This window comes from Syzygium oleosum, unplaced genomic scaffold, assembly GCF_021117445.2.
Source record: "Syzygium oleosum isolate NSW1041296 unplaced genomic scaffold, Sole_v2.1 Sole_v2.04, whole genome shotgun sequence".
NCBI lineage: Eukaryota > Viridiplantae > Streptophyta > Magnoliopsida > Myrtales > Myrtaceae > Syzygium > Syzygium oleosum.
In genome coordinates, this window is record NW_026607488.1 from 11,651,442 (window position 1) to 11,723,530 (window position 72,089).

A 72,089-nucleotide genomic window follows, 5' to 3' on the forward strand; every position below is an offset into this window, starting at 1 on the left:
ACGATCGGCGGGACGATGGGCAGGATCGTCACCCGGTACCGCTGCACGAGCTCCAGCAGCGCCACGATCTCGAACTTCTGCATGATCAGGATCGCCGCGCCGACGCGGAGCGCGCAGAACATCACCGAGTTGAGGCAGTATATGTGGAACAAGGGGAGCGCGCACAGGATCACGTCCTCCTTGTGGAAGTACAGGTTCGGGTTGTCCCCGTCAACTTGCTGCGCCACGCTGGTCACCTGGCCCCGGTGCGTGAGCATCACCCCCTTGGGGAGCCCCGTCGTGCCCGACGAGTAGGGCAGTGCCAGGACGTCGTCGGGGCTGATCTCCACCGCGGGGGCGGCGTTCTCGTCCGCCCGCATCAACTCCGAGAAGTGCAGGCAGCCCTCCAGCGCGGCGTCGATGCACACGATCTTGACCCCGTTCTCCTCCGCGAACGGCCTCACCTTCTCGGCGTACGCGGCCTGCGTGACCACCACCTTGGCCCGGGAGGCCGACGCCTGCTTGGCGATCTCCGCGGGGGTGTAGAACGGGTTCGCGGTCGTGCTGACGGCGCCCCGGTAGGACGCGCCGAGGAACGCGAACACGAACTCGGGGGAGTTCTGGAGGAGCAGCATGATCACGTCCCCTTTGCCGACGCCGAGCCCGTCCAGCCCCGCCGCGACCCGGCGGGACGTGAGCTCGACCTCGGCGTAGGTGTAGGTCCGGCCGGTGGCCCCGTCGATGACGCAGGGGCGGTCGGCGAACTCGGAGAGGTGCTGGAAGCAGTAGCCGTGGAGGGTGAGGTCGTCGGAGATATGGATGTCGGGGAGCTTCGAGCGGAAGACGAACTCGCGGGGCTGGTCCAGCGGCTTGGCCTCCATTGTCGTCGCGGCGGCGGACGGGCGGGGGAGGATGATGATGGGAGAGAGGGGTAGAGGGAGGGAGAGAGATTAGGAGGTGAGAAGGTGAGCGTTTGGTGGTGGCGCCTGTACCTTCCCTGGGGTTTGGTTTGAGTCTTGGGTTGCGGGTAATATACACGAGTCGGTGCGGGGTTAGGAGGGAGCTGGTGGAGGAGTCCTGCACCCGCCACTCGCCAGGGGCAGTTCGGTCTTTTCGGGTGGCACGATCGGGACAGCCGGGGGGGGGGGGGGCGGGAGAAGATACGCTGCAGCTGCTGCCCCGGGGCACGGGTCTGGCCAATGGGGTGCCGCCACGCGTCGCGCAACCTTAAACTTTGGTGTCTCTGTTTGTCCGGGTGCGTAGGTGGCGCGCTGTGATTGGAGGGCGGGGAGAGAATACTGGGTGGGTCTTGGGGCATCACCTACCACGCCGTGGAACAGTGGAAGGAAGGGGGGGCTATCGGAGGTTGGTGAGGGACATTTGGTGGGAAAAAAGAAAGATCATTTTTTCCCTTGTTTTCTTTTTTTTTTCCTTTTTTGACCCTTTTGGAATTATTTAGTGCATGTCACGTTTTGACTTTGGCCAGCAATGCTGTGCCACGTCGGATTTCACCTACCGAAGCCCAGGCCCCCCCCCCCCCCTCCCAATCGGAGGTTGATCCCACATCGCCCCGAGCGAGCTGGACATTCGAATATGATATCAGAATCGAGTTCTGCCCTCTTCAAATTATGATCGTGTTACTTCTGATCCAATCCGGCTCGCATATACGAAGCGTTGTTGAAATACCCATTGGCCCGACAATCTTGACAGTTCCATTTCCTATTTAAGCTTGAAAAATAATAAGCTCGATCCTTGTCTACACATTCACTTTCAATCCTTAAATATCGTGGAGACCCATTAGTCACCGTATAAAAATGAATTGACCCAATGAGACCCGCATTTAAATACGTTTCAACCAATCTAATCCCATCGAGCTTTTCTCTCCAATTTTGGAGATGAGATATCATTGTGGATATATGACGCGTGCATGCGTCATTTGGGACATATAGCGATTTTGCTTAGATAGAACAAAAACGAACTCGGCTTCGGACAAAACAGTGATATTCAGACAACGGCCAACGACGTCACGCCACGTAGGACTTCACCTACCAATGACCTTGACGGACACAGGGTCATGATGGAAGAGGACGCCATCCGGCCTTCACCTACCACAACCTCTATATATATAATTATAAATATAAATATACATTTGTGTTGTTTTTCCTGTTCGGATACTACAACTTGCTATTTGATAACTGTGTTTTCCGTTTGATTTCACCCCCCCAATCTGTCTACCAAGCAGGCTCACACGCCTGTTGGCCTTCAACTGCTATATGATAGCGTGCTTTTTGTTTGCTTTGCAGGAGTGACGCTTTCGTGACGCAGCTTTGAGACCCAGTTTTATTTGGTTGGAAAGATCGATTTTTTATTTTATTTTGTGATTTTTCTTTCTAATTTGGAGCTAATTTTGAGTGGGATAGGTCCGTCTAAGGTTTGGTGAATAGGTGAATGGGGGCACAAGTGATGCACGCATTTTCCTAATGGCCACCAACCGTGTAGGACTTTGACCATTGCTATGCTACCAACCTGTGACACTATTTGAACAGGTAAAAACCCTTCTGCGTCGCGAATGGGTGGACTTCATCCTCCTCGATCTCTCTAAATTGTTTATGATTGTCTCGGTTGGGTCCGCTGAATTCCGAGTTTTACTCGTTCTTCAACGCAGTAAACAAAATAACATGTGATGGGTAGAGTGACACGGGCGTAATCCCCTAAAAAATCATCAATTTTAGGTTTGCCCGAACCTTTTTTATTGTTTGAAAAAGCCCAAACTATCAATCTAGTCTCAAATCTGCCCACACATCCAAAATTCGTCACTAGTTTATTCGAAATAATCAACATAGGGGCCAATTAGAGGTTCGTTATCGAAATCCACGTCTTTATCAACACTCTCACCTTTATATGAAACAACAGTAACGTCCTGATATTGATAATCTTGAAGAAGTCAGTGGCGATTCTTGGACGCGTAATCAAATTTGAGACCATAATGAAAGTTGGGGATTTCTTGTTTAGATAATAAAAAGGGGAAAATTGTCCAAAAAGTCTTAAACATATTATTCAGTGTTAAACCTTTTAATTGTACCAACTGAATCATAAACCTTTTCACTTTTATCAATTGAGTCCATTTGACTAATTTTGATCAAATCACTGATGTGGACGCATGGCTGTCTTACGTGGCCCAAATGGTGATGAAAAGAAAAAAAAGGGAAAAATAAAAAATTAATAAAAAATTTGAAAAAAATATTAAATTATTATTAAAATTTGTTCACGTAAGCACCAGTCATACCACATAAGATGACTAGCGTCCACATCAGCGGTTTGGTCAAAATTGGGCGAATGGACTCAATTGGTAAAAAGTGAAAATGTTTAGAATTCAATTGGCACAATTAAAAGGTTTAAAACTGAATTCGCAAAAGTGCAATAAGTTTAGGATTTTTTGGAAAATTTTTCCCAAAAAAAAATTCGGAGCTGAATTGGAATTAGAACTAAAATTTGAGTTTTTTGGGGGATTAGCCCAAGTGACATATATGACTTAAGAGATATTGTGGATATTATCTCTTTATGTACTTACGGCCCTACTAGCTAGTTCAAAGAAATAAATATGTAGATAGATTCTTTTTATGAATGATGTGGTGGATAGAGCCAATCATAGTTTAGAAATAGTTAGAAACAACGTGGAAACTTATGCTTTTGAGGGGTATCGAATGTGTTGCACCATTTTTTTCATATGTGAGCGACATAGTCCATTAGAATAAGCTAGGACGACAACTTCCCTCGCTCCACGGGTGCTAAATTTATCCTATTGGAAATTTTGGTTTGTGGGGCTGTATTGACTAGTTGTGGGGATTGAACCCTCCACCTCCCCGTTCTATTTCAAAACGGTGGCCACTAGGGCATCACCATATTGGTTGCTATATTATTTAATAGGGAAAATTACTAATAAAGACTTAAATGTACAGTACTTGTGCCAATTCAATTAGTTGGAAGGATTCAACTAGTGAATTATCACAAGGTTTAGGACTGAATTTTCTTCAACCGTTCGTACTTTTTTGGAGGAGCGATACGTAGTGGACCACAACACTGATTATCGGAGTCGAACGGGTAACTTAGTCTCTTTGTGAACCACTAACGGAGTGAGGCCCACGTGTCACGTTCCCAAAGTTTCCCATGCACAAAGGACTATGTACGATCCAAGAAGACTGGACCAGTCTCCTCGAATTTTCGCAAACCTCTCAAATATTCCCAGGCTTGAGCAATACGGTAAATGTACCATGTTCTAGAGAGTTCTTATTTTAAATGTCATAAGTTGGTAGATGAGGAAATGTAATATTCGTTCTTTAGATCTAGAGTTAATCAATGGTTGTAATGAGAGGGACTCTTGTATAAATATGAGTGCCCTTCCCCTCATTTGTATCAATCCAACACTAGAGTAATAGAAAACATTCTATCCCATAATTTCTCTCTCTAAAAACTCTTTCTCTCTACAGTCCGGGTGAGCGAGCAATCAATCCTTTAGAAGAAGGCTTAGCTTAGGCGCTCGCCGCACGGTTCCGATCCCAATCAATCGGCCTGTGACACATGAACATCACTTCATTTTATAGTTACATCTATGCTCCTTTCAAGTATCGTGCTGTCACGATGGTCAGGCACTTACCATTTCTCACCGAGTTGAGTTGGATTGGTTCTTATCAATCTGAACTAATTAAAATCCCTATGAATTGATTAGTCCAGCCAAGAGTGGGAGTTTCCTAACATAACCATGCCGGAGCAAGGAATAGATGTTTTGATTGCAAAAAACATTGCATTCTTTAGGTGCGTTCGTTTTGCGGAAAATGAAAGGTTTGAAAAACATTCTCCTAAAAATGGTTACTTATATTACTTAAAAACATGAATGAATAAAAAAAATTTCATCGTCCATGAAAATATTTAGACATAAATTGTTGTCGATAATGAAAATACTTTCGTTGATTAATTATTTTAGGCAATATGAGAGATCATTTTTTAGAAAAAAAATTTCCAAATCATTTATTTTTTGCGAAATAAATGCTTGTCCTTTTATTCCTCACGATTTAAAATCGTTCACCAACTTCAATCGTCACATGTAAGTGGGTAAGCAGTTTTGTAGGAACTTTTGTGGGCAGGCCCGTTTTTGCGTGCATGTCATCCTAGAGTCGCACTACTCCTCTGCATGCAAGCCTTGTGTCTCGTGCAAGAGCGTTTGGAAATGAGCTTTTGTCCAATTGCTCCCGTGCAACAGTTCACCAGCAAACCTTGAAGCCAGCGAAGAGCTTTAGTGCTTCGAAATCGCAAAAATGCTTCCAATTTTTTGGCCCGTTGAAAATTGTGGTCAGATGATGAATGTAGTAACACTTTCCAAAGCATTTTGTTTCTTAACTGGGGTGTTCGGTTTGATCAATGGATTGGTCTTGGTTACCCAAGTCGAATATCAAGTCTAAAAGTCCTGTTGGTCCTGTTCATGATTTGGTAAACACTAAATTGTGTACGTGAGAAAAGATCGTTTGTGGGCTCTAGTTGGGAGTAAGAAGGAAACAACTTGCGATATAATCCCATAATTTACATTTATGTTCTGGCAAGCTTAAGCGAGCTTAGCTAAGTCCATGCATCCACGATCGGCTCTAATTGATGTAGCATGTAATTTTCGAGACATTGGGATAAAACTTTGTACAAATGACAACTAAGTAAAGCCCGATTTAAATGCAATAGAGATCTAACTGAACTCAAAATGCAAATTTCGAAGGTGAAAAGAGGTTAAAAGCAACGGTGGACTAAGGAGAGCTAATGAGGGTCGTCGACTCTAGCCTTTTGGTGTTTGATGCTATTTTTTATCAAATTATGTACACTGTTTTCAATAAAATTTCCATATCTTGCCTCATGACTCGGGAGAATCAAATTCCATTGAAGATAATCAACTCATAAGCCCACTTCAAACCTCAGCGAGCAACCAATCCCATTTGATACTTATGCAAGTAAAGGGAGATTTCGGCCATAACATGATCCAGTGACTCCATTGGGGAGAAGGTATCCAAGATGGAGTTTCCAAAAGATGAAGAAAGGCTGATTCGGCTATGTCAAGGCTAAAGGGTTGTCTCCTAATTAAGTGGGTTTCCAAGTTTGAGTATATCTCCAAGTTAATATGTCCTTGGTCTGTTTCAATTGTAAGAATTCAAATAAAGTTGATATATATGAGAATTCTTCCCAAGTGCGTGATTTCATCGGTTCTTTGTCCAATTCTTTGGTGGTGAACCTTAAAATTCTTTATTCTTGACTGAAGCCATGGTGGTGAACCCTTCTATTCCAAAGTTATTTTCCCTCAATCACACCAAGCACTTTCGTTCATTCCATCAAGCACATTCAGCATTCTCACGAATTCACCACGCATCACCCCATCGGCTAGGTAATGCAATTTCTTTTCCCAGCCACCAAATTAGACTTTTGCATCCGCCTCTAGAAATAATGAAAGTGAAATACGAAATGCATACAGAAAGAGGTACAATCAGAGATACTCATTGGAGCAATAATTTGGGAGCTCATACATGGGTGAACTCTTTCGAGACTTGTGTTCTAAAACTTTTCTATGAGTGAGAAACTACAAGGGTCATAACTTATTTGTTGTGAGAGTATCTTTTTGAACACTCATATGCTGATGTGGAATGATTGAGATCTCATTGGATCTCTACTAGTCAGATTAGTCATGAGGAAGCAATATCTGGTATAATATATGATTTTCCATAAAGAGGAGAGCTATGGATATAGAAAAAAAAAACAGTTTTAACTACTTCGGTTGCTATAAAAAGTTTGTCATAAATATACAACGAAAGGTGAGCACTACAAAAAAAAAAATGGGCCTTTGTGGCTTTAGATGCAATATATTTTGTTTTAACTTCATTTGTGGCATTTGCTCCGTCGCTTTATTTTAAGGTAACAAATTTGATACCAAAGGTGACGAACGATAAAGCTTGTCACCTTTGACACAAAATAAGATTGTCTTGCTCAAAGGCAACAAAATTCATTTTTTATGGTCATAGACCGGCCAAAGATGATAAATATCTGTCGCGTTTGTGAGCCTATGGCAACAAAGATATCATTTCTTGCAATGAGGTCAATTCTTAATGGTCTTGAATTCTCCCTCCCTCATACTATCATTCTTCACATGTATTGTGCTTTGAAGAACAGGATGGGGAAAATGTCCTATGGGGCTCCTATCACGACAACCATGCTTGCGAAGGGCATTACCATACCTGAAGAACTAAAGAAGGAGAAGTTAGTAAATTTGGAAATTGGGAATAGCAAATCGCAATTCAATTTCCAAAGAGTGGATTGGACGGATCATCAGGTTGCAAATAAAGGCATATCTTCATATCAAGTGAGTAGGAGTAAAGTATCATGCCTCTGTCAATGACCTGGAAGGTGTTAATGACTTATACATCTCAGTTAATCTTTAAACAAAAAAGAAGATAGCCATTAACAAGACTTGAAATTCGTTGCAAGAGGATTGAAGCTAAGTCACAACAGTTTTTGTCAGCTTTGTTCAAACAGTCAGAAAAACAATAATTTGAAAGTGGCAGCAGACTCCATTTTGAAAAACCTTACTTTTGCCTGAAGGAACATACTGTATGGACAGCCCGGACCTTTATGATTGCTCCTATCAACACCCAACGGCCAGTTGATCCATCTAAAGGCTCTTCAATGGTTAGATTGGAAGTGGAACGTCCATAAAAGAGGATCAAAGCAAGCTCAAGGGGGTCGCGGAAATTGAGAAAGCTTGCATTATGTTATTATCAACTTCTCTCTCTCAGGTGTACTAGTGTGCTATTATATGTTTGTGACTCTATGCATAAAGAGTTCATCTTGCTCACTGTAATCAGTGATAAGAAAAGTGTACAAGTGTAAAAGCAGTGCCGATGTATTAATAGTGGGATCTATTAACTTCGGGTTGAAGCAACACTTGCTACTTTATTTACATCTCTTGAGATTACTAGAGGATTCCAACCTAGGTTGAGACTATCAGTGATAGAGAGTGGACGTAGAATTGGTTACAAACTGAACTAATATCTATGTGCAATATCTTTCATCTATTTAATATTGTAAATATATGTTTGATAGAAGTATCATGCATATGATATTGTCAATCTCTTTATGTGTCTATTAAAGTTAAACATGAAGTATTCCGCGAAAATTTATTTAAGTTCTTTTAAAAAACCTATTCACCTACTCCCCTTTTAGATTGTATTATTAGCCTCAACAATTTTACCTCGCAATTGGTGGTTGATGCACTTAAGAATGATGATGTAATAAAGTTCATTAAGTTTCGAGGACAAAGGCCAAAGCTACATATGCTTAAGCTTTACAAGTTTATGAAGCAGGTCTTGGATTCTCAAGGACTGAAACTACCGATATGACTAGACCGCATGAAGGAGAAGAAGAAGGAGGAGGAGGAGGACCATATCAATATACTTCATACAATATCATATGGAGTCATCGCAAAAATAATGTACTTTTGTGTTATGATGGATCTTTATTCATATGTCATGCCATCAATTTGATGGAAAAGTACACAATTTTCTTTTTCCTCACCGAAGAATATTACCCAAAACCACCTTTGATAAATGAAATCATTTTGAATGGCGCTTACATTGGTGTTAGAGATAAAAAAAAAAAAAAAAGGTCATCATATATATTCTAGCAGTGTGACCGGTTTAATGTACTGCATCAATAACCCTAAACATAATATATCTAATAATTTTGTCTGTAATGAAGATACACTTAAACTCATTACTTTTACTTAAGATATAATAATTTCGCTATGATAGAGAAATAGTACGTGTAGTCTATAATTTTAAAGAGTTGCCTTATCAATTTTCACGTGGACCAATTATGATGCACATATCGATGCCGTTGAGAATGAAAATATTTATTGAACACATGAACTAACTAATGGATTGGAAATAATTATTTCAACATGGTTCTCTCAAACAAGAAAATCTGAAACTCGAAAAAGAGAAACTTGTCTATATACGAGCTATATATGTTTTGTCTTAACTTTTTGGTAACTATATCATAACAAATCAAAGTTTCCACGTGTTTCGCCAAAGGGTTCGTCGACAAAAGACCTTTCACTAAATGTTAGATTTTTTATTTTTAGAAGTGAATTGGGTTCTATGGCATTTTTTATCTGAATTTTGTCTTTCACCAAAGGTTAGATCTTTGATTTTTAGAAGTGAATTGAGTTCTATGGCGATTCTGACAGGAAACGATGGGTATGGATGAACTACGAACTAAGGATAATAACGAATAAAGAATGCGAATAAAGAATTGATAAAGTAAATTGCAAAAAAATCAATAAGTGTGATTGATTGCGATTGCTTTACAATTGACCCATTTCTCGGCCTTATATAGCCTTGTGCAAAGTGTAACTGTCAGGAGCGCTTATCATTCGAATAGCAAATTCTAAATACTCTCGAGATTCTAGGCCTTAACTTGATTTGCTTGTAACCTAACATTGTTATCCATATGCAGTTACAATTTGACTCCGTCTCTTTCATCGATCTCGTAATTAGCCGTTACCCTTTCATCATCTGTCGATCTCCGGTCCTTGCCGACTCTCTCTCATTGATGACGGCCACCTGTATCAGTCGCCAATTTGTAGTGACAATTCGCAGCTATCTTGTCGGCAACCACCATGGACCATAACCGATCCATCAAAGGTTGAGTTATTTTTGGGTGTCAAACACCATGTAGGGTGTCGGATGGTGGAATTCAGATTCCAACAAGTGGAGGACGGTGTAATAACGCTATTAATAATATGACGACAAAATGGACTGACTCTCGGGCTTGTTTAATAAAGCTGAAAAATAAGTGTTGAAAATTTAAATACTGAATTTTACGTGTTGATAATTTTGAGTGCTAAACATAGAACTTACAAGTTGGTTAGTAATAACTGAAAATTGATGACTTAAGATAATTGATTTCTTGCAATATGCATGGATTTGTGCCCATTATTGGTATGCTTTAGCAATTCAATTAATTAGTAAGATTCTAATTGCCATCAATTACTTTTTCTACTTAATTCATTAAGTAACCCCTTCCTCAATTACCACCATTAAGTTATTGCTTGACTTAATTGAATTTTTTGAAGTCATTGTTGATTGTGGTTATCAAATAAGCTTGAAGTGCTGGATTTTTTTTATTTTTTTTATTTTTAACACTTAATTATGTTATCAAATAGAATAATCAAGATAGTTGTTGACTAGTCTCATGAACATCTAACTTTCAAAATGGCATTTAAATCTCTCATCAACCACTTCTTTTCCTAACCTAATTTGCATCTTTGAAGGTTCTCTCTCTCTCTCTCTCTCTCTCCACGGCCCACACAAATTTTAAATACTTTTTCCTAGGGTAAACACGCATTTCTGTGTGCTCTTTTGCTAATATATATAATATACGAATTCAATAGTTCACCCTTTTAAATTATTTTACAGTTGTCTCACAAAATTCTACAAAAGGAAAGATAAATTCTCGACTTTTTCAAACCCACGGCCAATCTAACCCCTCGTTAGGCATTTCCTAAGTTAAGAGAATTCGTCATCGGTTAGACTGAAACTTGGTCATAGCTACATCAATAATTTCTTTCAATACATTCTTTGAATTCAGACGCTTCAGGTTCAATGGTGATAGCAAACTGGTGCCAACGGAAGAAAAGGTCAATGGTACATCGATACCCATTTCCTTTGACTTTGCGTAAAGAACAAGAATAAAAGAATGTCTGCTTCTTCTTCTGATTGAAAACTTCCAATACGTGTTGTCATTTCAATATCTCTAATTATATTATGCTTACGCACCAACTAATTAGGCTTAGAAACAGCTATTGAGCATGACAAGGTCTTAGTCTGCGCTGATTAGACGACGCCAACCATTCAATCATCTGGGGATTACTTGAGATTTTGAATACGTCAACAGTTCCATATTACAGATGAAAAAAATAGGGAAGAAGGTGGAAATTAGATGGGATTTGACTGCGTCATATCACGAAAATCACAAGAAGAGACCAATAAAGATGGCATGTATGCATGTCGGACGAGAATTAGCAGTCAGATTAAATATTTAGAAATATAGAAGTATACATTATAACTAACGAAAGTGATATGACCAAATTTATTAGTAATTAATTTGTAGAGTTTGGTTGACGGTTTGGTTTTAAATAGTGATTAACTTATGGCGAAAGTCAAATGCTCGGGTTTTTAGACTCTGTTTGTTTCACTGAAAATCTGGCTCCAAGAAGTCATTTTTCAGGAAAATGACAATATTTTTCGGTGTTTGGTTGAAATATGAAAATGAACTGGAAAATATTTACCATAAATTGATAAGGAAAATCTCATTTAATTTTTCTAAATAGACATACAATATTCGGACGCTAGTGACTTACGCATAGGTGGCCAAGAAATCCGGCACGGGCATCGTGTCTCAAGGACAATTACGGTGACAGTCCAAAATTGTAATGGTAATGCATTTGAATTCACTAACTTTCTTTTCGTGCATTTAAATCCTAATACTTGTCACGGTCCTTTCATTAATTCCATTAGCCTTTCTTGCTTAGAAGATCTATCTGGCATTTCTTTTACTATTATTTTTTGCGCGAATTGTCATGCCCCGAACCCCATCGAGCACGCGACACACTACTTTGGTCGATTAATGCGACATCCCAGGGTATCACCGACCTCACTTAATTATCAGAGATTTAAAATGATCAGCGGAAACCACAAATGCCCGGACAATTAGAACTGGGGTCATCAGGGAGAATGCACATATTCATCTCTCATTCAAACTTATATAATATTCACAATTTACAAACCGCCATTTACATATGCACACCGTACTATAAACTACCGATATTCAAAACGATCGATGACCTGGGTATTCTATCACAAAAAATGAGACTCTTCAAAAAGCCTATTATCAACCCCTAAACCTAACCCCTACGCCATCTACTCGGCGTCCACTCTGAGTCTGATTCTTCATCGTCTGAATCCGAGCTCCCTTGAACAGTTTGCTCTCCGAGGACTCCGGTTCGGCCTCAATCTCGATCGGGTGATTTATGTCACCCGACTCCGCTGGAACCTCGTTCTGCTCCTCCGAGTCAGACTCCTCATCAGACCCATACTCTGGCACAAATTCGGGGTCAATCCACTGCTCATACGGGGGAATGTACACCGGTTCTTCTTCAGGCTCAGCAGGCTCATTCTCAGGTTCCGCCTTGGGTTCCTCCTCTTCTGGTTCTTCCTCTGGGATCGGCTTAAGATCCACATCCATCGGATCATACCCCGCTTGCGATCCTTCAGGCTCTGGTTCTTGCTCGGCCCCCGAAGACTCAGGTGCTGCGGGCGCCGGCTGTAGTCCTGACTGCGCTAGACTAGTCTCCACACTAGTCAACTCGCCATCAGGAGGAGGTATAGCAGACAGGTCCCAGTCCCCAACTCCATCAAAGGGGACGTCAAATCTGCGGACGGAACCGAACTCATCTACTCCGTCCCGAAAGAACCAAGCTGCGTATGTGTGGGCCTCCGATAGGGGTAATCCTACATCTACCCAGACTACGGTGGTATGCTTAATCCAGGTCATGAACTCATCTACAGGGTACTCTATAACGTCGTCGTCGGTGTGCACCAGTACTCCAAAACGCTCAGGCGACGGTGGCGGAGGATTCATTGCTCAGGTGGGGGTTCTGAAATGTTTGGTTAAAACAATCATGAGAATACATCTCAGCAAGCACACACCCTAAACTCCACCTACGCTATCATGTACCTCCAGACAATCATGACAAACAATCACACTCAGCTATTACATTGCAGGCACACAATCAGCACTTACCTGGACCTTTCCAGCGTGCAACCTGCACGTTAGTCACAATAGCACTATTCCACTCACATGCATGTTCTAATTATATTTCATGCATTCATTCCGATCTCATCACATCTTTTCCATACCACTCGCCAGTGACCAGTGTAATGATATCGCCTCAGGTTCACTGCGACCATCTCATACTTGCCTCGCTAGTGACTCGCGTAATGATACCGCCTCAGGTACACTGCGACTAATTTATAACAACACTTCAAGGCCCGCGTAATAGTACCGCCTCAGGCCGTGTATCTTGCCCGCGTAGTGGTACCGCCTCAGGCTCAACACCCACCACCTACGACGCAACCCGCGTAATGGTACTGCCTCAGGTTGGCCGTCCTCCGGTAATACCGAGCATCGTCCCGCGTAGTCATACCGCCTCAGGACGGATAAATATCCCCGCGTAATGGTACCGCCTCAGGGATTTTCACAATCACACATACCACATCACACACAATTTCTCGCTCATGCACATGCTCAGCACCCACTTGCCAATAAATTGGCCAATCACATGTGGCCCACGCACGCACCAATTCGCACACATTCTCATGCTCATTAGGCATTCAACACGGCTGATTGACAATTAACTCAATTCAGCCCGGGCGTGCATATAATCAAGCATATTTCAATCAATCAATTACACACCAATGCACCCAATTTCATCACCATAATTCAACCACAATTCAAATGCACAACCAACATACAAATTGGCATTTTTCCATATCAAAACCACGGCAAATCAGTTCCGGCTCTTCACAACATTTTCCCGCAATTAGTCGCCGGATCTAAATACCTAATTTACATACCGAACCGCATTTTCCAGCATTCAAACCAGCAATTTCAGCATATACTCGGCCTCTAAATTTCCACCAAAATTCCCCAAATTCATTCCTTAGGCCCGCTAATCAATTCCGCTCCTAAAACCATACTAATCCGCGTCTAATTTAACCCGATTTCACCTCAATTTTGTCCGTCGATACCCGAAGTCCTAAATAAAGTTTAGGGCGCGACTTACTCGAACTCTAGACTAACTTGGCTAGAGTGGAAAGGGGGAACGGTTGGCCAGCGGCTCACGGCGGCGGCGATCGGCGTACGGCGATGGCGGCGGTGGGTTGGACGGCGTGCGGTGGCGACGGCAGCTTGGGCCGGTTCCTCACGGCCACGAGAGAGAGAAAAAGAGAGAACTGAGAGAGTGAGGGGGGACGGTGTGAGGGTGGTGGCGTGGTGGCGGCACGGCGGACGAGCGGTGGCCGGCGGCGGTGAGCAGCCAAGGGGGAAAGAGAGAGCTCACGGTGAGGGAGGGGAGGCCGAGAGAGAGGAGAGAGAGAATGAGGAGAGAGATAGAGAGAGCTTTGGGTTTTATAAAATTAAGGTCAATTATTGGGGGGCTAAATTACCATCATGCCCTTTCCTCACAAACCCAATCAACGGTCCAAATTCGATCTTATCTTGAGATCAACGGCCCGGATCGAATCTTTCCCAAAAATATCCAAGGGCAATTTGGGAATTTCATAAAATTTCAAGGGCAAAATTGTCCAACTCAAAAGTTAGGGCAAAATTGTTAGTGGTCTGCCCTAAGAATCAATCAAGGTTGATACTCTAATATTAGTTGTGGATTAGGTTGTGTCGGAAAACCGATCTTCACTATACTTAGGTAGTCATAATGTCTTGCTAGAGACCGCTTATGACTTGTGGGCCAAAAGGGTTTTGTGCACACTGCTAATGTGTAGTGAACCTACAGGGTCGCACACAATCGCGAACGGACTTCATATTTTCTGTGCGCCTTGATCTACTTCAGAAGTAGATTTATTCTCCTATTTAAATTATCTACGTGGTCGTGCGCGTTATGAGATAACGTTACATGTACGATTGGAGGTGGATAGTTTGGGCGGGCCCAAATAGCCCGGCCCATTAGGGTTTCCTATGAGGCTATATATATAGATATAGATAGTGAGAGAGTCTCACGTCAGATGACGCACGCCTACGTGCCTCCATAGAATACGGAAACCCTAGAGAGAGTATCTCCAGGAGAAACTCTACGATAGAGAATCGTTCTCTATTCGGCGTTCAAGAAAAGAAACTTCAAGATCTTTCGCTAGCACGTGGATCGTTGGAGAATTCCGTTCGTGTGTGTGGATACCGGTAGAGGCGCAACACTTGGGGCGCTCATCCAGACACAATCAGTTGCTGATTTATTTTTTATCTGCAAAAGGTACGTACCGAAATTCCTTTTCGATTTCAATATACGCATGGATCCTGTCTAGGGTTCTATATTCCGCTGCGTTGTTTTTCGTTGATGAACCCTACAAAAATGACCAAAACGCCCTTCCCCTTTAATACTTGCCCTTCATAACCCTCCAAGGGTAAAATGGTCACTTTTCCATTTTCTTATCGAATTTGAATTTTTCTGAAGGATCCGGGAAAATCCAAAACTGTACGTTCCAACCACAATGTCGTCCTAACGTCCCGTTATGACTTCCTAATTTTTCCGATGCCCAATTTGGACTCTAATTAATAATCGAATTTTATTCAACGTAACTCAAGTGTTTCTCAAACTAACGGGCGGCTTTTGGGGGAAATTCGCATATTCGACCCGTGACTGATAATAAATTGAGTCACGTGCAAGTTCATTCGGTCCGTGACGACTTCGGTTGTCACTTAATCGCGAGGATCGATCGCTAGATCCGAGAGGCACGATCGTTTGGTATAGGTTCAGGATCATTCGTCAATTCATTTCGTGATCCAGCGGAACCACCCGCGATCCACTACTATGACAGTGGCAAACTGACCCCTGGCTATCCTTGGATCGCCCTACAGTGGATCAAAATGTCATCTTGACGATTTTATGGTCGAAAATCAATTGACGATCGAATTTTCTTTAGTCGCACGAATTTAAATCCCTAATTAGCCTTTCCCTATTGGTTAGTATCCCAGGAATGATCAGTTCCGAGCGAGAACTGACTACGAGTACATTCATAAAACCAAGCATTTCATAAATCCCAAATGGGCAAATTTCAGGATGTCACACGAATGATGTTAATGTGGCGCCAAATCGGTATCACATTAATTAAAAAAAGGATTGAAACCAAGGAAAGGTAAAAATAGAGATGAAGGGGTGAGGGGCATAACAATGGCCCCTTCATTGTGGGTGAAGGCTGGCCACCCTCGCCTCAACCTTGGCGAGGGCCACCGACCCTTGCTAGCGAAATGGCAGCGGCGGCGCGGCCGTCGTTTGTTCTACCTGTCATCCTAATGCATTCTTTTATTTATTTATTTTCAGTTGTTTTATAATTTTCACATATACTCTCTTTATCTTGAGTTTTTTTAATTTGATTTATGATTTTTTGAAAATTTTTATGTTGAAACGTCGCAAAACAATGTTGCTTTGCGTTCAAGAATTGAAAAAAGGACCCATTCAGGAAATTGACATCGTGATTGGATTATATCTGGATGAAACAATCCATCAATCGATTATGACCGAATAAATCATAGAACCCCTTTATTCTAGGGACCTTATGATTTGGAGTCTTAAAGAATATAATTGTCAAAGCATTTTACTCAAGACATTTCCCTTTTTGGATGACATTGAATTTGAGACTCTTTGATAAAGGATTTATTTGCATTCCATCTGTAGCTTGGGAAACCCTTATAGAGTAGCAGATGGATAAGAGCATCCTACATCCATCGGGGAAATTGTCCAATCGGGCATAAACCTATTGTACGCATGCCAATTCATTCCTAAACTTTTTAATTTTGCAAATTTAGTCATAAACTTTTATGCGAAATTCCAATATAGTCCTTCTTATCAATTTTCACCAAAAGTCACTGACTTAGCGGTGTGCCACATAAGACGACCGGCAATGACTGAACCACCATATCAACGATTTCCGGCGAAGATTAACCAGAAAGACTATATTAGAATTTGGCGCAAAGGTTTAGCACTAAATTGATAAAATTGTTAAAGTTTAGAACTAAATTGATATCCATACGATAGATTTAATATTGATTGGGTATTTTTTTCCTGCACCTATTTGTAGACTTGTGCTTTATAGTCTAAGGATATGCAACCCACTCTCCAGGTACAAAATTTCAATTTAATATACCTAATTTCAATCCTACTTTGGCTTTATCTACTTGTGACTATTGCTTCCATATCTTGATTTTCGCGTTAAATTTTGAATGCCTAAATTGTTTGTTTGATATTGGGTTTACTCGATTCACACTTCAATTAGAAAGAGCTCATGAGTGTCTAATTTTCTGAAAATGTTTACAAAATGCTTTTAGACATCACAATTTTTTTAATCGGATTCACATTTCTGACGATTAATGAGTATATAGAATAAACTTGGACCATCATATCAGTGCAAATAAATTGCAATCATTTATCGTGTCCTATAACCGAATAATCCTTAGTTCGATTTAATTCATTCTCTTTCTCAGTGCTTTTGTTTTTTGGATTTTATAGTTTGTCCATAAAACCCGACGTATTTATCTTCACTAACCATTAATTAACTTGACCTAATCTTGACTTTTTTAATATTACGCGATTCTTCAAATGATGGGAAATTTTCCACTTGAAGTTTTTTGAAATATCCTAGTCGACGCCAAAAATTGGGGAAATTTACCAAAAAAATACTAAATCTATTGTATATATGCCAAATGAGTCATAAACCTTTTGATGATTTTGTAATGTAGTCAATCCAATCCATTTTGGTTGGAAATGTCTAACTGGATGCCAACCAGCATTGAAGTGGATAATTTTTACAAATTTTAAACATTTTTTTCTGAATTTTTTTTTTATTTTTTAGTTCTTTCTTTTCTTTCTTTTTTTTTTACTACTATGGGCCGATGAGGCTATCGGCTAACCCTCGCCGGCCACAGGCGAGGTCGAGGCGATGGCCTCCACCCCTTGTGGGTCATGGGCGAGGGCGATAAGCAAACACATTGGGCCCTCGCCCAGATCTAAGTGAGAGCCACGACACCCTCGCTGGCCACAGGCGAGGGGCTCGAGGCCCTTGCTGTAATATTTGGATTTAAAAAAAAACGAAAAGAAGAGAAAAGAAAAGCAAAAGGTTGAAAAGTCAAAGGAATAGAAATGAAAGAGAAAAGAAAGGGGCACGTTCTGCTCCTTAAAAAGGAAGAGAGAGCAGACCGAGAGCTCTCACTGGGAAAAGGGAAAGAGAGAAAGAGAGGAAAAGAGAAGGAAGAAGAAGAAGAAGAGAAGGTCAAGCCGATTCGACTTCGATTAGCAACGCCCGGTACGTACTCGCGCCCCTCGTTTGTCCGATCAGAAAAGTTTTCCGATTTAGGGTTTAAATTCGGTATTTTGGGAAATTAGAGCTGCGAAGTCCGATTTTTTAGTCGTTGAGCTGCGCATATATATAGAATTGATAGTTTAGGGTGCCATGGAGCCGTGGGATTTTACGGAACCTGATTTGGACTTACGGTTTACTGGATATGAATTTTTGAAGTTGGCCGCGCAAGGTGAACAGTGCGCGCCCAGAGGCTCTTAGGCCAATTTTCGTCGGTTTTCGGCTCGATTTTGAGATGACCAAACTGGGACTTTTGTAATACTCGGAACGGGCTTTCTTTTGACTATAAGTTTGCTAGGATCGAAGCTCGATGGAGGAAGTTATGGGGCGATCAAGTTTCGCGTTGCGGACGATTTAGATAATCGTTTTGGATGAGCAATTTGTGGGCGCTTTTGAGTTGTCATGTTAACGTTTAAGCGTCGTTTGGCCGTTTCGTAATTATCATAGTATTTTACTTGGTTTTGACGTCGATTCTCGTTTAATTGATAGGATTACGAGATCGTCGGTGAGTTTAGGCACGTTGTTTGGTTATGGGGCATTCTCAGGTGAGTGGTGCTATCTCTTCTATGAATTTCTAAACTCATGTCTTGAAAGCGGAAGAGACTCGATATATAATGAGTTGTGAAAGAACATATTTGTTGCATAAAAGTATGGATCGAGCATTTACTACTTTTTAGTATTTGAGAATGATTTGGGAATCGTTTTGGAATTGTATTGTGAAAGGATACATATGTGTATTGCATTACGAACTAGTTTATGAAATGAGTTCGAAAATGATTTGAGAAATGCTCTACGAAATATATTTCCAGCGAATGAGCTGTGTTGTGAGAAAGTTATTTATTTGGTTTGTGAAATGTATTCTGGATTGGATTTCTGATATTGGATGATGATTGTTTGATGCTCAATATCGCTGTGAGCCCAATGAGGGGCTTTGGGGTATGCATACCGGATTAGGATATCCTTCTGGGCCGAGCCACCGGCTTTGTAGGTGGAGACCTAGCCAAGGGGGGAATCTTGGTAACCTTATCACAAGGCTTTGTGTCGTGACCATGGTTTGATATTGAGCAATAGATTGGTCGATGGAATGGACCATCGACGTGTGATGTTATATGAGATTTATCAATGGAATAGACCATTGATGTGTGATTTGAGATTAGTCAATGGAATGGACCATTGATGGGATTTTTATAGAGATTGATCAATGGATTTGACCATTGATAGTTTGAATTGTGATGATGGATTTAAACGTGTATTTGGGACTTGTATAAAGTTTTGATGAAATAAAACAACTCGTATTTGATTGATATATATATATATATATTATATCTTTGGACTAAAGTACGAGTTTCTGGTATGGCTTTATGTATACATGCATAGTGGTTGCTCGATCTGCTTAGAAGAGATACGCACTGCTTACTGAGCTGTGGTTGCTCACCCCTCTTTTTCCCCAATCTTTTCAGGTTCCTTGGTTAGTAGCCAATAGATCGAGAGCGATGTCGTTGGGGCTTTTTGGGAGTCGGATTCCTTGTGGTTTGAGGCTGCGTCCTTCGGGTGGAAGGACGGCCGTGTCACCCCTCATCTTGGTAGGTTTTGGGGTGTGACACTTGCTGACCAACAAGCGAGGGTCATAGCCCTTTGCTAGATCTGTGTGAGGGCCCGACGCCCTCACCCATGGCTAGCAAGGGGCAGATAAAAAGAAAAGGAAAGAAAAGAGAAAAACAAAAAATAACAACAAAATTTTAAAAAAAATTGTAAAAATAGTCCAAATCAGTGTCAGTCATGCCACGTAGGACGGATGGCATCCATGTAAGCGATTTCCAGTAAAAATTGGCCGGATGGACTACATTGGCAAGCTGTCAAAAGATTCGAGGCTAGCACAATTGAAAAGGTTTATGCCTAAATTGGCATAAATACAATAGGTTTATGCACTTTTTTTGGTAATTTTCCCCCTAGAATTGGCCAGAATAGGTATTGGCAATTTTGAGAGAGATACATTAGCTTTGTGATACATCAAACTTAGTTTATCCAAGTTTTTGTTCCAACTTTTTTTATTTTGCCAAATTCTCATTCTTGTGAGTTTGATTTGAGCTTATGCCGGCCGTTTTTTAGCTCTAACTCACCCATGAGCTTGGGTCATATTCCTTTTTAAGCTGCAAATTGTCTGATCAATAATACAAGACTACGTGTTTCACGTATTTGCCCATTTCGAGCTTAGTTCTTACCGAGGAGTCTTTCTCGAGAAGGTTGGCATTTATTTGGTGAATTTTGGGAGAAACACCTTTTGATCGGGAAACATCGTAAGCTTGGTAGAAGTTTAGGGATGCGATATCGATCTCATGATCAACCCCCTTCAGTTTTGGGCAAATTATGTAACTTATAGGAAGCTCTTTATTCAGACTATCCAATTAGTATTATGCCCTCTAGTCGAATTATTCGACATGTCATATCTTCTCAACGAACAAGAATGCTCACTGTGGAGTACAAGATGAAAAGCTAGAGTAAGCAACTGTAAAATTTTGTGGGATCATTGTCAACTATTCTAAAAGCTTGAGTTATTAGATGAAGGCGTAATTTAATATTTTAATATTCTATCACTCCCCCTCACACTTAGTCTGGTCTTTTTACTCAGTATTAAGGTGGACATATTTAATTAGGGAGACGAATGGAGTCTAGAAAGATTTGAACTCAAGAACTCCTGCTCTGATACAACGTGAGATTTTGTGGGAGTATTGCCAACTATTCTAAAAACTTAATGCGAGATTTTGTGGGACCGCTGCTGTTTTAAAATTTTGAATTATTAAATGAAGGTATGGTATAATATTTTAATATAACAAAAGCTAAGGAGAAATGTACATTATCTTAACATAAACAAGCCAAGGACACATGATTGATCCCAGATAAAGAAAGTGCTTGTCGCAGTCAACTCCAGTGAAAACAACAAGATACCCTCGTTCAACCAAAAGAGATGTGACTAGTTGCTTTGGTTTTGTTCCCCAAGGGGCCGATCTGATGGTTAAACTGACAAGGAAACGAAAAGAAAAGAGGTAGAGACTCACTTAACGTGAGGCCATGAAAGAGAGGCGTCAAAAGAAAAAGACAAAGGGACAAGAAATTGGCTGAGACGATGAATGGCGAACCATGGTGGGGTAATTTCTTGCAATGTGGGAAATCTTTGGCCAACCTAATCCAACCTAAATGAAAGAAAAGAAGTGATGCTGAAGAGGAAAGTTTCAGTGGAGTGAGTGAGAAGAAAAGGTAAGCCAAATGAATATGTACAGGGACAGTTAAGTACCAAATTTTCATTTCTTGTATTTAAATCCTAAAACTTGGGAAATTCGATGCGCTTGAATCATTTCGTTAACTTTGTCAACTTTATATGGACGGAACATGTCTCGTGCCTTTCGTTTTAATTATTTTTTAAGCTTACGTGACTTTTTTTTGAATCATTTTACCGGTCCATGGACGTAAAAAGACGTCATTTTTGGACGCCATATCAGAAAATTTGAAAATAAAAACCGAAAATAGAAGGGAAAGAAAAGGACGGAGAGATGGCTGAAGAGATGGTGGCGACCATGGCGCTACCCCAACATGAGTGACGGTGATTGCCCTTGCTTCCGTGTGGCGGGGGCTCTTAGCCCTCACCGCGACCCCGGCAAGGTCGCCGACCCACTTGCCTTCAAAGAGGTGGCAACGACGCTGCTTTTCTTTCGCGCTTTGTTGTTTTATTTAAAGATTCGATTTTTTCTTCGGATTTTCAATTCCTTTCTTCAATTCACTGAACTTTTTTTTAATATATTATGTATTTTTTATGTGGTGCCAGGTAAGAACTTTTTTTGTGTCTTTAATGGCCATATAGGATTAAAAAGCAATATGATATTTTTCGTTTGTAAAGTTAATGAAAGGACTCAAGCGCATCAAAGTTGCAAATTTTGTGAGACTTGAACTCACGTATAACTTGCTGCTCGTTCAATCCACACTTGAGGGTGGTTCTGCTGTGCCCCAACTTGGTCTGCTCACTTGATTTGTAAGACTCCATAGGGGATAATACTGAAAAGCAACTTAACATGGGTTGGTTCCCAAACCCCCTTCTCTCTCTCCCTGGCGACCCTCGTGACCGGAAACCGGCCGGTGGCTAGGGGGCGCCACCATGGCCGACCGGCCGTTCCCCCTCCATCTCTTTCTTAATGATTTGCATTATTTTAAGTTTTTTCTAAAGCCACGTAACTGCCATGTGGCTACCACATAGGTGCTAGCGTGACACTTAACCGCCAAGTCATTGTGTCCATTAGGTCTTTTAGCGGAAGGAACGATATTAATAAACAAATATATGGTTCAATATGGTCATAAGCCTAGTTCGTAATCTCAAATTTGCTTAGGCTGAAGCTTCCGAGTAAATCCATACTTCTTGAGAGCAAATTAGAATGGATTACAAGATATTTACATAGCTTCATGTACTTATCGATGTGATATTTTATGAGACCACAACCAACTATTATAAAAGCTTAAGTTATTAGATGAAGGCACCTTACACTTAATCCAATCTTTTTGCCTAGTATTAAGCATGAACATATTTAATTGGGGAGACAAATGAAGCCTAGAAATATTAGAACTCGAAACTTCCAGCTCTAATACCATATGAGATTTTGGTGGAACCACAACTAACTATTCTAAAAGTTTAAGCAGTTAAATGAAGCCGTGGTTTAATATTTAATTACTCTTAACATTTTGTATTGTTGAATCAAGAAATTGCAAATTAGAATCGACATTTGGAAAACACTAGCAATGTTTGTGGGCCTAAACCACAAGTTATATTAATTAGAACCAATCTCAACCCATCTGTAGAAGGCCTCATGTCTACTAGTCAAAAATAAAAAAGAGCCCAAAAAATTAGCTAAGGAATAGCCAAGGCAAAGGCTTAAGTTTATACATACATATGTATGATCATTATTCTTTCTATATATATATAATCACTATTTTTAATATATTGTTACCGGTTTATAAGTGGAGCAATTTAATTGGGATTAAGTGATATTAGAGATTAAATGGTGAGAATTTTTTTGGCAATTCTGTAAGCTCGAAATAGTGCTCAAGTAGTTAAGTAAGAGATATTTGGTTCTTAAAGATATATTGATGGTCCAATTAGACATATTTCTTTGATACTTTAAATCAACCACACTCGGCCGCTTCTTAAAATGGAAAAATTATCCAATCAGTGCTAAACCTGTTGTACGGATGCCAATTGAATCCTAAACTTTTCAATTTTGCAAATCCAGTCCTAATTCCAATGTAGTCTTTCCGGCCAATTTTCACCGGAAATTGCTAACATGACTGTATGCCACGTAGGACCGCCGGTGATGACTAGCCCGCCATGTCAAACCCAATGTGGCATTAATGTAAATAAACTGTCCGGCTTGGCTAACTGGCGCAATGGAGTCAGCAAAGTAGTGCGCAAACGACTCCTTTGGCCCATTTGTTTGTCCCAAATTAACGACCCAGGGCTAAATGAGCTGTGTTCTTCAAACCCTAACCCCAAGTTGAAGAACTGGGGCAAAGTTAGCTTCTTCAATTTGCCTCTATTATTTGTCCGCAACCTCCGACCGATGACCAATAACACAATTATGACCAACGTCTACATCTTTTCACACGCTTCATACCGTGGATTCTCTTGGTGCGATGAGCACGGATGGTCATACCAAAACAAAGTACCATATGATGCCGTCGAGGTCCGGAATTCTCGCCTCTATGAGCTCCTGTTCGGCAGCTCCGAGCACGGCTTGCACCTTGACAACGAGAACTTGCAGCTCGATCCGATGGGGTTAGGATTTCATCTTCAAATCAATTTGAGGCAACAAGAACCAAAACGACATCGTTTCTGCACATTCTTATCGAAGATTGTCCACTTCAGACTTAAATTTTTGCAAAAGAAAAATTCCACATCGGACTTAATTGTTGTTAAAAAAGTTACATAACGAATCATTGGAAAAACTAGCGGAGGCACTCAAGTGAGCAATGTAGGTATTTGCGGTATCCTTTTCTCACAAAATTCGACTATTACTCCAAAGAAATACCCTCTAAGGAATAAGCAAATTCTACAATTAACACCAAATGAAAAAAAAAATCTATAATCAACAAAATTCCGGAAACAAGAAAAAACTTCGTAATTTATCCGAAAATATAGATAACATTACCATGTCGCAGCCCAAAAACCATCAAGAAGACATGGAGCCAAAACTATTTGCTCTGCAATATCTGAGCTCAAGAGAGATCTGCCTCTCCATCTGAAGCTGCCGATGGAAGTTCGAGATGAACACGTCCGCCCTCTTGTCGATGTCGTCCTCCTCCGACGGCGACGACGGGTAGCTCATCGTCCTCCAGATCTCCCGGCGAGAGCCCGAGCTCTCGGACCCGGCTCGGCCGCCGTCGTCCATGCAGCCCATCAGCCCGGGCCAGTCGTCAAAGCTCAGGCGGCGCCGCTGCCAGCTCTTGCCCGATGCGGCGCCGATCACCAGCGCGAGGCGCCACCGGCGGACATCGAAGCTCAAGAGGAGTCTCGCCTTTTTCACGGCCCTCTTGAGGCGACTCAGCACAGGCCAATTGTCCATGTTCATTATTGAAGAGAGAAGCTTTTCCTGAATGATTTGATGAACTAGGGAAGGGAGAGCGGAGTGGGGTCAACGTGATTGGTGCATTATCTGTAGTTGGAGATTCCCCCACTAACGCTGACTAAACTACTAAATATTACGTGATACCAAAGTGTTACGGAGCGATTGATGTTGCGCTCATTTACCTAATCACATATCAGTCGTCACCAACTGTAAAAGTTTTGCCCAAAAAATCGAAAAGTATCCTTATAAAGAGAAAGAACCTGTTATATATAATTGAAGAACGAGAGCGATTGAGTAATCGTACTGGAGTGCTCAACCTTCCCAACGAACGACTTGGGATAATTTGCCGCAAATTATCCCAAATGTAAGTTAAGAGTGATTTATGGCCTCATCAATCATCACTGGCTAGAAGAAGGTGCGGCCAAAAAATCTAAAAGCGTCCACATAAGAGAGAGAACCTATTATGAGTGAAACGTCGCGCGCACTTATACAGCAAGTAACCACAAAACCGGAATCAAGAACAAGTTGCCGATAACGGGAAATAGAGCGGGGACCGACGGATTGAGGCCGTTGAAGATTGGATCGGCAGTGAACCGTGCTCAACCTTCGCAATGGTCGCAGTGAACGGGGGGGTTGCTCAACCGTGGTCTCACTTAGTTGTGAGAGCACATCTCTACTGTTTTCAATGTAGCTCTTCTGAAACGAAAATGGAAGGACAAAGTTTTTCTCTAATAGAGCTTAAGGACAAAAGTTTTTCGCGACGGCGGCACTTTGATACCACTGAATATTTCTCTCATCAATCCGGAAATGAAATACTGCATGTTCGTAAGGGGTTACGTCCTCTCGATCTCGGAACACTCGCCGTTACATGGAGATCTGGCTCCCTCTCGCAACTCCCACCAACATAAGTACTTGAGCTCAAGCCATGGTCCGGGTAGAACGATGCTTCGGATTAACGTATTGCTCTACTTTTGGATTCACAAAATGGCATTCGAATAAACTAATTTCGACCGCCTCGACTTCAACGAGGCATTAACTTTTGATCAAGAGAAAGAGTAACAAGTCCCGTAAGTTCAATCTAGAAACCTCGTTCGAAGCTTGACGCCACGGTACCGGCCTAAAAAAAAATCGCTCTTTTTTCCTCGATAATGTTTTTATCCACCTTTTATCGAACGCAACCCAATGCCGGTACATCGCTTCTCGGTCATTCGATTCGGGCGATTTCGCTTTTCTAAACTCATTTATGACTTCATCAGAGTGTTCACACAAATAAATAACACATCTCTTTATTCCCTAATATTTACAATTCTTGTACATATATATATCCACCTTTTCAAGCCCGAATGCTCAAGACAGGCCCGAAACCCCGGCCCGAGCCGATCCGGGCCCGAAGACCCGATCCCGACCTGTCCGGGCTTTCAGGCCCCGGCCTTTCTTCCGCGTCCGGATCCAGACTCGAACCCGAACCCGAACCCGAAACCGCTATCCCCCTTGTCTATGTTTTTTTTTTTTGGTTCCTCTCTCTCTCGCATTTCCTCCTCCGCAAAGTCGCCATGTCCTCCGTGTCCCTGCTTCTTCCTCGTCCTCCTGTCCAGATCTCCCTCGCCGCCCTCTGAAACAACCCACTCTCTCTCTCTCTCTCTCTAGATCCTCCGCCGCCGCCGCCGCCGCAGCTTCCGTCGTCGTCGCCACCCGACTGAGAATTATCCCGAGAAAAGGAAGAGGGAAAAGGAAAGGGAAGGAAAGGAAAGAAGAAGATGTCGCAGTCGCACAGCGACACCGTCCCCCTCCACGCCTCCTCCCAGTCCGACATCGACGAGATCGAGAACCTCATCAACGCCACCGTCCTCTCCGGCCCCCCCGCCTCCGTCCTCCCCGCCCGCCCCCCCACCACCAGCCCCCCCCGCGCCCAGATCCCCGTCTCCTCCTCCCCCTCCCCCACCCCCGCTCCCCCCACCCACAAGTTCGTGCCCCCCGCCGCCGCCGCCGCCCCCGTCCCGCCGTCCATCGCCGGCGGCGGCCCCCCGCTGCGGCGCCACGGCAGGGCGTCGGGCCCACCGCCGGGTTCGGGCCGTCCCCGAACACGCTCACGGAGCCCGTCTGGGACACGGTGAAGCGGGACATGTCGAGGATCGTGAGCAATCTGAAGCTGGTGGTGTTCCCGAACCCGTACCGCGAGGACCCGGGGAAGGCCCTGAGGGATTGGGATCTCTGGGGTCCCTTCTTCTTCATCGTGTTCCTCGGGCTTGTGCTTTCCTGGTCTGCATCGGTCAAGAAGGTGTGTCCTTGATGCTTGTATCATCTTTGACGCGTGATCTGTCGGGCTGTGCGAGGCGATGCATGCAGAAACGCTGCGCTTCGAATTATGAATCTTAAGTGCAAGGGTGTTCGGGTTTTGTCTTCTCTGGCATGAAATGAGGTCTTGATCTGGGCATTGTTTGCTGGGATGTTCAGTAGTATATATGATGTGTGGTTGACTGAGATTTCTACTTGGCATAGTAGATTGGCTTCTGGTGTCTGTTTTTAAGTCTAGCTGAGAAACATTCTAGATTACTCCTGTTGCTTCGCACGGATTTTGATGATTCTTTTGTCTTATGGTTTCCTTTTGGTATGTGCATTGCTCATTTCTGTCTTGATGCGATGGGACTAGAATTTGAAGGTTGATGCAAAGCTGCATTATCTATAGTCGCAGAGAATGCATGAAGTGGATATCTCTCTATAGTAGGAGATTTAGGAGAATCCTTCAGAAGCCGTTCATTGTGATTGACTGTGTAGTTATTCCTCTACAGAGGCTGTCGACATTGATATAGTCAAGATATAGGTATTATTGGGGGACGACACTCATGCAATTTGCATTGCGGTTAGTACAATAAGATTCCATGATGTTCTTGTTGGATTTAAGAGGGAGGTGGATGAGTTCATCTAATACATTCGATAACTGAGGAGCCTGCCTTTCGAGAGTGGATGCATTAGAAATAGATTGAGAATATAATTCTTCGTTTTCTTGGTGATAAAGAAATGGCTCAAATACCTTACCAAAAAAAAAGAAATGGCTCAAATACGTTTTAAAGGGAGATCAATAAATAATCAAAAATCTGTTATTGACGACTAAGAAATCAAAAGGATGCTTTAACAAGATGCAGAGAATACGCCGCCTGTGGTATTTCAATCTGAGTTGCAGTTGGAAGATTGAGGCATTCTGGTGTCGATGGCACATCTTAGAAAGAACAATATTTGGAGGAAATGTGACGGCTAAGTTGAAAAACATGAGTTCTCTTGAGAAGTGTATAGATCTAGCTATTATTGCCAATAGATCTTGTCTGACTACCACATGTTTGACTGATGGATAGGAGGTTTGACACCTAGTGAATGAGGTTGCTTTGGATCGGACAGCGAATAGTCGATATATGGTGCTTGTTAAGATCTTGGGTCAACCTCTGTCCTTGGGTACCTGATCTGTCCAGAAGGAAGACTATATTATGGTATTTCCTTTCTTGAATAAGATAATTGAGTGGCCTTTGCTTGAAACAGCAGTGTTTCTTGGGGTCTAATGTGTCTTGATCACAATCAGGAGGTCCTAACAAACTTTTTTGTCAGCACCCAAGTTTTCCAGGTCCTTTACACCCGTTAATAAGGTTGAAGCCCCTCTGAACCGTAATTATACAGTTAAAAACCCCTCCTTTAAACCCACAATTTTATATATATATATATACTGAAGTCGCTCCACTAGTTTGAGCGTAAGTTTGAGGATGCTTTATGTTGCTGAAACACATGCTATGTCACGAACCAAGTCAATTCACTTGTTAAGAATGGGAACTTTACATGAAGGGGGTAATAGCCGTGCAAAAATTGGGTGGAGTTTGTACCATTTTTCTGCACTTGAAAGGGAAAAACAAAGACAGACTTTGGTTTAAGGATGAAACTGGGCATGTTTCGTTCAAAATGGCAAATTTGGATGGCTTTGCTGATTGTTATGATGGTTCTTTCCGATTGGATGGGCATAGCCAGCCCACAATCTTTTGGTAGAATCGTAGAGGCTTGGGCGAAGCAACTTAAAAAATATGAGATGTCAACTTACCGAGTGTTTGACCTCTATAGACTCAGGGTTTTAGAGATGGTTTGTATTGACTATAGTAGGATCAGCAGCTTCAGATACAGTTACAGGGCTCAATCACTTTCAGTTTATCTATGGTTTAAAGATGGCCTTGTGCCAACCACATAATGGTCATTGCTAATGGTGACCGTAGCTGCATTGTGAAACAGCATAGTTGTTGCCCCTATACTGTTACAAGCTCTCTTCGACAACTTTTCAATCCCTCTTGCATTCATCTTAATCTTTCTCTGGCTCTATGCCTGTCACCTTGCCTATCTCTTTGTCATCCGTTGCCATCTAACTTTGATCACAAATTGTGGCATCAATAGCCTATTTGACTGCCTTTTTATTTTGTTTTCATAATTCTAGTAGCAAACTTTGAAGAATTTTTTAATAGATGAAATCTCTCTCTCTCTCTCTCCGTGTGTGCCTCGAATGGGTAGTCAGTTAAGTTTAAGTTCCTGATTCCCGCTCGCATCGCCAAGCTTCTTTTTGACTGGGTAACCGCTTTATCATGGAAAAGAACCTTCTTCTTCTTCTCCACCAAGGTTGACTTTGCCAGTTATGTTATTTGGCGACACAAACCATCCAGGAACCATCATGGTATCCGGTTACGATAAAATCTCTCTCTCTCTCTCTCTCTCTCTCTGCCTTGTAGAGCTCGTCAATCCAGGGTTCAAGTCGCGAATCCCCACTTGCTTCTCCAGTTCATAGGGTAACCACTTTGTCATGGGAAAAAATCTAACTCTTATTCTCTGAGGTTTTCTATGCCATTAAGTTATTTATGGAACAAGCCATGTGGGAACCATTGGCATTGCTAGGTATATATGGCTGTTTGCTAACTTGGTAAGACTTCAAATGGGGACATGTCTCTCAATTGTGGAAGTTGGAATAGGATATGCTGCTGGAGAATAGGATTCCTATTATAAAATGACTATATGGGGTTGAATTTGTTGTCGGATTCATCCTATCCTGAGGTTATCTGTGTTCTTGGGACAGCATGGCCCTTGTGTGAATATGGAATTTGTGTTGGACACCTCGAATAGCACAGGGAGAAATCTGTGAAGAAAGCATGTGCTGGTTTTATCGGCTGATAAACGTTCTTCTCTACACACTGCTCCACTTTGTTTTGGAGAGAGAGAGAGGCGGCTGATCTGGTTCTTTGGCCATAGGTTAATTTAAAGGCGAAGTTTTAAAAAGTGGCTTCCCATATTTGATCTTAAAAGTCCTTCGATCTGGTTTCAAAACATGGGCTTTGAAAAGGCCGATTTAGACTTGGACACAGCTTTTTCGGGCTAGCCTTACTGTCCAAAAACTACAAGCTTGATACATATGACTTGGTACAAATTAGCGAGGTCCACTTCTTTCAAATGAGACTGTGGTCTCAGGCCCAACTCAATTTAATCTATTATTAATATAAGGGAAGCCCCAAGGAACAGATAAACATAAGATAGTAGCGGTAGCTCTTTTCCTGATACAAATTTTGTCAGATGGTTGTATCAGAATTATTCGAAACAAGTCAGGAAACAGTTGTTATTGCATGTACATTCATTCTCCCTCTGGTCAATTTCCTCTTTATGCAGTAAACTCTTACTTATGTCCATGTCCAATTTTCAAAACCTCTTCAGCCAAGTTAATACGACCTGGACTTTGACTGACGAACAGTCAGACATCTAGATATGTGTCCATATTTGTCGTTGGTCAAATCAATGAGTCTCTGACCCTCTCATTTTATTTCCTTGGCTGGATGTTAGTTTGCAATTAACGGGTTAAGAACATAAATTAATTCTTTTGCCACTAGCTCAACTGCAACTACAAGGACATGACTGCTGGCACATTGAACTGTACTAGTCATGACTCATGTAGAACATTGATTGGGTAGGGGTAGGGATGGTTTACTGAACCCAATCACCTGAAGTGATCATTCTCCTGGGAGTGATTATTTGGAATATCCATTGTTCAAGGGCCAGGATGATGTACGAGATTATGTATGAAGATAATATGTGAATGGTTTTCCTTTTTTATCATTTCATTTTCCATGATAAATACATAATCATCTAATATGTGGCCCAGTTCTAATAATACTGGAAATGCAGCTTTGAGAGAGAGTATGAAAGCTGCACAGCCATCTTTTCTCACCCTAGACCAATCCTCCCTTGATCATTCAGCTTAATTTCATAATATTCAGAACGGGTTGAATGGAAAAAAGAACCTTGACAATGAGTTTATAAATTACATTTTACTTTAAAATACTGCCGAACGGGTTGTGACTCTATTTCAAACTGAAGGGGTCCAAGAGGAGAACTGATCTTTGGGTCATTGATACATCGTGATCAAATTGGATCACTTATACTTTTCTCGCACTCCGTCATAGTTGTCATGCAGACGCATCACAACCAACTCACTCAGCATCTTCTAGTACTATGAGGATTGAGCCAAGTATTTGGTGATTTGCTTGGAGAAAAGGAAATGATAAAAAGGAAAATCATAGACATTGTGTGAAGAGTCTGCTCAGTTCATAGTCAGTGAGGTGAACACCTGATTAGTGGCCGCCGTCATGATTATCTCTGTATCTAATGAACATTGAACATTGCCAAATCATTTACCATGTCATTTGGATTATGTCTGTGTAGGCTCAGGTTGTTTGAGTCCATTCAGTGTCCTGTATCGTGCTTGATAATCTAACCAGTTTTGTTTAGTAAGAAAACTCAAGTACAAGAGCTGGCATTAGGGGATAACTGCTTACATGAAACTCCCTAACCCTATGAGCAGAAGGAAATTCCAAGTCTTTGGAGCAACCATGAAAGGACTTTGCCTTATGCTGTACTTGATTTACTTACGCATTATATATCTGGCAGCTAAATGAACTGAATCTCTTGCATGGTGAAAGGAAAACAAACATGCTGGACTCATGTGGGCACATGGGGTGATTGTCTTTGAGATGTCACACTAATGGATCAAATTTTTGCATAAGCCAAAGTACTCAACATTCCTAATTGTATTGGGTATTTTTTGTTTTGGTTCGGCTTGGTGATATGTTTGTCCTTGTCAATAGCATGGCTCTTATTATGAAGTGTTCCTAGTATCTACTTCATGGACTTTGATGATGAAGCGTGTGTATGTATCTATTACAAGTGGAAGTATTAAGCATTGTAATTTAAATTTAAGAGGATAGGTAATAGAATTTTCCTGTGGCGATCATCATTAAAGAGCTTCTTCTAGTCCATTACCTTTCCCGTAAATGACTACCCTCATTTGATGAACACTGGCCTAAATATCAAGTTTCTCTTTAAAGGGGACAACAAAAGAGGAATATAGAAACAAATTTTCATTTTTTTCCATTTCTGTCGGTAGTTGCTTGTGGTATAGTTTCACTGTTTCCCTATTGATGAGGTGTTGGTTTCATTGTTTGTCTTTTTCTCTCCTGCGTTGTATACATGTACCTTTTTACGTTCCATGCATTGTTCCTTGTCCATGGAGTGCATGATGATACATATGGACTGTAGAACTGTCACTTCTTAGCGTGCAATATGCTAATTTCATTTCATTACACAATGATGCGGTTAGTTGTACTGATTCACTTCCTTCTGTTCATGCAGTCTGAGGTTTTTGCTGTTGCATTTGCACTCCTTGCAGCCGGAGCTGTTATTCTGACACTGAATGTGCTGTTGCTGGTATAGCTCTTTAGTTTTTTTATCTGAGAATTTCTTCTATGGGTATTAAAGGATTTACTTATTGTAAGTATGATGACTTAAAGTGTTGGTGAACTCATCAAGGTGGGATGTACTTCGCTCATGAAGTAGTCTGTGTTTCATTCTTATATTCATCTACCCTTTTCTGTGCTGAGTTCTTTTATGCATTGTTTCAGGGTGGTCATATCATTTTCTTTCAGAGCCTGAGCCTCCTTGGTTATTGTCTCTTCCCTTTGGATGTTGGAGCCTTGATTTGCTTGTTGAAGGACAACGTAATACTGAAAGTGATTGTAGTGTGCGTGACGTTGGCTTGGAGCTCCTGGGCTGCATATCCATTCATGAGCTCGGCCGTCAATCCTAGGAGAAAAGCTCTTGCCCTCTACCCTGTCTTTCTCATGTACGTATCGGTTGGTTTTCTCATAATTGCTATAGATTAATAAAAGCATTGTGAAGCTTGCCTGTCATGGTGGTGACCCACATAAACAACTGTATCTCAGATACATTTACACAAGAATTTTCCTCGAGATCATGTTTGTCAAGATATTATATTTCTCTCATCTCCCTTATGACTGTACCCACCTGGGGGCTTAGTATGTCGCTACAGTATATCAGTCGCCATCGGAGAGTCTTTTATAGTCATGGTTCATGTCTAGTCATGGTTCATGTCACACCTTTCGGAGTGGGGATTCGATAGCTTTCCAGCTCATGGCTAGAATTGTTATATGTACTCACTTTTCACGTCCAATGTATAGAGAGTTGATTTTCTGAAGCTGCTTTTTGGTAGTCTCGAGTATTTGGAGCAATAGCTACCTAAAATGAAATGATGAATTATATCTTCGATCAGTGAGTGTAAAGACAGATTTTGCCATGGTGCTGCAGATTTGAGAACTTAAAAGCTTCTTTGGCACCGTTTTCTCGCGATGGTTACAATTCTGAAAACGAGCGTTTCATGGTTTGAGGAATTCGGCAAGCTCGTCATAGTTGCATCACCTTCAAGACGAAGTTGTCTCTCATCCAGTTTTGAAATGCTGCAATTAGAAGTGATAAAATGGGTCCGCAATCTCATATGGAATGACATAGGTAATAGGCATAAGTGTAGTAGAAAGCGAAGGTGTAATAAATTCTTAAAACTTTAAAAAAGTGCAATTCAGTTTTTAAACTTATCAAATTAGTGCAATCGAGTCCTTCTGTTACCACCGTCAATTTGTCTCTGATGTGATATTTTTAAATTATTGTCTCTGCCTTACGTGGCATTTATTATTATTTTTTTCTTCAAATCTTAGTTAAACTAAAAAAAAAAGCTAAAATTTTTAACTACAAAAACAACAATGAAAAAAAAAACAAAGAAAGAAGGGGTGGCCTTGTCGGTAGGATGCTGCCGCCACTGGCCATTGCGAAGGGGCCGATGACTTTCGTCGACCTCAAGTAAGGCTCGCCAGATCTAGGCAATTCCAACCCTCACTTGGGCTAAGCGAGGGTCACCAGCCCTCTCCTAGAGACGGCGGGGCTCGCTGCGCCCTAGTAAGGGCCAGCGTCGCCTAGAACTAGGCGAGCCATGCTGGTCCCAAGCGAGGGCCAACGAGGCGCAGCCCAAATCTAGGTGAGCCTTGCGGGCCCCAAGGCGAGGGTTGAGACCTCACCTGAGGCGAGCAATGGTCGTCAGCCTAGAGGGCCACCGTAACCCAAATCTAGGCACCCTCAACCCAGATTTGGGCGTTCCTCACCGGCAAGGCCCGCCTTTTTTTTTCATTGTTGTTTTTTTAAATAAAATTTTAGCTTTTTAAAATTTTTTAATCTAATTTAAATAAGATTTTAAGGAAAAAAATGCCACATAGGAGAAAAAAATTAATTTAAAAATGCCACGTCAGCATTTTCCGTTAGACAAATTGATGGTGTTAAAGGAAGAACTCAATTGCACAAATCTGACAAGTTTTAGGATTTATGATCCAATTGCACTTTCACAACAAGTTTTAAAATTTATAGCGCCCTTATCCCTAGGTAATATGTGAGTTATTTAAAACTTTAAAAACAGATTGCAATAGGTCGGGAAACTTAAAGCCCAACTATGTTTTGGTCTTAATGGGCTTGTGCTATACCCATTTTCAGCTCATAAGCCCAAAAGACATAATAAATGAAACCTAAGGCTCCGTTCGTTTGGCGGAAAATGTTTTCCAGGAAAATATTTTCCGGATTTTCCAGTGTTCGGGGGGCGGAAAATAACTTCCCACAGAAAACATTTTCCCTCCCATGGGCAATTTTGCCTTCACTTTGGGGGAAAATAATTTCCTCTCTGAGGAAATTATTTTCCCCCAAAGTGAAGGCAAAATTGCCCATGGGAGGGAAAATGTTTTCCATGGGAGAGGAAGTTGATCGCCGGTCGCCGCCGGTCGTCGGCCGCCGCCGGTCGCCGGCCGTTGGTTGCCGGTCACTGCCGCCGGTTGCCGATCGCCACCCGCCGCCCGTCCGCCGCCCACCGCCGTCGGTTGCCAATCACCGCCGCCGGTTGCTGAACGCCGCCGGATCGGCGGTCGCCGAACACCAGAAAATTGTGTTCCAGGAAAATATTTTTCAGGAAAATGACTTCCGGGAGAATATTTTCCAAAAGGAGAATATTTTCCGCCAAATGAACGGAGCCTAAGTAAATAAAAAGACTTATTGAAAACAGAGAAAGGCACGACGAGGGAGAGAGAAAGACGATGCCGCTAGCAACGGGACCTGGTGGCATAACGCTGTTCATAGCCGTGGATGTCGCCGGGGAAGATGCCCAAAGCAGCGGTGGTCTCTCTCTAGAAACCTCCGGAAAACGGCAAAAGTACACCACAAATGCCATAACTTGTGTACGGCGATCACTTTGGTGCCATAACTTTGTTTCGGATCACTTTGGTGCCAAGTTGGAGGAAAAGAGATCACTTTAGTGCCAATTTGGCCAGAAATCCGACGTGGCATTTTTTAGTAATTTTTTACGCCGACGTGGCTCGCCGGAGGCTGAGTTAGCGTGTACAGTCAGTATTTTTTATTTTAAATAATTTTTTCCAGCGTATACAGTCAGCATTTTTAATTTTAAATATTTTTTTCTTTTTTTTTCTCTTCTTTCCTTTTTCTTTTCTTTTATTTTTTTTCTTTTCTCCCCTCGCCGGCCGGTTGCCGGTGGCCGGCCGGCCACCGGCGAAGCCCGGGAAGGGCTAGGCGAGGCTTGCCCATGGCCAGCGAGGGGCGGCCTCTCCAGATCTGGGCGAGGCGACCCTCGCCGGCGACAGGCGAGGCTTGCCCATGGCCGGCGAGGGCGGCCTCGCCAGATCCGGGCGAGGCGACCCTCGCCGGCGACAGCGAGGCCGGCCCTCGCCGGCCTAGGCGAGGCCGTCCCTCGCCGGATCCGGCGAGGGCTTCCTCGCCCGACGCCGGCGAGGGCAGCCCGCTTGCGCCGGCGAGGGCCGGCCTCGCCTGTCGCCGGCGAGGGTCGCCTCACCCAGATCTGGCGAGGCCGCCCCTCGCCGGCCATGGGCAAGGGCGCCCTCGCCCAGCCCTTCCTGGGCTTCGCCGGTGGCCGGCCAGCCAGCTGCAACCAGCCGGCGAGGGGAGAAAAGAAAAAAAAGAAAAGAAAAGAAAAAGGAAAGAAGAAAAAAAAAAGGAAAAAAAATATTTAAAATTAAAAATGCTGACTATACACGCTGACTCAGCCTCCGGCGAGCCACGTCAGCGTCAAAAATTAATAAAAAATACCACGTCGGATTTCCGGCCAAATTGACACTAAAGTGATCTCTTTTCCTCCGACTTGGCACCAAAGTAATCCGAAAAAAAGTTATGGCACCAAAGTGATCGCCGTACATAAGTTATGGCACTTGTGGTGTACTTTTGCCTCCGGAAAACCGATCTCTCTCCGTTTCTCTTTCGTGCTCATTAGGTCTCTCTCTCTCTCTTCAGACCTCTACATATAATCGAATGGTTTGAGAATTGATTAAGCTTTCTAATAGAGATTTACGATTTTATTTAACGAATCAAAATATTTAGGACTTGATTGCATTTCGTATAGAAAATTTAGAATTTTTTTGGTGTAGTTTTTCCTATCCAACGTACGCTATAGAAGCTCATTCAACAAACCCATTGATAGTTGAAGATGCCGGGGTATGAACATAATATTGAATGTCACGATGAATACGTTACGTTTGTTTATGCATATGTCAAATCAATTCCGTAGTACGCAATAACACATCTAATCACTTTTCGTAGACATACTCATTTATGTATATTCGTACATGCCTGTCGCATCATTTAGTATGGCAATTTTGTAGACTAAACCTGAGAATATTTAGCATTATTCGTTTGCAGTTTATTTATGGGTAACATCACGATGCTTCTAATACGAATAATATTTATTTAGTGGGAAATCAGTCTTTTGTACTGTAATAAAATAATGACAAAAAAGATCAGATTTTGGAAGCAAATTCAATTATTTCTAGTGCAAGAAAAAAGCTTGGTCATTTTATTCCGTTTGAATGTCGAATGAAGATTAAAAAACGCGAGCCAAACTCATTCCTCCTGTTTTACTTTGATGTGAGTCACTTTAAGAATAAACTGCTGAAACTTTATTGTAAATTCAGTCGGTGGAGAAAAATTTCTTCGTAATTAGGCTTTATTTGTATTATGGAAAATGAATGATTTGGAAAATATTTTTCAAAAAATGATCGCTTGTATCTCTTAAAATGATTAGCCAATGAAAAAAATTTTCCCTATCGACAAAAATATATATCTAAACATTTTCATGGACCATATAAATTTTTTCATACGTTAATTTTTATAAACTATATAAGCGATCCTTTTTAGGAAAATATTTTTCAAATTATTCATTTACCGCAAAATAAACTGAATCTTAATGATAGATGATCTCATGGAGATTTTCTTCTATACCCAAAGCTAACAAAACATGGAACTTTATTCTATAAAATGTTAAATATCTAATCAGAATACTATTATTTTACCACCTAGGATCCTAGAAATAATATCTAATATTGTAGATTTGATTATCTAAAAGTAAAATACATGATTGTGCGGTTCTGGGTCAATAAAGGAATTCACCATACACTAACACAAGCTCGAACTTATACCATAAATGGTTAAATCCGATGATTTAGACGCTTCGACCAATTTTTCAATGTAAGCTCAATGTTTGGATTAATCCGTAATGATATATGTGCTTAAGTAAATCAAAACTAACCCCCAAAATTTGCCATTATACTTTTTTTTTGTAATAAGTTTGCTTGATCAATAATCTAAGTTTCATCTCCATTACATACCTACTCTATATACGCACGCCAATCATCGTTGGTAGGCGATCTATTTCTAGAAAAAAATCCAGCTCAGGTCGCACAAATTAAGAAAAACCGCCGCCTATGGCGTTGGATTGAAATTCAAAACCCTATATCATGGTTCAAGATATCTTTTTCGCTTATATACACCAATCACATATAACGTCTCGAGGTTGGTGCAGCTAGTTGGGGCGTTGGAGGATTTTCAACCCTGGAGTTATAGGTTACCTGTTCGAATTCCACAAATTGTGTGCCAACTGCTTTGAGTTGAAGCCATCTACATAGGTTAAAGGCCTAGTTTTAACCGGTTTATGGGACTTGCAACATGTTTCGTGAACCTTCAGATAGCCAAGTCTCAACATCCATGCCCTTTAGATTATTATAACAGGAAAATCAATATATTACATTTGTTTACGCAGATATTATGTAGCACTCACTAACACATATAATCATCAAGCAATTGTCAATCATGAAATATTGGTACACATTATTGATGTACTCGTAAATGATATGTACTTACTTAGCTATTGACTTACATGTCCGCGCATCATTTGGTATGTCAATTTTGTAGACTAAGCCTTAAGATATCTAGCATTATTCTTTTGCAATTTATTTATGAATAACATCATGATACTTCTAAATAAGAATAACATTAATTTAGCGGGAAATTGTTCTGTTGTATTGTAATTAAATCAATGGCAAAAAACAAAATCAGATTTTGGATGCGAATTCAATTGTTTCTGTACAAGAAAAAGCATGGTCATTTTGTTCCGTTTGAATATCGAGTAAAGGCAAGAGCTTTTCATAGGCATTTTGTATATATGCAAGCGTTGAAAGTTCAAAAAGACGCGAACCAAACTCATTTCCTACTTTTTTTACTTTGATGCGATTCATTTTTAAGAATAGATGGTGAAATTTTACTGTTAATTCAGTCAGCGTATAAAAATTTCTTCGTGATTAATCAAGGATAATCTCGTGGAGACATATTGTATTAATAATCATATTAAAAAAAATAGGGCGACAAATGAAATAGTAAAAACGAGAAAACACGAATTGCAATTCGTTAACACAAAGAGATAGACTAACTGAATTTTCAACCTTCGGAGTTGGTGCAATTGATTGGTACGTTGGAGGGATTTCTAACTTAGATACTGGAGATCATCCATTCAAATTTCATAAATTGTGAGCAAATTGCTCCGATGGAGCTACCTACACAAAATAAAGACCTGGACTTAATCGGTTCACCGGACTTGCAAAGTAATTCACCAATCTTTAAGTTCGTGCCCTTGGATTATAAAAGTATAATCAATATATTCATATGTACATATAATGTCCAATTGTGACTAAATTCACTAGACGTGAAGGAGGTTATTCAAGTAACTATAATAATGACAAGATTTTAGGAAAATTGTTCAATAAGTCCTAAACCTATTACATGGATGTCAGTTCAGTTCTAAGCTTTTCAATATTGCCAATTTAGTCCAGAACCTTCTAGCAAAATTCCAATGTAATTCTTCCCAGTCAATTTTCGCCAGTGCCACGCAAGACAGCCGGCATTGATCGGACCGCCACGTCAGTAATTTCCGGCAAAAGTTGGCCAGAATGACTACATTGGCATTTCGCGCGAACGTCAAGGACCGAATTGGCAAAATTAAAAAGTTTATGACTGAATTGGCATCCGTGTAATAAGTTCATGACCGATCGAGTATTATTCTTTGAGGTTTCCAACATCGAGCTACGGTTGAAAGTTGAAACAAACGAATAAAGCATCAATTATTTCTGTCTCAATTTATATGCTCCGCCCACGTCTTGGACGAAAGAAATCAGGTCATAGATGCCGTCGGATACGGTCGCAATTGCACCTTAACGCCACCAAAGGATTGGTCTAAGAATCCAATTCAATCTTTGACAAATTTGTAGATAAATCATTCATAGCCCACCATCTCGTTTCTGGTGCGGAACCATTCGCACTTTTTTCGACGGTCGAGCGATATTTGAAGGACGTACAGGACGCCCATCAGTTCCAAAAAGTTGGCAAATATTCCTTTCTTCTGTCATTTTGGACCATATGCCTTTGATCGGAATATGAATGTTGATTAATTCTAATTTTATGTGTAAAGGTCGATCCATGCAATCCGTCCATGCTATAGATACTATATTGTACAAAGCAAAAAGACCCCATATGTTTAGAAGATCTCGATCTTTTCTCCATTAAATATATTATATCCATGACCAAAAAAGTGTAAAGTTTAAATTTTTTATTTGATTTCTCGTATGGTTCAATTTTAAGTCTGATTACTTTCTATTCTACAAGTTCTTTGTAGAATGCTTTTTCTCTTCTCATACTTTGCACAAATTCTTTGTACCATGTCCCTAGTTTCTTTTTCATTATTTAATAACTGGAATGGTTTTTGCTTAGTAAGATGTGGAATTTTTTGCACCCATGCAACGTGTATGCGCGTTCACTAACAATACGAAAAAAGAGTACTATGTTTTCGGGGTTTAAAGATAAAAATTGATAATTACAAAGGTATGAAATATCTAGAAAACAATACCTCTTGAGGTAGAGAGCCACATTTCTGTGATCATAAACCAGGTTATCTCGAAAAGCAGAGGCAACAAATGACCCCATTTAGCTTAATTATGAAATTATCCATTTTTTTTAATATTTTCGGCATTACACAAAGAAACTTACTAAAAGAAAGAAAATGCAATGCCTCCATTGGATGGACAACCCTAATTACGCCATTTAGAGAAATAATTCGGCATGGAAAGAAAAGAAACATATATAGTTTTTGATAATTTCAGACCAAGCAGATATTTCAATTTTCTTCGTCCTCTCAAATTGAGAAACATTGGTCTAAGATTCCTGATGTCCTTCATAGTTTGGAAGCAAGCTGGACCACTGAATTTGTTCTTCGTGAAGAATAATATACGGAAAATGGGCAGACCAAGACATTAAAATCGGTGAATTTATTGGCCCAGAAAAACGGAAAATAGCAACAAAAGAGAATATGATGTTTGTGCTTTATATCTATGGTGCCTGGAGACAGCATCCTTCCCAGCAAATTTAGCGTTGTGAAAGACCAATTTCAAGTCTGTATATATTCTTCTACGGGAGTATATGCCGAAAATGACCTATAGCACGATTAGGAAATGTCCTTCAAAGAAATTTTAAAAAATAATCGTGACGGAATTAATTAGGGATGGGAGCGGGTCAGCTTTGATCGAGTTCCCATCCCCCTCGACCTTAATAGGACTTGCGGAGTTTTCAGGGTTAGGGTTGTGTGACGGATTCGGAATCCCATTTGTGAGGTTTGGGATTCAATTAACGAGTAACCCGAAACCCCAATAAGTGATTCACCAATCTACCCTTACTTATTTTCTGAAAAAAATTCAATCATACATATATGTCGAGTTTATAAATTCTACTGTTCATACGTAACATTTTCGTGCAGTTTTAAGTCAAAACTTCTCATTTCTGTGTCGTTAGACTATATATTGTAATGTTCGTGTTATGATAAATTTTTGTGATCTTATATTACACAGCTTTGGAGATTTTCTAATCGGAGATCTACACTATACAGGATCTCGACAAAGGATTGTAGCTGCACGTGTAATCAGATACCAAGCGGGTCGCCAAAAACAAACTGCTTGAGCAAGAGTTGAACTTATGGTTTTACTCCAAAACCAATAGCAAGTTCGGAACGAGCTTGAAATGCTCCCGAAGACACTGGGACGAGGCCGGCCGTCTCGAACCCGTTCTCTACGACTCATAACTTGGCATTTGCATCGTTAGATCAAAAATCCAATTGCATCGAAGAGCAAGATCAAGAGGTCTCGGCATTCCTTTGGGTCCACCTAGCCACAAATGGACGAGATTGAAATTTGTTTCCATATAGAGTCTGTTTGCATGGTAGGGTCAGATATAGAAAGTTGTTTCCTTCTTGAGTTTGGACGTAGACAGAAAGCTGTCTTATTCTCATCAAAATGGTCCTGCGATATGCTCGAATTTCAGGCGCTGTGCTAAGTGAACTATATAGTTAAAGCAAATATGAATTAACTGAAATAAACAAAAGAAACATATGCTGATATCAATATTTAAAATATAAAAAGTGCAACGATAATGCACTGTTCGTCATGTACATATTTTGGAGGACAAGATGAAATGGAGAAAACTAAAGTAAATAGTACAATCGCGTGAATTTTAGCACGAACATATTTAGAGCCCAGATGAATTCGTATACTTTGGTAGTTCCATAAATCTATATTTACGAGATGAATTCATAAATCTCCCATGAGATAAAAATGACACTTGTTTATAATTCTGTTTATTCTCACTGTTAAATCACCGCGCTCATATTATGTGGCTCACCGTGCTATCCTGCACCACGAGCCACGTAAACCAGCACACAATGCGACCTCGTTTGCAATTACAATCATTATTCCCAAATCCAATCAATAATCTCTTTCACCCAAAATCTCACACTTTGTATAGAAAACAATGTCATCTTTGTTGTGAGCAACGTGAATTATTGTGCGTGTCAACAGAGCGAGCCGCCTTTGATGACGAGCTGCGATATGACGGTGAGAACGGACAGAAACTATAACGCGTATCGTTTTTGTTCCCCGGACGAAAGATTTGGCCTTTTTTTCTTTTTGGAATGTTTGCAAGGTCGTGTTACATTAATCCCACATGTAAAAGGTTAAGGCTTTTCTTTGGGGCATTTGGTAGAAGATTGTATTAATTTTGTCCAAGGTGCAAAAGATTAAACTTCTTCTTTGGGGGATTTGGCCAAGAAAATAATAATGGGCAGAAAAGTACGGTTCAATTTACGCAACACTAGGACGAGAGCCATGGCCAAGGTCACACACATCATTCAATCCATCGATCGACCAGGACAGCGAATGGCTGGGGACACATCAGGACGTCCCCTTCTTTGTACTTTAGCTGATACGATACTCACCTTTTAAATAATTGAGCAAACGGCAACCAAAGAACACCGCCAAAACATTGTCCTTGCATATGCATGGCCGAGAAGAAATCATTGAATATTTTGACTAAGTTGAGAAGAAGAATGATGGGAATAGTCTTGCCCTAGCAAAGAAGATGTTGCATCATGTAGGCTTTAGCGGGAATGTGCTATCTGTCGTGGAAGGGAGAATTTCAACCGTGCCATGGAGAAAAGTTGGGGTAGGGGTAGGGGTTGTGTAATGTGACATGTTGCATGAAATGACTAGGGAGGATTCTCTGTCTCTCTCCACTACTGCCCAGCTCCTCCGCCGCAGCCGTAGCCACCGCGACCGTCCCCCCCGCCTCATCTACTTTTTCGCACATCGTGTCCCTACGTCTGTCCGTCACCACCATCCTTAGTCTGCAAGCCAGGGCATGGATGGCGGTCGAGGTGAAGGGCGTTGCAATGGCGGACCAGATTTGCAAGCAAGTGCATGCGTGAAGTAAATCTCACTCACTGCTTCTCTTGTCCTCTTGTTCACTTTCGTCTTCTACCTTGAAGTCAACGTTATCATCGGTCTTGACCGTCCTGCGTGGCACATCGTTACATGAGCAATTTTTAGCGAAAATTGACCATAAGGATTACATTGGAATTATGCACAAAGATTTAAGTCTAAATTGATAAAATTAAAAAGTTTAGGATTGAATTAGCGTTCGTGCAATAAATTTAGAACTTATTGGATAACTTTCTTCTTGCTTAAGCGACCGTCTATCTCTTGGCCTACGCCCTTGGTTGGCCTCGTGCATGTCATCTCTTGCTCGGGCCACTATCATCACGGACAAAGGCAATTACTTTTGTTAATATTAACCTCTTGGTCACAAATATACATTTGTCTCAAATTTTAATTAAATAGGAACATGCCTTTAGACATCCATCATAGGAGCTATTGCTTTTGTTCCAAATAAATTAATTTGGAAACAGTTACGTTTGCTTCATATTTATGAGATAAATGCCAAATGTATATGTTTCTAACAGATTAGACTTACGTCACGAAAGATCCCCAACAGATGCAATTACTTTTGTTTCAATTGCAATATTATGGAAAAGATCATAAGTGATTCAAACTAATAAAATAGACACAAAATATTTGTTTCTAAAAGTTATTGGCAAAGACACTATATTTTTTTGCTCTTCACCATTATTAGTGGGAGATATTGATTTGACAATAATATGTAGCTACATTGTTTTACAATCGGGAGAAAGCCACCATCTCGAAATTTAAGAAAAGGAAATCAATATAAAGAGAAAAGATTAAAGCGATGATTATAAATAAATAAATAAATAAAAGGGCTGATTTGCAAAAGCAGCTTTTTGCAGACATGATTCTCGACATTTGCCCGATTGCACTTTTGCATAACCTGATTTTCCATGTGTTGTTCCGCATGCCAAGTTTGGGAAGGACGGAAAACGGAACAAATGAAAATTTAGGTGGAAAAAGAAGAAAATGTCATAACCCTTTCGAAAATTTTGTGTGTTTTCTACACATTTGCATTACGCACCCCACTTCCAAAGTGTTCTAGGGAAAAAAAAAGATGCGTATTTTCTTAAATAATTTCAGGGCATGAAATGCATATTCTACAACAATCGATGCCGAATGAAGGATAAGAAAAAACTCGAAGATGATTCACGTAATTTTCTCTCATAAAATGATGTGCCAAAACCCTATGTAGGTTTGGAACATCTTCAATCCATCTAGCAATGGTTGCACTGCGTTCGTAAATTCACTGTATAAACCTGACAACATATTTCTAGGCATCATTATTTCGCCGACTATCAATGTAATTATATACTTATCCATTCATCGTTAGATGAGTAACATGCAAAATTAGAAACGTTCACGCATTGTTTGGAATAAGTTTACATCCACTTTTCATGCTTCTCGATGTCAAACTTTGCATGTTTTCCACCAGCGAGAATCAAGCAGTTCGATTCCACATTCTTCTTTTTTTTCCACCTCTCCCCACGTTAGGTCAAAATACGTAATTTTCTCTCAAAAAACGATGCGCCAAACCCTGTGTAGGTTTGGAACATCTTCAACCCACCCAACAATAGTGGCACCATGTTCAAAAAATTCATTTTATAAACCCGGCAGATATCCAAGCATTATTATTTGGCCGATCGCCATATTAATATATAGGGTTAATATCACAAAAAACCCTAAATTAGTACACATGTGACAAATTTACTCTAAACTAATTTTTTGACAATAAAAAACCCGAACTGGTACATTGACAAATTTACCTCAAACTAATTTTTTGACCTCCAAAAACCCTCAAACTGATACATATGTGACAAATTTACCCTCCATTAAATTGGATTAATACCACGAAAAATCACAAACTATTATACTTGTGACAAACGGAGGTAAAACCCCAAATCTGTATAGCTGTCAACTGCCACATGTCATCCAACTCAGAAATTTGATGATAAAATTTAACAGAAAATAGCAGAGGGTAAATTTGTCACAAATGTATCAACTTAGGGTTTTTGTGGTCAAAAAATTGGTTTGTAATAAATTTGTCATTGATGTATTAATTTGGGGTTTTCATAATATTAAACCTAATATATATACATTTACCAGGACAGCGAAAGGCCGGGGACACATCAAGACGTTCCCTTCTTTGTACTTTAGCTGATACGATACTCACCTTTCAAATAATTGAGCAACGGCATCCAAAGGACACCGCCAAAAATTGTCCTTGCATGCATGGCCGAGAAGAAATCATTTAATTCTTTGACTAAGTTGAGAAGAAGAATGATGGGAATAATCTTGCCCCGGCAAAGAAGATGTTGCATCATGTAGGCTTTAGCGGGAATGTGCTATCTGTTGTGGAAGGGAGAATTTCAATCGTGCCATGGAGAAAAGTTTGGGTAGGGGTAGGGTTTTTGTAATGTGACATGTTGCATGAAATAACTAGAGAGGATTCTATGTCTCTCTCCGCTATTGCCCAGCCCCTCCCCCGCAGCCGTAGCCACCGCAACCTTACCCGCCTCATCTACTCTTCCCACATCTTGTCCCTACGACCGTCCATCACCACCATCCTTGGTCTACAAGCCAGGGCATGGATGGCGGACTAGATTTGCAAGCAAGTGCACGTGTGAAGTAAATCTCACTCACTGCTTCTCTCGTCTTTTTGTTCACTTTCATCTTCTACCTCGAAGTAGATGTCGTCATCGGCCTTGGACGTCCTACATGGTACATCATCACGCAAGTGATTTCCAGTGAAAATTGGCTAAAATGACTATATTGGAATCTCATACAAATGTTTAGGACTAAATAGGCAAAATTAAAAAGTTTTGAGCTGAATTTGCAGTCGTATTATTATGAGCGCATAGCAGAAGTCTAATATCATTCCCAAGGGGAGATCGCCAAGAGGAGCCTAAGTCCGAGCCCGTCAACATATTTAGTTGGACCCACATTCATTCAAAGGTTTAAACCAATGAGTTATAACGTTCAACTTAATTGCTAGTCATTTTCTCCGGACTGAACCATGAAGTATGCCATTGGGCCTGCATTGTTGCACCACAACGCCCACTTGACTAGAAACTGCGATGGTCTCTAGATTCCTCTTCCTTGAGATATATACTAAACACGAGCTCATTAACATATCCAGTTGAACCCACCTCCACTTAAAATGTTAAGCCAATGAGTTATAAGGTCAATTAAGATATATTAACTGCTCCACATCACATCAATTCTCTGATATGAGGCTTCTCTAACACAATTTACATGCATATCCTAACACAAACGATAGATTTAGAACTTATTGGGTGGGTAACTTTCCCCTTACTCAAGCCACAGTCATCTCTTGGCCTATGCCCTTGAATTGGCCTGGTGCGTTTCATCTCTTGCTCGGGCCACTATCATCACAACAAAGGCAATTGCTTTTGTTATTATTAACCTCTGACAAATATATATTCGGCTCAAAACCTAATTAAATAGGAACATGCCTTAAGACATCCATTGTAGGGGCTATTGCTTTTGTTTCAAATAAATTACTTCAGAAAAAAGTTACATTTGCTTCATATTTATGAGATAAAGACAAAATATATGTTTCTAACAGATTAAACATATGTCGCGAAAGATCCCCAGCGGATGCAATTACTATTGTTTTCAATTGAAATATTATGGAAAAGATCATAAGTGATTCAAAATAATGAGATAGACACAAAATATTTGTTTCTAGAAGTCATTATCAAAGACATCATCATTATTAGTGGAAGACATTAATTTGACAATAATATGTAGCTATATACTTTTACAATCGAGGGAAAGCCACCATCTCGAAATTTAAGAAAAGGAAATCGACATAAAGAGAAGAGATTAAAGCGAGGATTGTAAAAAAAAAAAAAGGGGCTGATTTGCAAAAGCAACTTTTTGCAGACGTGATTCTCGACATTTCCTCGATTGCACTTTTGCATAATCTGACTTTCCAGGTGTGGTTTATCACGCCATGTTTGGGAAGTGGAAAATGAAGAAAATGTCAAAACCCTTTTGACAATTTTGTGTGTTTTCTACACATTTGCATTCCTCACCCCACTTCCAAAGTGCTCTAGGCAAAAAAAACAAAAATATGCCTTTTTTCTTATATAATATTAGGCGTAAAATGCATATTCTACAATAATCCATGTAGAATGATGAATAAGATAAAAAAAATTCGAAGATGATTTACGTAATTTTCTCTCAAAAACGATGTGCCAAACTCTGTTTAGGTTTTGAACATCTTTGATCCATTCAACAATGGTCGCAGCGCATTCGATAAGTTCACTGTGTAAACCCGAAATAATATATCTAGGCATCATTATTTGGCTGAGCATCGGTGTAAATATTTATATACTTATACATTCACCATTCGATGAGTGACATGCTTGTTTGGAAAGATGAAGAAATTAGAAACGTTCATGCATTATCCGGAACAAGTTAAGTCCACTTTGTCATGCTTCTTGATGTCAAATTTTGCATGTTTTCCACAGGAGATAATCAAGAAGTCGGATTTTCACATTCTTCTGTTTTTCTCACCGATCCCCACGTAACGCCAACATACGTAATTTTCTCTCAAAAACGATGCGCCAAACCCTATGTAGGTTTGGAACGTCTTCAATCCATCCAACAATGGTCATGCCGCGTTTGATAAATTCACTTTATAAACCCTGCATAATATATCCAGGAATTTATTATTTGGCCAATGGCTATATTAATATATATACATTTACCTTTCGATGAGCGACGCGTGTATTCGAAAAAAACATATATCTACAATATAATAATCCAAAGAAATGAGAAACGTTCATGCATTATCCGGAACAAGTTAAGTCCACTTTTTCATGCTTCACGACGTCAAGTTTTGCATGTTTTTCACATTCTTCTGTTTTTCTCACCTATCCCCACGTTAGGCCAACATGAGTCGTTTGCTCTTCACCAGCCCCCACTCCCCCACTTTTTCCCAAGTCCATCTCCTTTCCAACTCATTTCCATCAGAATCAACAACGCAAGAAAAAACCCAAAAAAGCAAAAAGAGATCGTCAAGCCTTTGCTGATTGCTGCAGACGACTTTTGAGCTTCGCAGATCCCCCTTTTTCCCAACATCAGATCTTGGGGCTTGTTCTCTTGTTCCTCCTCCGCCTTTTCCTCCCGTTCTATCCATTACGAACGATCCCGTCCTGTTGTCTTTTCAAATAATAGAATCAACAGCATCAGTAGGAGCTTGACGAGAAGAACGAAAGAAACCTCCATCGCAAGGAAGGGTGACTCCACAGAGCAAGCCAACAAAGCCTAAAGCCGAGTTCCTGAGTAACATCTTTCTTTTCAGCCAACAAGCCCGATCGAATCAAAGTACTTCTTGTCTAAAGCAACTGCTATAGTCGCGTCCCGTCGAAGCGTAATCATTCACGAGGAATTCAATGTTTAATGGCTCGTTTGGTGGCTGCAGGAAGGGAACGGGCTGTAATGTAATGGATAGTACGGTCTAATTTAATAAAGCCGTAATACTTATCGCGCTGTTTGGTTCAAGTAACGTTGTGCATATTACGCCCTTTTTTGGTTTCACGAACGACATGTGTAATAGCGTAGGACTGGTATAAAAAATTCTCGAGGTACCCCCTAAAATCAATATCGGTGGGAATATTATAATCGGTCACTTTAATAGTCAATCATGATTTATGAGCTTAATACCTCAAATATTTTATGTACATAATCTGTTATATCAAATATTTTTTTGTAATTTAATAAAAATTATGATTATAACTAAAATTAAGCACATAACATGGGATTATATTACAATATCGCTTAATTTTAATCATATAATTTATGATTATCTAAAAACAAATGTTATTTTATTATATATAGTATGGTTGAAATAATAATTATATCACAATTTGTGCATTAAAAAATTAATTCTAGATTAAGATTATCATTATATTATGAATAATATATTATTGAGTTATGAAAGTTTAGATAACCACACCAAAGAGGAAGCACCTACTATTATGCTAATTAGTATATCATGAATAACTTTTGACATAATTTATAATTGGGTTAAATACAACGAAAAACCCCAAACTGATACACTTGTGACAAATTTATCCCAAATTAATTTTTTAACCGCCAAAAACCCCAAACCGATTCACCTGTAACAAATTTATCCCAAATTAAGTTTTCTATCGCCAAAAACCTCAAACCGATGTACTTGTGAAAATTATACCCTCCAATAAAATGGATTATTACCATGAAAAATCACAAATCGGCAAGCCTATGACAAATGGAGGGATAAAACCCCAAACTGGTACACCCGTTATCATTTAACTCAGCAATTTGACGGTAAAATTTAATGGAAACTAACGGAGGGTAAATTTGTCACAACAGTACCAGTTTGGAGTTTTTGGTGGTCAAAAAATTAGTTTAAAGTAAATTTATCACAAGTATACCAGTTTGGGGTTTTTCGTGATATTAAACCTTTATAATTATGTATAATCAAGATAACATTGTTACTATTACACTTATTATTTACCTATTATTTAATTTTTTATTTATTAATCGTACAATTTGTGATTAAAGTTAAGATAAGTATAATTGATTCTATCATTACATATATAATATACATAAATATTGTTACAACCAATATGTATATTTTAATTATAGTAAATAATTAACATTAATAGAGTGAGTGGAAAAAAAATATCGGGGTGTTTTGGGCTAGGAAGCACTGACACTCTCCAGGGGCCTCCGTGTCGTATCGAACACATGTCGGACGTGTCGAACACCAACACTCTTTTTTTTTTTGTCGATTTGAATCAAATTAATTTGATTGAAATAATCATAAAAATTATAATTTATCATGTATATATAAAAATATATATTTAATTTATAACGTGTCCTAATGTGTCGGAATTCTCATTTTTTGAGAAATAATATATCAGCGTGTCATGTCGTGTCGTATCATGTCGTGTGTCACGTGTCAGGCGTCAGTGTCGGTGCTACTTAGATTTTGGGAATACCTATTACAGTCGACTGTAATAGTCATCACATAAAGGAATCCATAAAATAGCTTTAACGATGTGATAACTATTATTGTAAGGATACGTTGTACATGCAATCACTCATATACGTGTGATGTAATAGCCATTGCTACAATCAAACGTGTTGTGATTCAATCTTCTACATCAAGTCAATCACGTGTCAACAAAAGTTATAAAATTAGGATCTGGAGAAGGTAAATTGATTTTCTATTTTCTACAACACAATTGAATTCTTCGATCGCATCAATCATGAAATGGTTCTACATTTTATTTTCTTTGTGGATCACTTTTTCATATCTAAGGGCACGAGCGTAGAGATTCAGCTACATGAAGATTCATGAAATATCTTACAAGCTTCACGAACCGATCTTGCCCTTTGTACATGATCATAACTCAAAGTAATTTGTACATAGTCAGTGAAATTTGAATAAGCAACTTCAATTTTCTGAATTGAAAATCATCTTTTATCCTAATAAGCTGCACCAACCTCGGGGATTTATCTGTCATACTTAATTTGTTCATGCTATCATGCCGTAAATTCTTGTTGAACGTATTGAGTTTATGATGCCATCCAACATAATTCCATTCGAATCCCAATACTAACTTTCCTTGGAGAGAGGAAAATGAGTATGATAGAACATAGGACAACATTAGGGCAGGACACAGGACAAACATTGAATGTTAAGGTACAACGTAGAACGACATTTCATGTTGAGAAGACAGACAGTAATTTGGCCTTATTTGAAGCTCTTCTTGTTGTGGGTTGGCCGCTCTTGATTCTGAAGCTCCGTTTGGTTGGAGGAATACTTATTTGATTCTAAGTAGTGTCGGTGCTACTTAGATTTTGGGAATACCTATTACAGTCGACTGTAATAGTCATCACATAAAGGAATCCATAAAATAGCTTTAACGATGTGATAACTATTATTGTAAGCATACGTTGTACATGCAATCACTCATATACATGTGATGTAATAGCCATTGCTACAATCAAACGTGTTGTGATTCAATCTTCTACATCAAGTCAATCACTTGTCAACAAAAGTTATAAAATTAGGATCTGGAGAAGGTAAATTGATTTTCTATTTTCTACAACACAATTGAATTCTTCGATCGCATCAATCATGAAATGGTTCTACATTTTATTTTCTTTGTGGATCACTTTTTCATATCTAAGGGCACGAGCGTAGAGATTCAGCTACATGAAGATTCATGAAATATCTTACAAGCTTCACGAACCGATCTTGCCCTTTGTACATGATCATAACTCAAAGTAATTTGTACATAGTCAGTGAAATTTGAATAAGCAACTTCAATTTTCTGAATTGAAAATCATCTTTTATCCTAATAAGTTGCACCAACCTCGGGGATTTATCTGTCATACTTAATTTGTTCATGCTATCATGCCGTAAATTCTTGTTGAACGTATTGAGTTTATGATGCCATCCAACATAATTCCATTCGAATCCCAATACTAACTTTCCTTGGAGAGAGGAAAATGAGTATGATAGAACATAGGACAACGTTAGGGCAGGACACAGGACAAACATTTAATGTTAAGGTACAACGTAGAACGACATTTAATGTTGAGAAGACAGAGTAATTTGGCCTTATTTGAAGCTCTTCTTGTTGTGGTTGGCCGCTCTTGATTCTGAAGCTCCGTTTTGGTCGGAGGATAAGATGTAAAAAAAAAAACTTAACGGGATATGCTATGTATGGAAAGTGCTTGAACACTAGACTAGATATGAAAATAAAATACATATTAAACAAAAGAGAACAAAGAAAATTTTCAACAAAAAAAAATTTCTTCGTTATCACAACCAATGACCATAGCGCAATGATTTCCAATGGGTGGCAACCACATGTTCCCGCGAGAACGGCACCACCGCACAGTCATTGCCATGACATCCAACCCAGACATTGATGGATGATCTAGCGAATGAGCCCTAAATCACGACTAAGATGCATGACTTTCAGACATTTCAACATATCAATTATAAGAAGCAATGACTTCTACTGTTTTTTACTTTTTAATAACCTAGGGCCACGAGCACTGAGGTCTCACTATCTTGATGTTTTAGGAATACTTTGCAGCCCCACAAACCGGTTCTAAGTTCTAAGTATTGGCCTGTGCATGTGACCCTACTAAAAAAAATAAAAGTTTGCACCTAAATTGGTAGGATTCAAATAGGTGAACTCCAATTTCTGAACTAAAAGTCCTCCAATGCACTAACCAATTACGTAATATAGGGTGCAATCGTATCACGAAAAACGAATGATTTGAAAAATATTTTCTTAAAAATGATTGCTCGTATCGCTTACAAGAATAAATAAGCAAAAAATATTTTTATCGTCTATGACAATGTTTGGTCATAGGTTGTTATTGAGAATGAAAACTTTTTTAAAAAACTAATTATTTCAAGCAACACAAGTGATCATTTTTAAAAAAATATTTTCTGAATTATCTATTTTTCGCAAAACAAATGGAGCCCTAGATTGGATTGGGAGAATATATATGCCAATTTCATTCCACGTCATCTATGTATTCCTTCAAATTGTCGGCAAGGCTTGTTTGCTTTGGAAAATGGCAAATTCTTGCATAGAAAGCTCGAAGGAGATAGCATGTGCATTCAGTAGGCGCCCCCGCCACCTCATTTCACTTGGAGCACGTGATACCCGCATGCTTCGATCATGTGTCTTAATAGCTTTTCACTTGGCCTAATGCTACTTTAAGATAAGGTTAATGCCGTTAAAAATTTCAAATTGGTACTCCGTAACATACTTTCCCTAAACTAATTTTTCATTTTACAAAAATTCTTAAATTGGTACCCCGTGGCATATTTGCCCCCGATAAATTTTCGTCTTACGAAAAATCACGAACGGGAACCCCTGACCCAGAGCAAGGGCATCAATTTGATATTTTTCGCGAGGCCAAAAATATTTCAAGGCAAATTGGTCGTAGTAGTACCAATTTGAGATTTGTTGTGAGACGAAGGTTAGTTTGCAGCAAATGCGTCATGAAGTTACCACTTTGGGATTTTTAATAGTAATAACTATTAATATAATATGTTTGTCATACGGAAAATCAGTGAGTTTGAAAAAAAAATTTCACTTAAAAAAAATTAATCAATTCAAAATATTTTCATTGCCAACAACAATTCATATCAAAATATTTTCCATGAATTCATTCCTTTGAGCGATGCGAGTTGTCACCTTTTTGGATAATACTTTTCAAGTTATCGATTTTCTGCGAAACAAATGCACTCGGTGTTGGGATGTCGTAACGTCACCCTTATTTGATCATAACTCTAAGTAGTTTGCACATAATCAATGAGATTTGAATAAGGGACTTTAAGATTCTTATTTGAAAATCATCTTTTATACTTATTAGCAGCACCAACCTCGAGGATTTTTCTGTCATACATGATTACTTTGGGCTATCATGCCATAAATTCTTATCTAACGTATTGATTTAAGATGCCATCTAACGTTAATTGCATCCGAATTCCCATACTAAATTTCCTTGGGGTGCGTGAAGGTGAGAAGCTTTAAAAGTTTTTTGAAAACCGATAAGATAAGTCACTCATTCCACACTTCATGATCATGCCTTCAATTGATCTTAAATTGGTTAATATAAAGACTTGTCGTGGATTCTTGGTGTTGGTTACATAGTAGTAGCCGAGGTTACTGACAGAGGCCTCGTGGCTTGTCCATTTGACGTAGAACTCCACGGATGCATCCATTATTTTAACATATTGGTGCCCGCACGTTCTGCCCCTCTAAATTGAGGAATGGTTTTTCTTAACTTACCCCAAAAAAATACTCTCGTGTTTGACGTCCCGGAGTTCGGATGAAACATTTTAAAGTCTTATTTAGGACCAACAAAATTTCTAATTTCAACGAATTAAAAAGTTACCATTAGAGGAAGCATCATGTGGGTGTCATGGTTTTCCATTCTTGCTTTTATTTTAATGTCATAATCATGAATATGGGGACATGGGACTCTTGGAATTGCCCGTCCTCCACTATGCTTGTGACAAAAAAAGGAAACCCATTTTTCCAGTAATCGTATATCTTTTTTGTCGCTTTGCTTGTTTTATGCTCTATTTGAAAAGATGGAGAGAGGAAAATGAGTATGATAGAACATAGGACAACATTTAATGTTTGGCAGGACATAGGATCACATTTAATGTTAAGGTACGAGATAGGACGACATTTAATGTTAGAAGGAAGGTGGACATAGGACCACATTTAATGTTAAGGTACGAGGTAGGACGACATTTAATGTTAAGAAGGCAAGTGGTAATTTGACCTTGTTGGCCGCTCTTGATTCTGAGCCTGCATTTGGTCAGAGAATAAGATGTGACGAAATATATGATGGGATTTTTTATATATGGTAAGTGATTGAAAGTTAAACCTATTATGAAAACAAAATATATATTAAACAAAAAGAGAAAAAAAAAAAAGGAAATTTTCGAAAAAAGCAAAACAAAAATTTCCTCCGATATGTATACCAGTGACCATAGCGCAATGATTTCTGATGCGTGGCAACCACATGGTCTCGCAAGGGTGGCTACCGCCGCATGGCGGTTGCCATGAAATCCCGCCCGGATATTGATGGATGATCTGGCGGATGAGCCCTACATCATGACTAAGATGCATGGTTTTCAGACATTTTCGACATATCATTTATAAGAAGAGACGACTTGCACTTTTTTTTTCTTTTTAATAACCAAGGGCCACGAGCACCGAGGCCTCACTATCTTGATGTTTTTGGAATACTTTGCAGCTCCACAAACTAGTTATAAGTTCTAAGTCTTCAGTCTGTGCATGTGACCTTATTAAAAAAAAAAGTTTGCACCCAAATTGGTAGGATTCTAATAGGTGAAGTCCAATTTATGAACTAAAAATCTTCTAACGCACTAACCAATTACATAACATAGGGTGCGATCGTCTCACAAAAAATGAATGTTTTGAAAGACATTTAAAAAAAATGATTGCTCGTATCGCTTACAAAAATGAATGAGTAAAAAATATTTCACATCGTCTACGAAAATGTTTAACCATAGATTGTTGTTGACAATGTAAACCAACTTGTATATTTTAATTATAGTTAATAATCAACATTATTAGAGTGACAAGGAAAAAAATTATCAAGGTGTTTTGGGAATAGGTATTACGGTCAGACTTTAATAGTCATTACACAGAGGAATCCATATAATAGCTATAACATTGTACATGCAATCGCTCATATATATGTGATGTGAGAGCCACTACTACAATCAAACATGCGGTGATTCAATCCTCTACATCAAGTCAATCACACGTCAGCAAAAGTTATAAAATTAGGATCGCGAGAAGGTAAATTGATTTTTGTTTTTGCATTTTCTATAACACAATCGAATTCTTCGATCGTATCAATCATGAAATTGTTCCATATTTTATTTTCTTTGTGGATCACTTATTCATATCTAAGGACACGAGCATAGAGGTCTGGCTACTTGAAGATTCATGAAATAGCTTACAAACTTCACGCACCGGTTTTGCCCTTTGTACATGATCATAATTCAAAGTAATTTGCACATAATCAGTGAGATTTAAACAAGTAACTTCAAGTTTCCGAATTGAAAACCCTCTTTTCTCCTAATTAGGAGCACCAACCTCAGGATTTTTCGTCATACATAATTATTTTGTGCTATCATGCCATAAATTCTTGTCGAACGTATTGAGTTTATGATGCTATCCAACATTAATTCCATAAGAATCCCCACATTAACTTTCCTTGGGTTTGCGAAGGTGAGAAGCTTTAAAAGTGTTTTGGAAACCGACAAGATAGGTCACCCGTTCCACAATTCATGATCGTGCCTTCAATTGCTATTAAATTGGTCAACAAAATTCCTAATTTCAACGAATTAAAAAGTTACAACTAGAGGAAGCAATGGCATCAAGAATTTGGATGGAGCTTCCTACACAAGCATCATTTGGGTGTCTTGGTTTCTCATTCTTGCTTTATTTTAATGTCATAATCATGGATATGGGGACATGGTACTACTGGAATTGCCCGTCCTCCACTATGCTCGTGACAAAAAAAGAAAACCCATTTTCCAGTATTTGCATATCTTTTTGGTCTCTTTGCTTGTTTTATGCTCTACTTGGAAAGATGGAGAGAGGAAAATGAGTATGATAGAACACAGGATAACGTTTAAATTTAGGGCAGGACATAGGACGACATTTAATGTTAAGGTACAACGTATGACAGACATTTAATATTAAGAAGACAGTTGGTAATTTGATCATATTTGAAACCCTTATTGTTATGGGTCAATCGCTCTTGATTCTGAGGTTGCGTTTGGTCGGAGGATAAGATGAAAAAAAAATGTGACAAGATATTTTATGTATGGAAAGTGATTGAAAACTTGACCAGTTATGAAAATAAAATATATATTAAATAAAAAAAAGAAAAAAAGTAACTTTTTGAAGAAACAAAAATTTCCTCCGCCGCTATCACAACCAGTGACTAAAGTGCAATGATTTCCAATGCATGGCAACCACATGTTCCCACAAGAACGGCTCTTATCGCACGGTTATTGCCATGACCTCTAGCCCAGACATTGATGGATGATCTAGCGGATGAGCCCTAAATCACAACTAAGATGCATGACTTTAAGTCATTTCAACATATCATTTATAAGAAGAGATGACTTCAGTTTTTTTTACATTTTAATAACGTATGGCCACGAGCACCGATGCCTCACTATCTTGATGTTTTTGGAATACTTTGCAGCCCCACAAACTGGCTCTAAGTTCTATGTATTGGCATGTGCATGTGACCCTACTAAAAAAATTAAAAGTTTGCACCTAAATCGGTAGGATTCAAATAGGTGTACTCAAATTTATGAACTAAAAATCCTCCAATGCACTAATCAATTACGTAGTATAGGGTGCGATCGTATCACGAAAAATGAATGATTTGAAAAATATTTTCCTAAAAATGATTATCCGTATCGCTTACAAGAATGAATGAGCAAAATATATTTTCATTATTTATGAAGATGTTTAGACATAAATTCAAAGACTAATTATTTCAAGTGATACAAGTGATCATTTTTAAGAAGATATTTTCCGTATCATTCTTTTTCACGAAACAAACACTTTGATGGGTAGGGATTACACTCTTTCTTATTACCATAGCTCATATATACATTGCCATTTTCATTCCACGTCATCTATGTATTCCTTCAAGTTGTCGGCAACTCTTGTTTGCTTTGGAAAATGGCAAATTCTTGCATAGAAAGCTCGAACGAGATAGCATGTGCATTCTGGTGCTCCCACCACCACCTCATTTCGTTCCACCTCATTTCTTTTGGAGCATGTGATACCCCACATGCTTCGATTATGTGTCTTAAGAGCTTTTTCACTTGGCCTAATACTACTGCAAGATAAAGGTTAATGCCGCTAAAAATTTCAAGTCAGTACTCCATAACATATTTTTCCTAAACTAATTTTTCATTTTACAAAAATTTTTAAATTGGTACTCCGTGGCATATTTGCCCCTGATAATATTTCGTCTTATGAAAAATCGCAAACGGGAACCCCTGACCCAGAGCAAGGAATAGATTTGAGATTTTTCACGAGGTGAAAAATATTTCGAGGCAAATTGGTCGTAGTAGTACCAATTTGAGATTTTTTGTGAGACGAAAGTTAGTTGGCAGTAAATATGTCATGAAGTTACGACTTTGGGATTTTTAACAGTAATAACTATTAATCCAATATGTTTTTCATAAGGAAAATCAGTAATTTTGAAAAACATTTTCCGCTTAAAAAAAGTAATCAATGCAGAATATTTCCATTGCCAACAACAATTCATGTCAAAATATTTTCGTCGATGAAATAAATATTTTCCGTGAATTCATTTCTTTGAGCAAAGCGAGTTGTCACACTTTTAGATAACACTTTTCAAGTCATCGATTTTTTACTAAACTAATGCACTCGGTATTAGAATGCCGTAGCGTCACCCTGACATGATCATAACTCTAAGTAGTTTGCACATAGTCAATGAGATTTGAATAAGTGAGTTCAAGTTTCTGAATTGAAAATCATCTTTTAGCAGCACCAACCTTGAGGATTTCTCCGTCATACATAATTACTTTGGGCGATCATGCCATAAATTCTTATTTAACGTATTGATTTAAGATGCCATCCAACGTTAATTGCATCCGAATCCCCATACTAAATTTCCTTGGGGTGTGTGAAGGTGAGAAGCTTTAAAAGTGTTTTGAAAACCGATAAAAGATAAGTCACCCATTCCACACTTCATGATCATGCCTTCAATTGCTCTTAAATTGGTCAACACAAGGGCCTATAGTGGATTCTCGGTATTGATTACACAGAGTACCCCACCACAACAGAGGTAACCGAGGTTACCAACAAGGACCTCCGTGGCCTGGCTATTTGACATACAGTGATGATAGACTTTACAAATACGTTCATTATTTTAACGTATCGGTGCCCGCATGCCCTACCCCTCTAAGTTAAGGGATAGTTTTGCTTCCCTTACTCCAAAGAATACACATGTGTTTAACATTTCATAGTTCGGACGAAACCTTGGCACATAAGGAATGCTCAGACTTTCTCCATCAATGATTAATCGAATCGTCTGATTCTCAGTGGTCTTCTGAAGCATTTTACGTGAATAAGCGTTCTAGGACCAACGAAATTCCTAATTTCAACGAATTAAAAAGCTGCCATTAGAGGAAGAATCATTTGGATGTCTTGGCTTTTCATTCTTCTTTTCTTTTAATATCATTATCATGAATATGGGTACATGGTACTACTGGAATTGGCCGTCCTCCACTGCGTATGTGACCAAAGAAGGAAACCCATTTTCTAGTAATTGTACATCTTTTTGTCTCTTTGCTTATTTTACGCTCTATTTGGAAAGATGGAGAGAGGAAAATGAGTAGGATAGAACATAGGACAACATTTAATGTTAGGGCACGACATAGGATCACATTTAACGTTAAGGTACAGGGTAGGACGACATTTAATGTTAAGAAGACAGTCAGTAATTTGACCTTATTGGCCGCTTTTGATTTTGAGATTGCATTTAATCGAACGATAAGATATAATAAAAAAATATGGCCCATTATCTTAAATCTAGCTCCCCATTGACTCTTTATTTGAAGTCACTCTTGTTGGAGAAAAAAAAGTTCTAGTCGTAAGCTTGGTGGATCTTGTCCATGGCATCTCTCGACGAGCGGTGGTCTACAGCTTCTAATTATGATCAAAAGGCAAAATCTGGCCTGAGAGATTCAATCTAGAGATCTTTTTGACTTTGTTGGTGAAGTGAAGAAGATTATTTTTCAAGTTGCGGCTCAGAAAAGAAGATAATGAATAGTGCTTCAAAATCCAATTAACAAGCCACGTGGATTTATTGCCGAGATGGAATAGTCAAGTTGGACTATCAGTGGTTCTAAGTCAAGAGGGATCAGATTTGGGATTTAAATGAAAGTTTGTGATTTTTTACGAGACAAAAAAATTTATGGCCAAAATTGGCATTAGACCTAAAATTGGTGTTTTTTTTTATTTTTAAAGTAGACCCAATTTGCTAGGATTCGAATAGGTGAACTCCAATTTATGAACTAAAAGTCCTCCAACGCACTAACCAATTGCGTATTGACTCACAAATAATGAATGATTTGAAAAACATTTTTCTAAAAATATCTGCTCGTATCGCTTACAAGAATAAATGAGCGAAAAATATTTTCATTGTCTACGTAAATGTTTCGTCATAGATTGTTGTTGACAATGAAAATATTTTTCATCGACTAATTATTTCAAGCGACACAAGCGATTATTTTTTAGAAAATATTTTCAAAATCATTTATTTTTTGCGAAACGAACAGAGCGTCTACGTTGGGGATAGGGATTACACCCTTTCTTATTGCAATTGCTCATTTATATATAAATGCCAATTTCATTCCACGTCATCTATTGTATTCCTTCGAATTGTCGGCAAGGCTCGTTTGCTTTGGAAAATGGCAAACTCTTGCACAGAGAGCTCGAACGAGATAGCATGTGCGTTCAGGTGCTCACACCACCACCACCTCATTTCGCTTGGAGCATGTGATACCCCGCATGCTTCGATTATGTGTCTTTAGAGCTTTGTCACTTCTCCTAATACTGCTGTGAGATAAGGTTGATGCCGCTCAAAATTTCAAATTGGTATTCCGTAACACATTTTTTCTGAATTAATTTATATCTCACAAATAATTTAAAATTGGTACCCGTGGCATAGTTGCCCCAGACAAATTTTCATCTTGATGGGAAACCTTAACCCAGAGCAAACATATCGGTTTGAGATTTTTCGCAAGATGAAAATTATTTCGAGGCAAATTGGTCGCAAGAGGTGCCAATCTTAGATTTTTTTTGTGAGACGAAAGTCAGTTTGCGTTGTGAAGTTACCGCTTCGGGATTTTCAATGGTAACAACTATTAATATAATATGTTTGTCGTATGGAAAATCAGCGATTTTGGAAAAATATTTTGGGAAAATGACACAAACAGTCCCTGAACTTTGACTCAATGTGCAATTTGGTCCCTGAACTTTTAATTTGTTCAATGTAGTCCCTGAACTTTAACCTAATGTTCAATTTGGTCCCTGAACTTTTAATTTGTTTAATGTGGTCCATGAACTTTTAATATGTGTTCAATTTAGTCCCTGAACTATATGAAAATGTTCAATATAGTCCCTACACTTGAACATTTTCAAATAGTTCAGGGACTAAATTGAACACATATTAAAAATTCAGGGACCACATTGAACAAATTAAAAGTTCAGGGACCAAATTGAATATTAGGTTAAAGTTTAGGGACTACATTGAACAAATTAAAAGTTCAGGGATCAAATTGCATATTGAGTCAAAGTTCAGGAACTGTTTGTGTCATTATCCCAAATATTTTCCCTTTAAATAAAATTTTCATTGTCGATAATAATTTTATGTCGAAATATTTTCATCGGTAAACAAAATACTTTCTGTGAATTCATTGCTTCGAGCTATGCGAGCTGTCACCTTTTTAGACAAGACTTTTCAAGTAGTGGATTTTCTGCTAAACAGACACGCCGGTGTTAAGAATGTTAAAAAAAAAAAAAGATGGCTATGCATTAATGTCTTGGGCTACTTTCTCTCCATAAATGTCAAAACCAATGACTAAGGGCTCGTTTGGTAACGTGCCAAATAGTAAAAATTTCTGTTCTTTTGTTCCCAGAAATAGTTTGGGAACAGAAATGCGTTTGGTAAACTTTTTGTTCCTCGGCACATTTTTGCAAAAATTTGTGCCGAGAAACAGTTTTGGAAGAGAAACAATAAGTAAAAAAAAGTTGCTTCTTGTTTCTCGGCACAATTTTGAGAATCAGTTTTTTTTCTTTTTTTTCTTTTTTTTCTTTTCTTATTTTTGTTCTTCCTTGGCTGAGCCGGCGGCCGGCGAGGGCGTCACGGCCCTCGCCGGCGAGGGCGAGGGCTGGACCCTCGCCGCCTGGGCGAGGCGGCCTCGCCCAGATCGAGCGAGGCCGAGCCTCGCCGTCGCGACCCACGGCGAGGTCGGCTTTGCCGTGGGTCGCGACGGCGAGGCTCGGCCTCGCCAGATCTGGGCGAGGCCGAGCCTCGCCGTCTCTGGGCGAGGCCGCCTCGTCCAAGCGGCGAGGGTCCAGCCCTCGCCCTCGCCGGCGAGGGCGACCCTTGCCTCCGCCGCGGCCGGCGAGGTCCGTGACGCCCCGCCGGGCTGGGCCGCAGATGGCCTGGCCGGGCGGCGACGGCCATGGCCAAAAAAGAAAGTAGAAAATTTTTTTTTTTTTAAACAATTCAAAATATTATTAAAATATTATTTGGGAACAGAAATTTTGTGTAGTTACCAAACGCATTTCTATTCTTTTCTACTCTAGGAATAGAAATTTTGGACAGTTTATCAAACGCCTTCAAATACCCAGAAATTATTTCCGGGCACAGAATCAAAAAAAATCATTTCTGTTCAGAAATAGCGCCGGGGCACAGAATGGTATTCATGCGCACCCTAAGTGTGGAGAATCACCTAGACTCTCCTCATGACTAACATTAGGACGTGAAAATTATTTGCCCAAAACCCAAATATAATCCATAAATAATTAAAATAATTTTTTTCTTAATGAAACCGGGGGAGATGTCGCACGTGAAGCATTTGGACAACACATCGTGTCACTTTTTTACTTGTACTTCCCATGGTCAGCCGTGAAATGAAATCTCTTGCCATCTTCTTTTTTTTTTTCCTTCTTGCTTGCCATCTTATTTGTTTTTGGTCGGATTCTCACCATCTCTTGAAGGCAAGTAAAATGTGGGTTTCATTTCAAAAAGAAAGGGGCGATTTAAATTTCCGAAAGAAGGCAAAAATTAATTAAAAAGATTTACTTTCCCCTAAAGTCAAGATTTTGGACCCGAAAATCGCATTTACTGCACACATTTTGCGAACATGTCCAAAAAGAAAAAGTTGCGCGCCTAACACGAAAAATGGGATCAAACAAAGAACAAACACACGAACAACACAAAGCCCACCAAAGTGGATAAACTCGAAACATGTCGTACGATCTTTATTCCCTAAATTTTTATAATTTTTGCTGAGTCATGCGAGCTTTTTAATTTCATAATAAGACACGAATTCGGAGCTTTTCCGAAATTGAAACTTTACCCAATTTGCCCCTCGCGAAAGCAAATTCACCAAATTTGCTTTTTTCCCATTTTTTTTCCATTTCTGAGCCCAAAAAAGAAAAAGAGAGAATAAAAAAAGGTGAAAAGAAGGAGAGAAAACGGAGGTGAAAATGAAAATTAAAAAAAAAGAGGACAAATTGACTTGTTTTTTTTTCCCTCTCATTTTGCTTTCTCCGCTTCCGCTTCCTCCGCTTCTGCTTCTGCTTCGTCGTCCTCCACCTTCTTGCAAGAAGCATCGTCGTCGCAGTCGCTGCCTTCCTTGGGGCTCTCCAGCGCCCTCTTCTCCTGCTCCTCCTCCTCCTCCTCCTCCACCGCCACCCCGTTCAGCTCGCGCTCCTCCCTCATCCCTCCTCCGTACTTCTCGTTCCTCTCCGCCCTCGCCCTCAGCGCCTCCAGCAGCTCCCCCACCGCCCTCTCCTTGTTCCTCCGGTTCTTGATCAGGACCTCGCTTATGTCCGCCGGCGTCATCTTGGCCTTCTCCACCGCCTCCCGGAGCTTGCCCGCCGCCGCCGTATCCCCGCCCAGGAGGTCCTCGGCCTCGCTGCCCAGGTAGTTCCGGAGCAGGATCTTGAGCGCCGGGTACGAGCAGTAGCTCATGTAGATGTGCATGTCCATCCGGCCGCTCCGGAGCAATGCCGGGTCGAGCTTGTCGATGTGGTTGGTGGTGAACACGAAGATCCTCTCGCTCCCGCAGCACGACCACAGGCCGTCGGTGAAGTTGAGCAGCCCCGAGAGGGTGATGGTGTTGTTGTTCCCGTCCTCGCCGCCGCCGCCGCGCGCGGCGTCGGCCGCACCGGGGTCGTAGTAGCTCCGGGACGCGGGGGCGTGGGGCGCTTTGGACCTGTTCGACAGATTGACTGAGCAATCGATGTCCTCGATGACGATGATGGACTTGGAGCTGGTCTTCATGAGGAGCTTCCGGAGCTCGGAGTTGGAGTGCACCTCCGTCAGCTCGAGGTCGTAGATGTCATAGCCGAGGAAATTGGCCATCGCGGCGATCATGCTCGATTTCCCGGTCCCGGGCGGGCCGTAGAGAAGGTATCCCCGCTTCCAGGCCCGGCCCGTCCGCTGGTAGAAGGCCTGCCCGGCCGCGAAGTCGCGGAGGTCCTCCATGATTTGCCTCTTCCTTTCTGGGTCCATGGCCAGCGTGTCGAAGGTGCTCGGGTGCTTGAACGGCACCGATTCCCAAGGGTGGCCACGAGAATCGAGTGACCCGCCGCGCGAATTAGTGTAAAGGAGGCGTTCTTGGTTCTTGCGGCGGATGTCGTTGGCCTTATCCATGATGTAGTCGAGGTAGGAGTCGAGGATGAGGTCCTTGTCGCGCTTCCGGATCCGGAGAGTGAAGCCGCGCTTCTCGTCGGGGAGGGGACGCCACGAGAAGTTCTGGGACTGGCGCTGCGTCACCACGTGCTCCCACTGGACGGCAACCCCGTCAAAGACGTCGTTGATGCAGTCGTTGTTGGAGAGGCCGAAGGTGGTGGCGCTGGAGTTGACGGCGCGGGTGAGGGAGAGGCGGCTGCCGGAGGCGGAGACGAAGGAGCTGAGGTAGAGCTGGACGGCGTTGTAGAGCTCGTTGGTGTTGACGCCGTCGATCTCAGTGATGTCGTAGTAGCAGTAAGAGGAGAAGCAGTTGAGGGCCCGGTTCAGGAACTTGAGGGAGGCGAACCGGAGCTCCGGCGGGAACACCATCTGCAGGAGGCTCTGGCAGAAGGCCAGGACGCCCAGCAGGGAGGCCAGGGATGTCCAGAACTCCTTCATTTCCGCCTCTCTGTCTGTCTGTCTGATCTGTGACTGCGCGAGTGTCAAAGTTGAGATTTTTCTGGAGATCTCTCTCTGGGGTGTGGAAGAAGGAGACGATGGAGCAGAGTTGGGGGGGAGTGGAGGGTGAGGGAGGATGGGGATTTGGGTTTTTTTTCTGGGGAAGTGAATTTTTTCCTGAGGAAGGGACAAAGGGGTCTAGGATTATTTATAGGGGAGGGGGGTGTTGTGGGTTCTGATGTTTCAATGAAGGGCATGTAGAAACTTGGGGAGTTTGTGGAGAGAAAGAGAGAATAAAGCAAAAAAGTGTCAAGAAAGCTATAGTGAGAGAGAGAGAGGGAGGGAGAGAGAGAGAGAGAGAGAGAGAGAGAGAGAGAATGGTTTTGGGTTTTGGGGATGAGAGGGATTGGCTGACTGGCTATTATAATTTTTCGTTTTTAGTATAAGGGAGAACAGCTGGTGGAGAAAACAACAAGGAAGGGAAAAGGCTTCTTGGACCTCTGAGATTTTACACAGAGAGAGAGAGACAGAGAGATATTTGGGGCCCGATTGCTACCGGGTTTTGGGGTCGGAAACTTTATCCCCGTATTTTATTATGGGAAGCTTTGTACAGCTTGCTTGCTGCTGCTGCTGCTGATGCTGCTGCGAAGCGAAGGAGACTGCGGCGATGGTGAAATGAGAGAGATGGCAGAGACAGAGATACAGAGAGACAGAGAGAGGGAGAGAGAGACAGAGGGTGTGATGTATAGGGAAGGGAAACGTGGGATTGGGAATGGACGGGGTTCTATGGGAACATCATGCGGTCCAATGCGATGATACGCTCGCGCAATTGATGATGATGCCTTACCAAAGCAAATGGGTGTGAGATATGACCATGAAATCACATCCCCTGAATCCTCTAAAATTTCCTCCCTTTTACGGTTTCTTCTTTCCCTTTAAAGCCCTGGCCGTGCACACCACCGAAAAGGGAAACAAATCCCTGAGCAAATTCCAGTAATCTCTTCGATTCGGTTTCTAGATTAGGGTTCTTGAGAAGCAACCATCACCGAAATCCTAATTAGGAAGGGGATGCGCCAACAACCCCATTCGGCGGGTCACTTTGCTGGTTGATGGGGATGCAAGGCCCTGGCTGAGTGGCTGTGCGTGTAATAAATCTTTGAGAAAATGCGGTAATCTCTCTGTCGCGACCGACCTCCACACTCTTCAATTCGGTTGCTAAATTAGGGTCCTTGAGAAGCACCCATCACCGAAATCCGCACTAGGAAGGGGATGCGCCAACACCCCCCATTTGGCAGGTCACTTTGCTGGTCGATGGGGGTGGCAAAGCCCTGGAAAGTGCAATGAATCTCGAGAAAATGCAGTGATTTCTTCAATTGGATTGGGTTTTTTAGCTAAATCAGGGTTCTTGAGAAGCACCCGTCACCGAAATCCTCATCAGGAAGTGGATGCGGGCGACGCACCAAACACCCCATACGGCAAATGCAACTTTGCTGCGCGATGAAGGAGGGCCGCAGCGCAAGTGACAAGAAAAGGGTCGAAGCCAGGCCCCCCCCCCCCCCCCCCCCACACACACTTCCACCTTTTTGGCAACACATGTCATGCACGATCTTTTTGCCTCGGCCGGTCTGCTTCGTCGCCATTGAATGCCCGAGATTCTGTTCTCTCGTCGGATCCGACCTTTCGATCTTGCTCGAAACCGGCGACGCCCCCGCCCCACGCCATGCCACCTTTTCTCAGCCTCTACTTCTCTCTGCCTAGTAGTGCCTGGGGACGTATCCTCTTGGGACGAAGGAACCAGATCTCCGAGCCCCCCTGCCCTGCTCAACCCTCCTGCAAAATTAATCTAATCTTCATCGATAACGGCGCTTCCCCTCTCCTCTGCCAGGCTGGGTCCTCTCGAACTTTTTGCTCCTCGGACTGAACACCCCTCTTGAGCTGAGACTCCAATCTGGCGATTAATTATCATAAATCTCATCAATTTTCAATCTTTTCTTGGGGGTTTACAGGTGTCGAGATCGCAGAGGTTTCAAGGGCTCGACCCCCCTTCCTCCTCCTCCTCCTTCGATTCCATCGAGAAGGCAGGGCAGAGAGAGGTTGGTTATGATGGGGGAGCGTGCAGCAGTGCAGGGATGTTCCGGTCCTTCCTTAGGTTAGGCTGTCTGAATTCTGACGCGTCCCAGACACGTCTCATCCAATTTTTTTTCTGATTAATTAATTAATTTCGACCAAATTAATTAATTGTTTCTTTCCCTCCTTTTCCTCCCTCTTCCGGATCATTTAATTTGCTGCGTTTTAATTTATTGATTTTCTCCCTTTTTCCATCTTTTAGGCTCAGTCCCTAAAAAATGGTTTTTTTTATTTATTTTTATTAAAGAGGGTTACGTATTTTTATTTTTTTGCTGGTTATTTAATGGTTTGTCGCAGCCACTACTGTGCTGATCTTCACGTTGCCGCAGCCACCCCCACTCTCCCCCCCCCCCCCCTCCTCACTCGCGCCGACGTGGCGCGTGAAGTTCAGTTCAGTTCCCATTTTTCAAAAAGGGCCAAGGGAAGGAATTATTGTTTAGTTCGAGAGGGAAATAATTCTTCGACATATGATTTCTTTTCCTATTTTTGCCAAAAGCAAAACATGGGCAAGTACTTCAGTTTCAGTAGACATAGTAAAATTATCATAAGCATACAATTTTAGGATTTCTTTGATCAAAAAATTAATTTACGATAAATTTATCACAAGTGTATTAATTCGGAATTTTTCGTAATATTAACCATTTAATTTACTTTCGGCATTTTAATTTGACTTTCGTTTACTTTCGAATGCCTCGACATTAAAAATACATAAAGGGTCGACGAGCACAGTAAACAATGAGACAACTCATCTGGCTCTCTCATCGAAACCTAAAAATGTTACTCAAATTATAAAAAACTATCAAAAAAAAATTAGTACATGAATCTTGGTGTTTAACATTTGAATGCTATGAAGATTTCGGGAGTTTCGAATAATAAAAAAATCAAATTGCACGAGCCGTAAGATTTTTAATTAAATAAAATATAAAAAGTCAAAAAAAAATTTAGATAGGAACTTCTTAGTCTTTGGATCATTTAGAACTTCCCCGAAAATAAATCAACAGGGTTTTTCTTTTTCTTTTTTTTTTGCCCGTTTCATTGCATGTTTTTTTGGGTCAAAAGTTTCGTGGCCTAATTCCAAAAAAAAACATTAACTTTAAGTCGAGTGACAATTTTAACATCAACTTTTTTTTTGTCTAGTAAAAAAACAACTTTAGGTTGAGTGACAATTGTAGCTCCAACTTTTTTTTGTCTCATAAAAAATCATCAACTTTCACTTAAATCCCAAATATGGCCCCCCTTGACGTAGAACTATTGATTATCCAACTTGATTATTCCACCTCAGCAATAAATTCACGTGGCTTGCTGGCTGGATTTAAAGTACTATTCATTATTTTCTTCTTTGATCCACAGCTTGAAGAATGACGGTGAAACTGTTCGTCTCCTTTACTTCACCGGTAAGTCAAAAAGATCTCCAGGTTGAATCTCTCTAGTGAGATTGTAATTTGAAGTTGTAGACCACTGTCCGTTGACAGAGTCCAAGGACGAGATATGCCAAGCTCACGACCATAACATTTTTTCTCAAATAAGGATGACTTCAGAAAGAAAGTCAACGAGAGGCCATATTTGGAATAAGGGTGAAAGTTGGTGATTTTTTATGATATAAAAAAAAGTTGGGGCCAGAATTATCACTCAACCTAAAATTGATACTTTTTTACGAGATAAAAAAAAAGTTAGGGTTAGAATTATCACTTGACCTAAACTTTGTATTTTTTTTTTTTGAAATTAGCCCAAAGTTTCATTGCACTAATAGGTTGGAAACTTTTTTTTTTCTTGGCTTTTGGGTCAAAAGTTTCATTGCATTTAGTAGGTTGGAAACTTGAGAACAAGAGCGCGTGAGTTGAAGCCGAGGCCCCAGAGGGAAAAACGAGACGCCTAATATTTTAAAATAGTAAGACGTTAAAAAGGAAATCAGGCGATGGGAAGAGGCGATCAGAATCACAAAAACTGGGCCCAACCCCCGCCTACAAGTCCCTTCCGTTTCTCGTTTGTTTCTTTCTTTCTGACAAGTGAATGAACCGATCAGCAAGAGAAAATAAATTATTTCAATACAATAAAATAAAATAAAATCAGATTTGGGTTCTTCAAAATTGCTCTGAAAAGGTAAAGCAACTGGTATTAGTAATTCCGTACTCCGAATGATGGGAGACTTATATTGGCATTAATGTTGCGGTGTTCGTCTGATCGAGAATGGATGTGTATACCACATCATGAACGAACCAGACTTAAACCTGGCTCGTAGCCGTTTTTGTTCATTTACTGAGTTCGACGTGGGGGCTTTGTCGTGATGACGAGTTGTTTCTGCCGATCACTTTCAAGCTCCCCCTCTAAGGAAGCAAAAGAAACCAACTAAATTACGTTGTAACGGCATTTTCAGATCCGAGTTCCCGCATAAATCAACGTGTCCATAATCGGGGTACAATGGAATCTGACTTTAGGACTTTCGGAACAGTAGGAATAAACATACAGTAGAATCGAATTGCACTTAAACCTAGCTCGTAGCTGTTTTCGTTCATTTAGCGAGTTTGATGTCGAGGCTTTACCGTCACGAAGAGTTGTTTCTACTGATCGCTTTCGCCCCCCTTTAGGAAGCAAAGGAAACGAACTAAATTACGTAGTAATGACATATTTAGATCCGAGTTTCCACATGAACCAACGTGTCCATATTCAGGATACGGTGGAATCTAACTTTAGGACTTTTGGAGCCTTATGAATGAACGTACCAAGACAGATGAAGAAAGTAAGCGAAGATGATAGCGACGGAGTAATTATTTGATTCACAAATGAGATTAAGGATTTATCGAGGATGAACCGACACCTTTTTGATAGTTTGATAGTTGAAGACGGTGGCATTTTCTTTTCTTTTTATAAAATAGAAGGATTGAAAAACGCGATCAACTTAGCAAAGCCCTCTAGACTTCATCAAAAGGGTCAAACAATCTACGTACAAGGTTCAATTGAGTCACCGTGTTTATGTATCACCAAAGTTCTAAAGATCCGAAAACTTATTCATCAGCACAAGAATCATGCGTTGCCACTGCGAGTAGGTTCGATCTTCTAACCTGGTGGGTGAAAAAGCTGAGTGACGTATCGATGCAGTGCCTTAGGATGGGTAAAAGTGTAGACCTATTTAAGATCCATTTACAATCCATATTTAATTGAGCTTTACGACTCAAATCCATAACAACTCAATTATTAAATTAGGCTAATCCATATCTAACCCATTTCATGAAAAATGAGTTAAAAAATAGGTCAATCCATTTTGACACCTCGAGCTGCCGACTCAGGGATGAAAATTTTACGAAATTAGGCAGAGGAGGTCTATCGAATTTCGCATTTAAGCGACGTTCGTTACGTAAATAATAAATGAAGAGAGAGAGAGAGACGTCCTTAGTTTGCAATATGCAGATTGTATCGCACTTGTTTCGAGGGTTTTGCATCTTGTGACTACTGCTACTGGTCCTCAACATCACGGCATGGTCACCTGCATGCTGAAAAGATCTCTCAGCCCCACTTCACCCCACGTTTGTGAGAAAAGTTCCATCGGTAGGCAAAAGGGACCTAATTTTCTCCACTTACTAAAGATATAAACGGATATTCTTCTTCCTCCTCCTCCTCTTCCACCCACCTATTTCTCTCTTCGTGAGGTCTCACATTTTCTAAACTTTTTTTCGTTATGATATCAAAAATTCTAAACTTATACTTATGCGACATATTTACTCTTTATCAAGATTCTATTAAATGATTATTCAGCCAAAACAACATCGTTTTACTTCACTTCAGTCACATGGGCTATGTCAATACTGTTTGCTTTTTGGCTTCTATATAGGCTGATTTTTTACGGCTTTCATTGACAAAACTTTAACTGAGAGTTAATGTGTCGTACGGTTACAAGTTTAGGATTTTTGGTATCACGAAAAAAATTTCAAAGTAAATGTGTCACGGTGGGTATAACTTAGAGTTTTCGGTGATAGCCCTTTCTTTTAAATAGAGGTTTGATTTAAAACCATCTAATTGAAAAATGTTTCTTTCGCGAAAGGTGAAACCATTCTTTACGCAATAAAACCAAAGAAAAAGATAAGTATAGGAAGCCAGTCTGTAGAAAAAATTATTGCTTTTAGATGAATATGAGTTTATTATTTAACAAGTTGAGAGATCGTCACAAGCCATTATCCATGTGAGAGACTTGAAGAAAAAGAATTAAAAGAAGGCATAAAGATTCGAAGCTTTCCGAGACCTGAGAAGTCTCTGGGTGTCTTCTTTTATCATGGTTGTGTTTGCATATCTAACACAAATATGTTGTACAGATGCTTGGAAGTAACGATGTTCGTCCAGTTGTCGATCCATCTTCATCTAGGATTCAAGTTGATGTTGGAAATGTCGGACCTAGTGCAGACCAAGTACTTGTGAGGGATGTGTTGTTAGGACGGCGAAAGAGTCTGCAAATGCTCCCACACCACCATGTAGACAAAAGCATTGGATTGTATATGTCGTCGAGAGAGCGTTTTAGGGCATGAAAGCTGGATTTTTAGCCCATGAATCTTTTCTCATTTGTTGTTGATGTCTCTAGCTTTGAATGAAAACTTTTATATGCTATTTATATCCATGTGGTCTCTTTCCACCTGTTGGCTTAAGTGTTTGGACTGAACTTTCTAACATGGTCTCAAAGCCAGCTTCTGCCCCATGCCTCCCTTTGTCAAATTCCTCATGTAGTTCGTAATTTGGCTTGCATGTGAGAGGGGCGTTTTAAACTATCATAAATCGCTTGTCTATGGGGTTAATACGCTCTTTATATACATGTGGTCTCCCCCCACCTTTTAGTTAGGATAATTATAAAAAAAAAGGTCCTAAACCTATTGTAATTGTGCCAATTTAGTCATAAATATTTCAATTTGGCCAATTTAGTCTTAAACTTTTTGAAAATTTGCCAATATAGTCCATTCGACCAATTTTGGCCGGCAGCCGTTAACGTGGGCGCCAGTCATCCTACGTGGCACCATCGGTGCTGACGTGGACTAGCCACAGACGAGGGCCGGTGAGGGTCA

General features: G+C 40.3%; 3 protein-coding genes and 1 pseudogene across 3 annotated transcripts in view; 1 reads left to right on the plus strand and 3 right to left on the minus strand.

Annotated features, from left to right (window-relative positions):
- Positions 1-908, minus strand: part of LOC115679337 (4-coumarate--CoA ligase 2-like) — a 5,744-nt gene extending 4,836 nt beyond the window's left edge. Inside the window, exon 1 of the mRNA XM_030602932.2 lies at positions 1-908. This exon is cut by the window's left edge and continues 139 nt beyond it. Within this exon, the coding sequence (XP_030458792.1) occupies positions 1-860 (860 nt within the window). The 5' untranslated portion in view covers positions 861-908.
- A 23,504-nt stretch (positions 909-24,412) lies between these two features.
- On the minus strand, positions 24,413-24,805 carry LOC115679401 (uncharacterized). Its single transcript, XM_030602988.2, has one exon. It carries the CDS (start codon positions 24,803-24,805, stop codon positions 24,413-24,415), a length of 393 nt encoding a protein of 130 aa, XP_030458848.2.
- Positions 24,806-26,464: 1,659 nt separating this feature from the next.
- Positions 26,465-33,150, plus strand: LOC115666057 (protein YIP4b-like; annotated as a pseudogene).
- Positions 33,151-63,018: 29,868 nt separating this feature from the next.
- LOC130138066 (AAA-ATPase At5g57480-like) lies at positions 63,019-65,259 on the minus strand. Its single transcript, XM_056311017.1, has one exon. The coding sequence runs from the start codon at positions 64,918-64,920 to the stop codon at positions 63,322-63,324; it is 1,599 nt and encodes a 532-aa protein (XP_056166992.1). The 5' UTR covers positions 64,921-65,259; the 3' UTR covers positions 63,019-63,321.
- Positions 65,260-72,089: the final 6,830 nt, after the last annotated feature.

Excerpts from the sequence above, each read along its gene's own strand:
- LOC115679401 (XM_030602988.2), bottom strand. The coding sequence starts at position 24,805 with ATGGACAATTGGCCTGTGCTGAGTCGCCTCAAGAGGGCCGTGAAAAAG.
- LOC130138066 (XM_056311017.1), bottom strand. The coding sequence starts at position 64,920 with ATGAAGGAGTTCTGGACATCCCTGGCCTCCCTGCTGGGCGTCCTGGCC.